The 72,089-nt window shown below is 37.1% G+C and overlaps 3 protein-coding genes across 3 annotated transcripts; 1 reads left to right on the top strand and 2 right to left on the bottom strand.

Moving 5' to 3' along the window:
* The first annotated feature begins 17,168 nt into the window (after positions 1-17,168).
* On the top strand, positions 17,169-18,395 carry LOC121262134. The gene is made up of 3 exons (XM_041164548.1): positions 17,169-17,577; positions 17,705-17,740; positions 17,904-18,395. The coding sequence occupies exons 1-3, from the start codon at positions 17,437-17,439 to the stop codon at positions 18,393-18,395; spliced, it is 669 nt and encodes a 222-aa protein (XP_041020482.1). The 5' UTR covers positions 17,169-17,436.
* Positions 18,396-24,459: 6,064 nt separating this feature from the next.
* Positions 24,460-34,414, bottom strand: LOC121263522 (S-adenosyl-L-methionine:benzoic acid/salicylic acid carboxyl methyltransferase 2-like). Its single transcript, XM_041166456.1, has 4 exons — positions 34,202-34,414; positions 26,136-26,543; positions 25,120-25,377; positions 24,460-25,040 (listed from the first exon to the last, which is right to left on the bottom strand). Exons 1-4 carry the CDS (start codon positions 34,274-34,276, stop codon positions 24,690-24,692), a joined length of 1,092 nt encoding a protein of 363 aa, XP_041022390.1. The 5' UTR covers positions 34,277-34,414; the 3' UTR covers positions 24,460-24,689.
* Positions 34,415-41,979: 7,565 nt separating this feature from the next.
* LOC121263520 (S-adenosyl-L-methionine:benzoic acid/salicylic acid carboxyl methyltransferase 2-like) lies at positions 41,980-58,277 on the bottom strand. Its single transcript, XM_041166453.1, has 4 exons — positions 58,059-58,277; positions 43,500-43,907; positions 42,522-42,779; positions 41,980-42,440 (listed from the first exon to the last, which is right to left on the bottom strand). Exons 1-4 carry the CDS (start codon positions 58,131-58,133, stop codon positions 42,084-42,086), a joined length of 1,098 nt encoding a protein of 365 aa, XP_041022387.1. The 5' UTR covers positions 58,134-58,277; the 3' UTR covers positions 41,980-42,083.
* Between the last annotated feature and the right edge of the window lie 13,812 nt (positions 58,278-72,089).

Genomic DNA, 72,089 nt, shown 5'->3' with positions numbered 1-72,089 from the left:
TATCGCAGGTAAGTATGACCCCAAATAACAACATAATATAAAATGCATTAAATGCAACTAACATGCATGCGCATGAAAAATATGCATTTTTCCACAAGACATCATTTTCCCCGAAAATAATAATTTTCCAACACACGCCAAAATCCCATTTTGGCCCAAAATATCCGTAAAACATTTTCCCAGAAAATGATTTACCCAAAATCCAACTCGCACTATTTTCCCAGAAAATAGTGCATTAATTCCAAATGCACCATGCATTATTTCCATATGCACCATGGCCTCCTCTATGGACAATCCGCACGTCCTGGCTTCGTAGCGGTGCTCAGTTCCGCTCCCAGCGCGTACATGGCCAAGCACCCACACTACGCAACGAGCGATGCCCAGCGCGTACGTGGCCAGACATCCTCTAGTCCCCGCCAGCAGAAGGACCATGGAGTCGGCACGAGACCATCTCGTCCGATCCCATTGTCGCCCGACGACAATCCAGGGGACGTTACTCAGTATATTCCGCTCCCGAGTAACCAGAGGAGCTCCACCGAGTTAATGCCCCATCTCGGCTTGGGGTCGTGATACACACGCACCCAAAATCCATTTTCACATGAAAACCCAATTTTCATAAACACATGAACATGAATGCAATACATGAAAACCCAGTTTTCTTTTACAAACATGATCATGCATGAAATATTGAAATGCACATGAACCAACACAATATCCAAACCAACAATTACCAATCAAATCAAATCCAACCAAACAACTCCAATCACAAATCCATCCGACCCCCGAACTCCTCGGACTCAGTCCGGCATGCCAAAAAATACAGTGAATGGGTTAGTGCAAAAATACATTTAAATTACGAAAGTTCTTTGGAGAAATACTTACAATGCTATAAAGTAATTTTCGAAGGATCACGAAGCTGCAAGAAGTGGAAAAACAGCTACAGAACAGTGTAAAATACACTATGGCCGTGGGTCACAGATACCCACTTTTCAACGGAGACAAACGAAGACCCAAAAATGATAGGGTAGGGCCTAGGGAGGTCGGTGAAGCTAGTGGTGGTGAAGGTTGGCCGTGGGTGGCGGCGAAATGGGTGGTAGAAGACCAAAAACACCCAATCAGAAATGTGGATGGTGGAGCTTCACCGGTGGCGGATCGGAGCTGGGGTTGGGTCCAATGGGTTGCCAAGAGGTCGAGGATGATGTGGTAAGAAGATGGTGACCAATGGTGGTGCGACGGCGGCGCAATGGCGGAAAGAGTGACGCGGCTTCAATGGGCTCGTGGTGGCTAACGGAGGTGTGGCATCGCCGGTGGCTGGGGGAGATGGGGAGCCGGGCGGTGTCGACCACCGCCGGCGCACAGCGGCGGGCTGGGGGAGAGGAAGAACGGACGGAGAGAGAGTGAGGGAGCTGGACGTCGCGCGGGAGAAAGCCAGGAAAGAAAGAAAAGAAAGGAGGAAAAGAAAAAGGAAAGAAAAAGAAAAGAGGAAAGAGAAAATGCAGAGAAAGAAATGAGGTCTAATCCTCATAACTTGGGTCACAAAAATGATCCAACGGAAACGATTTCAAAACCTCAAGTTAAATGAAATAATTTAAACGTAATGGTAAAGTCAAATTGAAATAATTAAATCTCACAGTAATTAAATAAATATTAAAAGTAATTTAACTGCATAACAATAAATAAATATTAAGAAAGCACATAAAAATAATTTTCACCAAATTAAAATCATAGAAATAAATCATTAAAAATCCAACCAATTTTAAAATACGAGAATAAAATTTAAATAAATAAAAATAATCCTTTAGTAAAAATACACTAAAAATGTGGGGTGTTACATCTTCCCCCCTTAAATAAAATTTCGTCCTCGAAATTGGCAAGGTCAACATTAAGACTAAGACATGAATAAGATTCAACTAAGAGCAGACTAAGAACATACCACCAAAATAGTCCGGCAAGGCCACTCTATAAGCAACCAGCCAAACCTTCCCTACGATCTGAAAATGGCCAACATATCTTGGATTAAGCTTTCATTTCTTACCAAAGCGCTTAACGCCTTTCATAGGAGAGACTTTAAGATAAACCCAATCACCTACTTCAAAGGATAAGTCTCTTCTTCTTGTATCTGCGTAACTTTTCTGGCGACTTTGCGCTTCAGCCATCTTCTTCTTGATAACTGAACTTGATCCTTCATTTCTTGAATTATCTCAGGCCTAAGCAATTTGTTCTCACCAACTTCATCCCAACATAAAGGCGATTTGCACTTCCGTCCATATAAAGCTTCATACGGGGCCATCTGAATGGAGGAATGAAAACTGTTATTATAAGAGAACTCAATAAGCGGTAAGTGATTCTCCCAACTTCCTTGGAATTCCATGACACAAGACCGCAACATATCCTCCAGAGTCTGAATAGTACGCTCTGATTGGTCGTCCGTTTAGGGGTGATACGCCGAACTAAACTTCAATTTAGTGCCTAATGCTGCCTGCAAACTCTTCCAGAAATGGGACGTGAATCGCGAGTCCCGATCTGACACGATACTCTTGGGTATTCCATGCAAACGCACTATCTCCTTAACATATAACCGAGTCAACTTACCCAACAAGTCAGTATTATTAATGGGCAAGAAATGAGCACTCTTGATCAACCAATCAACAATCGCCCAAATTGAGTTCTTCCCACTAGGAGTCCTCGGCAACCCTACCACAAAATCCATAGAAATATCATCCCACTTCCACTCTGGAATAGGGAGAGGTTGAAGTCTACCTTGATGCTCAACCTTAACTAGACGGCACGTGGTACATTTCTCAATGAACATGGCAATATCCAATATACTCGTTTTAGTCCCCCAATGACACATCACGACCAGTATTCCTAGAGTGACTGCTATCCAAAAATCTAATTTCCTCGAGAACCTTAATACAACATCCAATAAATTTCAATGATCAATAGATCCATACAATAATATGTGCCAACCTCAATCAACTCCTATGCTCCAACTTCTAAACCTTCATTGAATTCTACTATTGGAAACCTAATAGCCACTTCCAATGTTAACCATCAATAACAAATTGCACAACCAAATGATTAATCTCTAATTACAAGTATCTTCTCAAAATTCAAGTCACCACTAATTCTTCAAATCAGCACAATTTGAACTCCTGACTACAACAAAAATACCACGCTTCTGCTGCGCACTCTGATATTCGCCACATGTATAAAACTTACGTCCTCATGAAACTAACACCATCGAGTACAAGGTGGCTCCATTCTTACTAACCAAAACTCTTATCATAATTTGGTAGAAAAACACTCTCTCCCAAAACCACGAGTTATAACTCAAATTCTTCAATTAACTTCTGCTGCCTTGATCAAAATCAAATTCTATAAAATACACCCATGATCATTGACAGAAAATCAATATCAAACAACCTCAACATCTCAAATTGAAAATAAGCAACGTCAACCCAAAATACATTCATCTCCTCTAAGATAAGAAACATACTTTAAAAGACTCAATTCCAACCTAGCGAATCAAAAGAGTGCCTAGAGACTTCTACTTAACAACCTAAACCCGAAAGCTCACCATCTACATTCTAAACAACATCTAATCTAACGGTGACTAAACTCACAACGAACCACCATTGACTTTACCAAAACATTAACAAAACTTCCTTGGTAACTCGCCCACTTTCTACTTCAATAAGCTAGTATTAACACAACTAGTTCCTTCAATAGCACATCACTATTAAACCTCAGGGCAAACCATACTGATCAAATCTTCAATCTACCAAAAGCCATTGCAAAGCACCCAAGGATCCTAATGCTTTATTACCCCACATACTTGATCATATTATCCACTGTTGATGCCTAAGCTTCAACTTCGAAGATCTTTTCATACACCACACATGACATCCCATCAATCTCTCTTCAAGTTAAATAACAATGTCCTTCATTCAACCAACTAGATGCTCAAACTCCAAAGAAAGTATAGCCTCAAAAATTTAAATTCCTAGGTGACCTCAAGTCACAATTAATTCCTGAAGATAATCACAATAACTATTCCCAACCATGATTCATTGAGTAACCCACTTCAATTGCACACTTCGATCGACTCACCAAAAACTCCAAGCCAAGGTCTCTTAAATTACTACTATTGTGTCGACTCCTCTTCCACACCTACCAAAACCACTTCTTTCAAATCAAAATGAGACTAGGACCTGAACTCTCCAAAATATGCATAAACACTCACCACTACCATGCATCGATCACATGCACCCTTAGCCAAAACCCAAAATGCTCCAAATGTGCAAGTGATCATCATTACCATTTCCATCACTAAACCTATATCCTCAAAATCAATAAGAATCATTTCTTAAATCATCACCATCTATTATCCTTAAAATTGATATGGATTAAATCATTAACCTGTCACTGTAACCTCAAGCTAAAAACAATTATTAACCGAACTAGATCAACATCTTCTATCTCCAAAGAAATTCTCCCCTAAAAAAATTCTCATATCAGTAACTTAACTCAGATCAATCCTATTTTAATTCAGCCATTCAACTCTGCAATTCTAAAACCTTAACCCAGATATAAATCATTTCCTGAAATCCTCAAGATCGATGAACTCAAATCTAAAACATTCGCCTTATAAAACTTGTAAATTCTAAAATCACAAATGTTATCAAATTGCTTATCGAGGTCGGCAAGATCAAAAACTTCTAATCTAAGTAATCTCTTAATTGCTTGTTGAACCTACCAGCTTAAATCCCATTAACTTATTTTCTAAAAACTATGGGGCCACAAACCTTAGATGAACTTCTCATGAATCTAACATTGACATTCGTTGAACTTACAACCTCCTACCCATAGACTCACTACATAAATTCTACAGAATCTAAAACCTCAATTATTCTAAGCAATTAAAAAAAACTATTCCCCTCCTTAGCAGCAACTTGAGTACTTAATCCAAAGAGTTCACCCAGACCCTGATGTTCAAGCCTTGATATTAAAACAACCAATCACCAAGAGTTCAGGCCTACTATACCAATATTTAAGCCTAACAATGGCCTTCTCAGTCGTACCATCTTCCTGTCATAACATAACCCTTAACCTGCCTTTCAATTTCGAATAAAACAAAATAAAATAAAATTCCATAAATAAAATAACATATGACAAAATGCATAAAACCAATGAAGTAGTTCACAATAAAATAAATAAAACAAGAAAATAATCCGCCATAAAATAAAACAATTACATTAAAATGACATACAATAAAATAGATAAACAACAAAATTATTATACAATAAAATAAATAAACAACAAAATTATTATACAATAAAATAAATAAAGCCAATAAAACCATACCCAACCAAAGGTAAACACTAATTAAAGCAATAAAATAAAATAAATCAAATAACATCAATTAACATAAAATAAAATAGTAAAAACTCATAATATAAAATAAATAACTTAACTTACACCACTTAAACAAAAATTTTATTATTTTAAAATAATAATAAAAATAATTTTCTGGTACTATCTTAAGGGACATGTGGTTTTACCCAGAGCCGAACTGCTCTGATACCACCTGTGGCGCCCCCAATCCCCCTTATATAAATACACAGGGATTGAGGCACCAGGATGGTGACAACACGGTCACACATCCCAACGAAGTGCCAGTGTGTGTACATGCAACAGTGTACAAGTAAAATAACGCAGCGGATAGTCAACTAAGTACCAGAATTTATTTACAATCAAACATCAGTAAAAATTTAAATAGCAATTATACAGTCATCCATAAAAATATATTACAATAGTTTTCAAATAAACAAACGAGTGATCCCAGATCACTCCTCAGGCGGAGCCGTCTCCTCAGGCTCGCCCTCCTCCTCCTCATCTGCATCAAAATCTGCGTTACCATAAAATGGTATCGCAAGTAAGTATGACCCCAAATAACAACGTAATATAAAATGCATTAAATGCAACTAACATGCATGCACATGAAAAATATGCATTTTTCCACAAGACATCATTTTTCCCGAAAATGATAATTTTCCAACACACGCTAAAATCCCATTTTGGCCTAAAATATCCGTAAAACATTTTCCCAGAAAATGATTTACCCAAAATCCAACTCGCAATATTTTGCCAGAAAATAGTGCATTAATTCCAAATGCACCATGCATTATTTCCATATGCACCATGGCCTCCCCTATGGACCATCCTCACGTCCTGGCTTAGTAGCGGTGCTCAGTTCCGCGCCCAGCGCGTACATGGCCAAGCACCCACACTACGCAACGAGCGATGCCCAGCGCGTACGTGGCCAGACATCCTCTAGTCCCCGCCAGCAGAAGGACCACGGAGTCGGCACGAGACCATCTCGTCCGATCCCATTGTCACCCGGCGACAATCCAGGGGACGTTACTCAGTATATTCCGCTCCCGAGTAACCAGAGGAGCTCCACCGAGTTAATGCCCCATCTCGGCTTGGGGTCGTGATACACACGCACCCAAAATCCATTCTCACATGAAAACTCAGTTTTCATAAACACATGAATATGAATGCAATACACGAAAATCCAGTTTTCTTTTACAAACATGATCATGCATGAAATATTGAAATGCACATGAACCAACACAATATCCAAACCAACAATTACCAATCCAATCAAATCCAACCAAACAACTCCAATCACAAATCCATCCGACCCCCGAACTCCTCGGACTCAGTCCGGCATGCCAAAAAATACAGTGAATGGGTTAGTGCAAAAATACATTTAAATTACGAAAGTTCTTTGGAGAAATATTTACAATGCTATAAAGCAATTTCCGAAGGATCACGAAGCTGCAAGAAGTGGAAAAATAGCTACAGAACAGTGTAAAATACACTGTGGCCGTGGGTCATATATACCCACTTTTCAACGGAGACAAACGAAGACCCAAAAATGATAGGGTAGGGCCTAGGGAGGTCGGTGAAGCTAGTGGTGGTGAAGGTTGGCCGTGGGTGGCGGCGAAATGGGTGGTAGAAGACCAAAAACACCAAATCGGAAATGTGGATAGTGGAGCTTCACCGGTGGCGGATCGGAGCTGGGGTTGGGTCCAATGGGTTGCCAAGAGGTCGAGGATGATGTGGTAAGAAGATGGTGGCCAATGGCGGTGCGACGGCGGCGCAACGGCGGAAAGAGTGAGGCGGCTTCAATGGGCTCGTGGTGGCTAACGGCGGCGCGAATGGAGCTGGAAACGGAGGTGTGGCATCGCCGGTGGCTGGGGGAGCTGGGGAGCCGGGCGGTGTCGACCACCGCCGGCGCACGGCGGCGGGCTGGGGGAGAGGAAGAACGGACGGAGAGAGAGTGAGGGAGCTGGACGTCGCGCGGGAGAAAGCCAGGAAAGAAAGAAAAGAAAGGAGGAAAAGAAAAAGGAAAGAAAAAGAAAAGAGGAAAGAGAAAATATAGAGAAAGAAATGAGGTCTAATCCTCATAACTTGGGTCACAAAAATGATCCAACGGAAACGATTTCAAAACCTCAAGTTAAATAAAATAATTTAAACGTAATGGTAAAGTCAAATTGAAATAATTAAATCTCACAGTAATTAAATAAATATTAAAAGTAATTTAAATGCATAACAATAAATAAATATTAAGAAAGCACATAAAAATAATGTTTACCAAATTAAAATCATAGAAATAAACTCATTAAAAATCCAACCAATTTTAAAATACGAGAATAAAATTTAAATAAATAAAAATAATCCTTTAGTAAAAATACACTAAAAATGCGGGGTGTTACAAACTTGGGCTGCATGTGATTTTTATGTTTACACTTAGGCACATGTGGATTTATTTTGCTAAGTTGGTATTTTCAAAAGACTGATATTTTATCGGATTGGTTGTTAAATAAATATTGATAAATTTTTGGAATGATCGGTAAGTGCAAAATATTATTTTTGAATCCTTTTAAAAGAATATTTTTTTTTCATTATTTAGACAAAAGTAGGAGTTTCTACTTATAATGATTTCAATATAGTTATATTATTTAGTATTATAAATTATAGTAAGTTCTCTATCGTAAATAAGTTAGAATTAAATGTTTTAGTCAAAGTTATTAAATTGGATATTGATGAGTTTAGAAAGTGATGTTGGTATTTTAGGAATAATGAAAATTTTGGGTTTTGAGGAATTTAAAATAGGTTACTTTAAAAGTTTAGGCTTGAATATCGAAATACGAGATTGATTGAGAATTTATGGAAATCTATGTGATTATCTTATAGGTGTTAACTAATTTTGTTTGGCATTGTTGAGGAAATCTCTGAAAAAGCTAAGACGTCCAGGTAAGCGGAATTTCTATGCTAGATTTGCATAAAAAAAATGAACTGAGGTTAGTTTGTAAAAATGTACATATTGTTTTAAAAAGAAAAGTTGAAAAATAACCTCAGTTTATGTTTTGCATTCACTCATGAGATATATATAAAAGAGAAAAGAAATGCTTTTGACATGAAAAGTATAGACATGAGCAATATTTGACATGCTTTTGAAATATGCAAAAGAGCGAATATGATATCATTGAAATTTATATACATGTGATATGAAATGATTTGGATATGTTTTTGATCAAATGGAAATGATATGAATATGTTTCGCACGTATTTTGATATGATATGGATATGATAAACCTTTGGCATACTTATCTGTTCTGAATCTGATTCTGAATATGGTTATGATATGATGATACTGGTTCACGTGATATGGTTGGCACCAACATGATATGAGTGCACCCACTTTGGAAATAAAGTGGTCTTTTACGTGTTCTTTCCTATGTGCACACTCGGGGCTCCGAGATTGAAAAAGGAGAAGTTTCACAACATGATATTGCCTGGTTTGGCCACCGGGGATTGCACAATCCTACCACGGGGGTTAAATATGGTATATGACATGATATGATATGATATGATATAATAAGATGAAGATGTGCAGTTACGTTATGCCAAAGCAGTTTTTGAATATGAAATTGGTTTATGAGTATGAAAAGGTTTTAAAAGTCGCTCTGATCTTTTTCTGACAATACGTTTTGAGATGTGCATATGAAAATGAAATGATTTATTTCTGCATACCAAACTTTCTAAAATTGGCTCATGTTTACATACTAGTATATGTTCTTTGCTTACTGAGTTGTGGATAACTCACCACCTTATCTTCTTATATTTTCAGATGACATTGATTGCCCAGCTGGGGGTCAGGATTAGAAATTGGAGCTTGTCTAGATATGGATATAAAGTCAAATTCCACTATTAGTAGAAGAGTATAACTTGAGTAATGGAAGTATTTGAGTTGTTTGGACCCATTGAGATTTAAAGATGTATCGTTCTGTTTTCGTTGAGATTGTTGGAAATTTTGGACCCCTTTGGTTTATGTTATTTTTGTAATGATGACTTATAGAGTTTGTATTGTGGTTATTTGGATAATTTGAGATTGTGTGCTATTTATGAAATCCTTGGGGTTTTAGGTGCTTGCAGAGACAGGTTGGTAAGTGATAGGTAGTAATTCTCCGACCCTTCCGGGTACGGGGAGTTACACCTTTCTTGGTCGTGAGTTCGGCCCATGCCTTATGAGGATCCATTCCGCCCTCCATGACATATCACATTAAGCCATATCAATTTGTAAGTTTACTTTTGTAAATCTATTTGTAACTAAAGTATTTCTCATATATATATGAGACATAGATCAAGAAGTGAGACATGCATCTTCCATGTCTCCTAGTGCTTTTGATTTTGCTGCCCCTATTATTCACAACTATATATATATATACACATATAGATGCGCACACACCCACAAATGGGCGTCTTATTCTAAATTTGTTTTTTTCCATCTTAAAAGTGATATTTTATACAAATTAATTTGCATAGTTCTCAATTGCATCTTCTCCATATTTTTCTTCTACTTTTCTTTGTGCTCTATTTTCAGTCAGTTTTGTACGTAGTGCATGCATTTCTTCATCGAAGTGATGCTTGCAAACTTCAATATATACCAAGAGGGAATCACGATAGATACTAGATAGATAACATGGACCCTGTAATGCCCCTAGCCTCCTTTTGGGATTAGACGGTGAGACTGAAGCGATGGGACATGTAACTCAAGGCTACATACACTCATACATGACAGTTAGGATTCAATGCACCTATTATAATTCTAGTAGTATGCAATAAATCGCAGTTGAAATTCATGTAAATCTAAATAAGATTTAGAGCATTTTTGCAAAATATCATGGTACCATAAAAACTAAAGATCCCAAAAGATGTCATTGTTTAAATATCCCAAAATACATGAGGGTTTTACATTATAACCCGTAAAATTCCGAGTGTCCCTTCGCTTGAGATGCATAAAAAGACTCATTTTCTTGGAGGCGATTCAGGCTGTTGAGTTCCCAAACTTTGAGCAACCTTTTGGGATTCTACGGTATACTCCTATACTTGTCTTAGATAGCCCGTTACAAAATCATATGATCTCCTAAGGAGAGGGCGTCCTCATGCTTGGACGACCTTGGTGAGTCATGGTCCTTATTTAGAGTATCTTGGATATCCTTAAGGTATTTTGAATTAGTCGTTAAGCAAACAATAACGATATCATAGCGGGCCTCAAGAGTATACTCATTCTCGACTAAGTCATTCATTTCGAGAAATCTCAATAAGTAAAGAAACAAAACGTAATAGATAACATAGGCATATAAAGACAAACCATGAAATGAATGCATGGACATGTACTTGACACAAAACTTAGTTCATGCTATTTGACTTTTTCAAACTTGCATTGACTCTTCAATAAAACATTTTTTTCATTTTGCACATTGAACAATATACATATAACACATCTTTAATTCATTGTCTTGTTCACTTTTTGTAACATGTAGTTTGGAAACCTCTCGACTCCCCTATGCACCGTTGGTTCCTCGCTAGTTACAGCATCATCGAACGACCTACTTGATCGTGGCGACTACGTCATAGTCCTTACTATACGGCAATTCGCCATTTCGCCTTCACTGCATATAACGCATGTGGCACCCATTAGTTTTAGGTGCTACCCCGCTCCGGTATCCTTTCCACAAGGATCCATTCGAGGTCCACCGACGGTACTTTGTCGACCTAAGGGCTATCACTCCAATTTAGATACTTCAGAGTGGACAGAGGAGTTCCATCGAGAAATTCCCCAATCCTAGTATTTGAGGTCTTGATAAAACATGTACAGAGTCTTTTCTTTGAAAACAATACCCAACCCAAATGCATGTGACATGTACTTGTGACGCTTTTCTTTTCATGCATCTTGTGAACATGTAATGCCAAAATTCATTTAACGATGTTACACAATATTGAACATGTCATGTTACGGCTTGAAAAGATTAGAACATTAGAATATTTAGTTCACAAATATAGGCAATAACATTTGAGGCATATCGAAGTAGAAGAGCAATATCTTAAACCAAAAAAAATATGTATGGCCGAATCATTTGAGACTTACAAAAACATGTTATAGTAAACATCTTGAACCCATATTTCTAAGAACTCCCGAAAACATCATGAGCAAGTAAACATAACAAGAACATCATGCAAATCTGATTACAAGGCATCACATAGCAAGAGATTATAATCAATCAACTAGTTCACATGATAGTACATAAGAATGCAAAGTTCACACGATGTATACAAATATTGTCCAAAGTAGGTTGAGAGTCTACTTACAAATATTCGAAGCAATACAAATTTCACGATCAAGCAAGCTGAAAATATAATTAGAACTATTAGACGTCGTAATCAACACAAACCCTAGTCTGAATAGGTGTAGGTGTGTGTTGTGTCTAGGGTTTACTCCCCCATGGTCTGTGAAACCTAATCCACAGCTCGAAGGGCTCTCTATGTATTCGTTCTTTACATCCAAGGCCGGAACTCTATAGAGACTGGAACGCTAGTTTGAACTCATAGTGGTGGCCGTGATCTCTTTCCCTTTCAAATGTCTCATGCTTACGTGTATATGTTAATTGTGGTTCGGTCTTCCTCTTGAGGAAAAACCTTTCATTGTGGTTCGGTCTTCCTCTTGAGGAAAAACCTTAGTCCTTCACGGTTTTAGAAACAACCAAATGAAGCCCTCTAATCCCCTTCAAGCCTCGGGATAGAGTGTGTGTTACTTCACCCAAACCGAACCCTTTATTTTCTATGAGAATTCCCATGAATGTGTGTGTTTCAATAAAAAAGGAACGTGTAGAGATGTAGTGGGTGTTACCTTGTGGGTCTTCTCCCAAAGAGGGTTCCTTACTCCTCTTTTCTTTGTATGGTTGGCTGGGTGGAGATGGTAGAGTGTAGATGGAATTTGGCTAGAGAGAAATGGTGAGAAAGTGGAAAAGTGAGCTTCTATCCAAGATGGTCGAGTGAGTGTGAGAGAGAGAGAGAGAGAGAATCCGAAAATGAAATGGGCAAAGTGTCCCCTAGGTGTGTGTTTCCTTTTGGATGCCGACCCTTGAGCTACCTCTTATATAGACCGTTGAGTTCCCACCTTCCCATGACATAGGGAATCTCAAAAGTTGGATGCATGTATGCCATGTGTCACTAGCCTGTTAGCCTCCATCGAAACCCTTCCCCTTCTTTTTGGGCTTGTTCTTCTTCAGGAAGTCCAAATGAATTTTGTAGCTTGAGTGACAAGTGGCATGCCTTTTAGTTTAAGAAATCCGATTTCCCTAAGTGCCCTTAGGCGCGTGACACAAAGTGATCTAGGTTCATTGAACGTTTTCGGGCGTGTTGGTCATTTGGCAAACCCTAATCCTAGACTCTTGCTTCTTAGGAGCATTCATGCTTGCCAAGTGGCAAGTGCGTGTAGGGATGTGTGTGTTTGTTCCTCTTTGCCATCCATCTCAACTTCCCATAAGATCTTTCCTCTTCTCTGGATACTTGAGGTGGTGTGTGGGTCATTTCCTATTCCTCATGATCATTCTTCTAGAATTCCTAAGTGAGTGACATGTGGAATGTGTGAGGGAGAGTGGTGTAGTGGCCGAAACCTAGGGACTAGGGTTTTTGTTTTTATCCCATGCACCTCTTCCACTTCTAATCATAGCCTTCTTCTAGATAGTCCCCTTTTTGAATGCATGTGCGACACTTGGCAATAAGGTGGTTAAAACCTCTTAGGTAGGCGTAAACCCCTCTTGGCCGAAACCCTAATCTCTTGGTGGAATGTGCCTTAGTCCCTTGAGCTCCCCCATGCACCACTTTCCCGTGCAAATCTTCTTGGAACTCATATGGCTTTGACAATTGTCATGCAAAAACGTGGGTGGTTGGTGAGTGGGCACGTTGGCCGAGTGACCCTTTGTCTTCCCTAGGCATATCATGATTGCTTTCCTTCTAGAACCCTTTTTCATGTGTGACAAGTGTAAAAAATAGGTGGCCTTTATCATGGAAGGCGTGCTAGGGCTTTCGGCTTACCGAAACCTTAAAGTCTCTCACCCTTATTTCTCTTAATCAAGTCTAGGCTCATTGTACTTTATGTGTGACATGTGGCCAAACCTTTAGTGTGTTAGGCGTGTGCCCCTTGTTCCCCTAGGGTTTTAGGCCTTAGCCCAATGGGCTGGCCAAGTTCCTAAAGGCTTGCTGGGCCTATCTTATGGGCTTAGATGCCTAATGTGTTAAAACTAAATGGGGTCCAAGGTTTCTAAGTATTTTATACCTCTTGCATGACCCAAAAATTAAACATTAATTGGCGAAAAAAAACTAGTGAAGAGTTTGCTAAATCCGAGTTGTCAGATTTCATTTATTATGATGGACAAAATTGTCACAAAAAATAAGCAAACCGTCACAAAAACTTTTGGTGATGGTTTGAAACTCACCTTGACCAAAAAGGCATCATAGAAAGTATTTTGTGACGGTTTACTACACAATCCTAACTTTTTTTTTTTTTTGATGGCTGAAAGTTTGCTATGAGTTGCAAAGTTCGAACATGCAGAGATTTTGTGACGGTTTACTGTACAATCATAACTAAAAGTTTTTTTTTTTTTTTTTTGTGTGACGGTTGAAAGTTTGCCATGAGTTGCAACGTTTGAACGTGCAGAGATTTTGTAATAGTCAAATTTCATCTCAGAATGTATGTTTGAACGTCGATAATAACATTCAAACGCTCACCTGATCGATGAGCATTCAAATGATAAATATCTAACATTCGATATTTTTCATTTGCACGTTCGAACGTTTGTTATGTGACGTTTAAATTTTGCATTCGCACGTTATTGGACAATTGTTCGAATGTGCAATGAAGATAGCCAAAAAAGAAGCATCACAAAATGATATTAATGTATGTTGGAGATTAGGGAAACCAAAGGTTCACACAATTGCTAGTAGGGCTATACAAGAAATTGAGAAACCGACCTAGACCGGTCGTTGAGCTTGAAACCGGCCGAAACTAGTGGAGAAATGGTTGGCGTGGCACAAAATAGAGGCAACTGATATCGGCCGATTCGGCATCGGTTCGAACTTGGTTCAAACTGTTGAGTCGGCCGATTAAAGAAATTATAATTTTTTTTTATATATTTTGTACTCAAAACGACGCCGTTCTACTTAAATTTAAGTGGAACGGCGTCGTTTTAAGCCTGTAGTTGTGTTTTAAACACAATTGAAATGTCATTTTGAAATTAGGTCGTCTTATTCTCTGATCTCAGTTTTCATCCTCTCTCTCTCTCCTCTGCAACACTCTCTCTCTACTCTCTTAGATGAAGCTCGCCGATGAATCGACTGTGAACCGCCAGAGAATCATCAGTGTTTCTCCTCCCATCGATCGGTTTCAATTGGTTTTCTCCCCCAAAAATGAAGCATCGGTCGGTGTTGGTTTTGCCCAAAAACTACAACAAATGGGTCATTTTTCACCCCTAAATGTAGGGGTGGGTAGTGGGGCCCCGCACCCCGCTGCCCCGCCTCGTCCGCCTCGCCCTCACCCATGCGGGGCTGGTGTTCCAGCCCTCTCGAGTGGGGTGCGGGCCCGTAGCTCCTGGAGGCCTGCCGAGCTGGGGGACAGAGAGGGCTAAGCCCCACTATGCTTTTTCCCCGCCCTGCTTAAATATATATGTATTTAAAATTATATATATATAAAAAACCTATAAGTAAGTGAAAAGGCGCTGTTTCACTTTAGTTAAGTTCCCCCCCTCCCCCCTCCCCTCGCGTTGCATCCTTCTCAAACTCTCTTCTCTCTCAGACTCACTCTCTCTCTGTCTCTTGCGCTCTCTCAGTCTTTCAGTCTCTCTCGCTTGATCTCTTTCCGTAGTTCATTGTCTCCTACAACTGTGGAGGCATTGATATGCACACAGAGTTGGACGATGGGAAATGATATTTATGTTCCAGATGTTTTAGATTTTAAGGAGACCGACGAAGAGGGTGGTGATCAGTCTGGATCTGGACCATCCGGTAATTGTTGTTTTTATTTTATTATTTTGCTTTATTTATATTCATTTTGATTTCATCAGTATTAATTTTAGTATTGATTGTTGTAGCAACACATGAGACGACTCAGATGATGTCTACCTCCACTGCAATATGAATATGTACTCAAGTCTCAAAAGACTACCCATCCGGATTGCCCCAAGTGTCACAGTCAAAGACCCCAACAACTCGCCTCTATCTTTAGATTCTTAATTTCTTAGAATACTGAAATTTGAATCAGTTGTACATATTATGTATTTGATTTGTAATTTTGTAATGTAGATACAATGTCCCTTAGACACTTTTTTGTTTGTAATTTTGTAATTGTTTAGACTTTCTATTTTATTTTTATAATAATTTAGTTATTATTATTATTTGTTAGTTTATTAGATAGTAGACTTGTAATCTGTAGTAGTACTTCATTAGAGTCTAAATTAGTAAATTTGTATCATGTATATATTATTTTTATGAAAAAGTCTATTTGCACACGGGAGGAGTACCCGCCGCATACAATGGCCTCCACGAGGACATGAAATGCTGCGTTATTAACAAGCTAAAAAACTTTGTTCATATACCAAAATGTGTAGGAGTAACTGCGTTGTTCTAGAGTTTTTCATCGACCAAAATAGCAAGCACTTCTCGATCCTTACAAAAAATATTAAAAAGGTTCAAAAACTTTGTTCAGGGCCGCTATCCAGTTCAGGATGTTAGGGAAGAGAGTTTTCAACTCTTAATTCTGAAATATTTATTGTCATCATACTTTTAGTGTTGCAAGGAATTGTGGGAGCCTTGTAGGTTCTAGTTTTGCAAGAATGGAAGGAACCCATTTCGTTCTGAACGGCAAGTCCTTGTACCTGTATTTTTTTTTTTCTGATCCTTTTAGACTTTACCCAAATAGTGTTGTAAAAATGAAAGAACAAGGCAACCACTCCTACAACAGCTATCTAAAAAATCATTCTAAAAACAACAGCTTTTATCTGGGATGGGTTTGATTTGCTTCTGAGACCAATTTGGGTGCTAGCTGGGATGAAGAGAGCTGCTGACGCTATTTCACAATAGGGTCGATCTCCTCCTATTACCTGGTTAGACAATTCATCAAAGTTCTTTCTCACGTTACCTGTCTCTCTCAATCTCCCTGTGTTTGTTAGCAAAGAAAAGCTAGGGAAAAAGTTGAAATCATTTTATTTGGTTTCGCTCTCCAATTCTGGAAAATAAAGAACTTGTAGTTAGTTAGACGAGTGGATGTGTTAGACAATTTTTATCTGCGTTATCTATTTAGTTTTCTTTCTTTCTTTCTTTTTTATTTTTATTTTAATTAATTTATTTAACCACGTTAACCGATTCCGCAACAGGTACCCAACGCCGGGTACCTATAGCATAATTGTATTTTTGTTCATGTAACTTTTTATTTCCGGCAATTTTAAGTCGCCGCTTAATTTTCGTTGCGAAGTTGGGAAATCACTGAGGAAAAATGTATAATTCACTTTTGCGGCGACATTTATACCTTTTGCGGCGACATGTATAATTTTCGTCGCAATAAAATTATTAACTAATTTTCCGTCGATTAAAGAAAATCGTCGTAGTATTTACTATTTGCGGCGAAAATTGTCGCTGTAAAAAACACATGCTCCCATTTTAACTTATTAGCGGCGATTCAAAAGCGCCGGAAAAGCTCATTAAATTATATCCCCCGCGTTAGGTTTTCTCATTTCGTTCCCTCCAGCCATCTCTTCCCCTTCCCCCTTTCTCTCCGCAGTCCCTCTTCTCCCTCAACCCTCCGCCGCGCACAGCCCGTCGCCAACGGCCCCAGCAGGCCACTGCGACCTCACCTCGACGGCCACCCCCTCCTTCTCACCCCCATCACCAACCCACTTACTCTCTGGTTCCCACTTCCGCCAAAGCGTACGACGCCAAGCCCCTGATCACTCGCATCTCGGCTGTCCATGATGCCGAGCCCTCGACCAAGCAGTCTACGCTGCCCATCGCGGCATCGAATTTGAAATGGACGGTGGAGACCTGGAAGTCCAAGACTGCGCTGCAGCTCCCGGAGTACCCGGACCAGAAGGAGCTGGACTCGGTGCTCCAGACCATCGAGGCCTTCCCTCCCATCGTTTTCGCTGGCGAGGCGAGGCACCTGGAGGAGAAGCTGGGCGAGGCGGCCGTGGGCAATGCCTTTCTCTTGCAAGGAAGGGACTGCGCCGAGAGTTTCAAGGAGTTCAGTGCGAATAACATAAGGGACACCTTCAGGGTGCTTCTTCAGATGGGTGCGGTTCTTATGTTTGGTGGTCAAATGCCTATCATTAGGGTCTGTATTGCTTCTCTTGGGTTTTTTGTGTAATAGATGTTGAAATGATCTATATTTGTTTTTTCTCTCGGTGCTAACCACATGAACATATTTAGATTTGATGATTTCAATATTTGGATTTTTGAATTATGATTGAGAATCGTGGTGGGTTGATCTGTTTTAGGTTGGGAGAATGGCGGGTCAGTTTGCGAAACCCAGATCGGCTCCATTTGAGGAGAGGGATGGTGTGAAACTGCCGAGTTACAAAGGAGACAACATAAATGGAGATGCTTTTAACGAGAAATCAAGGATTCCGGACCCCCAGAGATTGATAAGGGCTTATTGCCAATCCGCGGCGACTCTGAACCTTCTTAGGGCCTTCGCCACTGGAGGATATGCTGCAATGCAGAGGATTAGCGAATGGAATCTTGATTTTGCTGAGCACAGTGAGCAGGGAGATAGGTATGCTTTCTTAAACCTATCTTGGTTTCATTTCTCCACACTAAACGTGAGCTTGTCAAGTTTTAGCTTTTGGTACTTGACAATATTCAACGAGCCTGGATCATTGCGTGAAAATTTGAAGCATAGCCTAGAACGTGTGTACCCAAAAAACAGGAGAAAAGATATCATTGTGCTTGTTCATAGTCTGGTGTTTTGTGAGTACCATGCCTATTAGATAGAAACAGGAGAAAAGATATCAATTCAGTACTGAATTGATCATTTTCTTAGTAATTTGGAGGTTACTTAATTTTATTGCCCTCTGGAAGGAAATAGATTGCTATTTTCAAGGGCCTAGAGTGTTTTTCAAAGCTGGAGAATTGAAGGAGATAGGTGCATGCTGGGGGGTTTTGGTTATTTGGGAGATGGAAATAGTGGAGAAAGGTGGGTAGAGATCATGAGAGAATGCACAGCATGCATGCTGGCAAACGATTAATTAATTAAGTTAGGTGTTATATATATATATTTATATATATATATATATATATATATATATATATATGGTAATCTTCTAAATTCATGACCGATTGAGAAACTAAGATATCAAATGGGGCATGCATTTCGCTTTCTCAAATTGTTTTAGATTATAAAATTGTTGGTGGGGAAGTTCTGACGACCACGAGTGTGTGTGTGTGTGTATATATATATATATATGATATAATTAATACACGTTAATGGGAGGGCAAACCAAGAAGATTAGGTAGCTCATGATCAAATGACAAGTACTCTGCATAATTTGTTGCAAAATAATTAATTCCTTTTCCCACTAATAATTTATAGTTAGGAATTGCATATGAAAGCTGATGAGATGCTATCCAAGCTTGAAAGTAAATTGGTCTCTCCTTTGGATGCCTGCAACTTTATTATTCAGTTCTTCAACTGTGAGTTTCTCAACTTTGTCTTATTGCATTTCCCTCTTATGTTTTCATATGGTACACTGATCTTGGGACCTCAATTTAATATTTGGAAGATCATTCTGGATCATGAATACTGCATGTTACAAAAGAAAAAAAAAAAAAAAGGTTTTCTTTATTATCTGCTACTCCCATTATGCGCCACTCTGATTCATATATAAGGTTTTTGGTTTTAGTCTCTGATTATGAGTTTTACTTTTTAATGAAGAAGTACCTATTGTTTTCTTCTTGTAATGGCTTCTTCGAAACTGAGGACTTATTATCTGCCATAAATAAAGTGAATAATAACATAGGGCAAAGGGGTCTGACACCAAATCGACTTGGTGCAGTAGCAGAATAATATTTTTAGGGCACCATGACCAGTTCCAGGTCACTTAAGCAGGCTGCTTTTTAATTATTTTGGTTCCTAGATTTATAGTAGTTTGACTTTGTTATAATTTATTTATTTATCTTCATATTAGTGATTTTGAGGTTTTAAGAGTGTGAATAATGGTTGGATTACAGTGGAAATTAGAGACGCAAGAAGTTGATAGATGTAGGCAATACATCTGGTTTTCTTAAGCATCAAACACGTGTGTTTTGGGCATCACACCTTGGTGAATATTCCATTGTTTTTAATCTGGAACAAAGCATGGTTAGCTTTAGAAATTTTAGTAAATGCTTAACCCAAAAGCCTTGACTTTAATCCATTTCAGCTAGTTGTCACGTACTAAGCTCAGAATTTTCATGTGTGTTACTCCATATATATATATATATATATATATATATATATATAAGCATGTGTGTTAAGCATCAAACACGTGTGTTAACGGAACATGCCTTTTATTTTTTATAACTGATTGTTTTTCTAATTCACCTTAATTTTTATGAAACTTTCAGGATCCATCCTCTTCAGTAGCATCTGAATGTTTAAATTACACATTCTCATCCCAGTATTGGTTTAAATTCCATCTTAACACATTTCTTTCTCTTGCACCCTAGTGGCATTACCTTCAAAAGGGAATTTCCCGAGGGAGAGGAACTTCCACTCTGTAATTTGCTGTAATTTCTTTTTCTGTTCTGAAGCTACTTCTTTGTGTAATTTTTTTTGATAAGTTACTTTGTGTAATTAGGACCTTGTACAATACAGGTACTTTGTCGTTGTTTAATTAATTAACTTACGGTGCCAAATGCACAATTATTTTGTGGATTCTAACAAGCCCTTAAAATGAATATTGTCAGTATATACAAGCTGAGAATTTGGGTTTTGAGAACTTTTGGTTGAAATTGATTTGAACTTTATAATTCTTTTTGTTATTTGTTTTGCTTGTTGTTTTTATGCTATGTCTACCCATAAATTATGCTTATTACTTTGTTGTGTTGTTCAATGTTTTATTTTTAGCAAGCAGTAAATGAAATATGGTTCCAAGAAGTGGATGTGGAACATGGAAAATTGAGTCTTTTACCTTAGGTGAAATAATGAGGATTAGATAAGTGGTAGGTTCCAATCGTTTTTCACCTAATAAGCGCATCTGAAAATGGTGCCCCCACCCCCAACCCTCCCCTCTCTCCTTTCCCTTTGGCTGCATGTTTCTAATTGACTCAGATGAATTATTTGGGAAAGTAGAAATGAAAAATGTAACGTGATTTCTAGTTTGCGAGTGCCATTCCCTTTTTTAAATGCTAACTTTGTTACAAGTTTATATATGGTGTATTTAAAACTATATATTTTATATTTTGAAAGAGGGTGAGTTTGTTTTGTTATATGTATTTGCTATGTTCATACAGGAAACTGGCTCAACCTTGAGTTTTTATTTGTTTGATATACAATGGAATTATCAGAGTTAATACCCGGGGTGTGTTTAAATTTTATATTTATGATTAAAGGGAGAAGATAATTTGTGTATCATTCTTATGCTTTTTTTTTTTCATTCTCTTACTTCTCTGTGATCTAAGGAAAGAAAGGGAGGGTTTTTTTTTTTTTTTTTTATTTGGATTGGGGGGGGGGGGGGGGAACAGGTATTGTGGCAGAGAGACATTGAGCTTTGACTCTTCAGCTATGTTTCTTCATGCATTTGTCAAGTCTACCTGCAATTCACGTGTGTTTTTCATGGAAGCTCTTTCCTCCGCCCTCTTCTGGGCTTATGCTACTGTGCATTAAAATAGGATTTAGGCGGGAGTATTGCTGGGAGAGGTTACCAAATAAAGACATCTATGGGTTCCATGATGCAGCTGTCTATTACATTGCAGTTTCTTGTTAAACGGCACCTAAAATCATCTCTTGCCAATTTAAAAAAATGGGGAATAAAAAGATTATCAATATCGTTAAAGGTGTTTGCTCTTTGTTTAAGTAATTACCCCATATAACTTGAAGATGACAAGTGTGTTATATTAACCTTAGGTTTTTTAACAGATCGATATGCTTTGTTCATTTCTTGTTTGTTGTTTTTGTAAGTTTGTCATTTATATTTATTTGTTTGTTGTTTCCTGTTTCAAGTTTGATGTGAGGAACAGAGTAAATTTGTGAGTCTGTGTGAACTTGGTGTGATGATTGGGAGCACCAAATGTTATGTTGTCATGTGTTGGTATAGCTAAAGTTGAAGTTGGTGTCATGAAAATCTGCTAATGAAATTCAATTTGTTCTTGCAGGCATAGCTGAAGTTGGTGTGATGATTGGAAGCACCACTTTGGTGACACTTGTTATTGGTTTTGTGTCTCTACTTGTGCAAAACCTTACACATTTATTTTGGATGATACTAATTATATATGCATGATTTCTTTCTATAATTCATGATCATCAGTACACATTCATTCTCAGGTTCAAGCTATGCACACAAACAACAATCATGTTTTGCTTTTTCTTGAATTTCTGCTACTGTCAACCTTTTTTAAGTAGTGAGTTTCACCTTCCATTTGAAACTGTTTAGCTCGAATCTCATTATTTTCTCTATTTGAAACTTATAGATGGCAAAGAAGAATAAGGAAATGTATTTGCAAGAAATGGAAGCATCCAAGTAGAAAAAAGATGAAGAAATTGTCAACCTTATAAAGGAAGAGGTAGAGCAGATGAAACATCATAGGCATGAGGCCTTTCAGCTTCTGAAAAGTGAAGAAGAAGGAGAAAACTGAGAATATAATCAAGGTACGTTAACAAAGAATTGTAATTTTTTTTTTTTGTCTTTAAGTGCGAAGACTTTTACTGCTGCTAATATAGTTCTCCAATGTGCATAAAACGAAAGAAAATCGATAGAAGGAGCAGCAGCAGAAGTAAGACAAGAAGTCTAACTCTTGATTATATTTAATGAGATTTTCTCCATATATAATGCATTTTTTAGATTTATGCACCTGTTTTGCTCTCACTTGAGTCTTTCAGGTTGCTCTTGATGTTAAAGAAATGCAATCTTTTATTTTTTTGTCTTAATCTTATATTTTATTGTGACATCAACTTGTTTAGAGTGTAGTTGAACAAAGACCATTAGGTTAAAATATTGTGACTTGAGTAGGTTGAACAAAGATCATTAGTTGAACAAAGTCATGAAGTACCTGACTTGAGTTAAAATATTGTGAACTTGGGTTCTTGATTTTGCTTCCTATAAATCGTTGTGCAAATATATAGGTTAAGTAGACTATATGATTTTTTTATAGTTATCAAACTTTAAAACTCCTCATTTCAAGCATTCTAAAGGAATTCATGAAAATAACTAATAGCATGCTTGCTGTCCAATAAAGGCCATTGAGTTTTCTACATGAAAGATATATGAAGATCGTGGGTTAAGAATGTACAAATGATAGGAATTTACTTAGAAATGGAAGAGAACAAGGAAGTATAAAAAATCGCTGAAATTTCATCGTTAAAATGGCATTTGACAGCTTTTTACTAACTTGTTGGAACCAAATTAAATGAAGAGCTAAAGCTTAAAGATGGCTGGTTTTTGTCCCTTGTTTTCAATAGTTTTTCATATAAACAAATAACTTTGGTTGAGCAAAAGATGCAAAAGCCATTGGCACTCACCCTTTGAACACACTATCAATGGCCGGAAGTTTGATCTTGAGGTGCACATGGTCCATGAGAGTTCCGATGGAAAAGTTGCTGTGGTTGGAATTATGTACAGCCCTGATTCTTTCTTGTGATCATCGGTAAATATATAAAAATCAAAGACTCTCTCTCTCTCTCCCCTCTAGACTCTCTCTAATGGCTTGTGTTGTGTATGTTTGTGTTGGGATTTATATTGTGAGATTTTGTGCATTATTTCTGTATGCCAAGTTGATGATTGTACCTTTATTGTTGGGTTAGTTTCAATTAGTTTTTGCTCCTGTCATTTAATGAGTTCCTGTGTTCATTTAATTTGTGGATTTTTTATTTTATTTTGTGAAATATCTTTTCCGGCGATTAAACTTCGCCGGAAATAATTTTTTACACTAAACTTATTATTTTCGGCGACTATATATCGCAGGAAATAATTTTTACCGGCATTTTAGAGTATTTGCGGCGAATATTACAAGTTTTCCCAACCATTTTATTAAGCGGCAATTTATTTTATTTTTCGTAACGACTGCAATTTGCCGGTATAGATCAATCCCAGCGATGTAATGATCGCTGGAACTGAGTTCACAAAATCAATAACTCAATTGCAACGTTTTAAAAATCGCTGGTATTGATGTATACCGGCAAATTTTTATCGCCGCAATTGTTATTTCAAAACTAGTCTATTGCGACGATTTAATAATCGCTGGGAAATGGTATTTCCGGCAATTTTCCATCTTTTAGCGACAATATTAAATCGCTGGAATTGAACTTTCCCAACGATTAACTGAATTGTACCTTGCAATTGCGACGATAAATGGTACTATTTGTGGCGAATTTTATTCGCCGGTAAAGAAAATATTTCTTGACGTTTCTTGGCTTCCGTTGGAGTAGATCAAAAGTGGGGCTTTAATATCGGCGAACATTCAGCAATTTATAAATCGCTGGGAAAGGTGATAGGCAGCGATTTTATTACTTTTTCCAACGAAAGTGAATCGCTGGGAAAGGTGATTCCCCTTGTAGTGTGCATGACTTGCACTATAAGAAAAATAAATATTTATGACGGCTTATGTGACGAAATAACTATTTACAATGACAATGTACTCAATTTAATAGGAAATAATTATTTTGATCGGAAATAATTGACATAAAAAAAATATTGTTTTGTAGCAAAGGTCCCGAGGAACATGCTGCATGTTGGTGTATATAGAATTATGCATTGTTTTATTTAGGTAGTTTCAGTGTATCTGTTTTTGAATTTTTGGCCAATCCAAGAAAAGGACCAAAAGAAAAAAAAAAAGGTAAAAGAACTTAAGGGAAACGTGTTATGTTATTACTAATTTTGATCAGACACATAATCCAAGTCTAATTGTTAGATACATAATTTTAGTACACGGAAAGATAAATACATTAGCCAATGAAGTATAAATTTATTGCCACAGTGCAGGAGGGAAAAGTAGAAACAAAACATATAACAGCATGCAGTTAATAGCTGTATCTGTGATTAGGTGAGTATGACTACTCTTATTAAAGCACTACATAAATATTTTGATCATCATCTTTTTGTCACAGAAATGATTAAATTGGTAATCTCCAGTATGATCTGATCTTGAGAAATGTGTTCCGAAAGAATTTCCTTGTACTTGCAGAAAACCTCCTCAATGATGCCATCTCCAAAGTGACTAACTAGCAAAGGTTCTACAACAGCTCTTATGGGATTGGCAACAATTTCGGATACATCAGAATGGTTGTATTCATTGTTGTAAGTGGTCCTACTAATTTCAGAAAACTCCAGTCTATCAATAGAGAAAGATCCTTCTTCCAAAATCTCGGATTTCACTTCGGATAGAGATGGAGTGTAGTGAGGGATGTTGAAAGAATCCATTTTCTCTTCTTTTATGAGTCCCTATATATGTATAAATGATTCATATGCCAACAAATATTAAGAATGGGGAAGCATAATTTACAATTAATGGTGAGGTTACCTTGGAGACCATGCCATTTAGTGCCATGGCCAAAAGCTCCCACATGGAATTAGAACCGTCCTTGTTAGTTGGATCTTCACTTTTTCTGCCCATAAATGTTAAAACCATTCGTCCTCCTGTTACCATTTCTTCTGCACGACACCTCAAAAATGTAGAGAAATCTCTTTGAAATTGCGAATAGTAAGCCTTCGACACATTTGGTGGGCTTGTGCTTGCGATGTAAGTGTTCCTTTTGTTATTCTCAATCTGTTCAGGAACCTAAAGAACAATAACATTACTTACACACATAAATAGTTATTTATTTCATAATATACGCAGCCAAAATACTGAGACAACATGCTGATCTTGAAACAAGCATGAACGAAAGAACCAGAAGGACAAGATCAGGCAAATGGGTAGCTAGCAGACCAAGCATAAGTACTGCTAGCTCAATGGAAGTTGATATATATACAATACAATATTAGGATTCAAAGCAATCCAGTGCATGCAGAATTGCAGCAACCCACGGCCGCAATTTGCAATGCTTGTAACATACAGCTATAAATGTTGCAAAGAGTACCCAGAATATATATACAGACCAAGCAGATCATGTTACTAAAATCCCATGAAATAAGCAGTAGCAAAGAAAAAAAAAAACTAAGGATTACTCCATAGTTGGGTCTACAAATTTAAGGAACAGGTCCAATAAACGTTTGCTATTTACGTGCTTCCCACATTATAGGGGATGTACTACATGTCACAATATCATATGATCATGACCTCGTATCATATTATTATTGAACCTTGATTATTCATGATAATTGCTGTACTTTTCTTTTATAGTGTTAATAATATAATATAAATAATTAAATCTATCTCTTTCAATTAGCTTAAACTTTAGGACAAGTGATGATTTCATATAGTAGAGGTTTTGAATTTGAACCTTGAATTTACACTCTACCCGGTTTTATTAAATATTCCATTAGTTTAAAATTTTAAGACAAATGAAAATTTTACATATATATAGAAAGAGTTACCTGAGACAACCAATGAAGACTATAAGAAGAATGAAGGAAATGAAGACTCTTCCTCATAAAAAGCCTGCCATAAAAAGAACCGGGAACTCCTGAGAAAAAATATGGACCAGCGTCTTTAGCTTCGAGTTGACTGCTCAAATTTTTCTGGAAGCTTGATAGGGACTTGAAAATAGTATTGAAGTCATTCCCTGGAAGGTCATTTAAAAGCACTTGAATTTCAGGAGATTGATGGCCTGCTCTTTGGCGAAGCTTCTCCACTATCTTAATAAGTTCAGAAACCACGAATAAAGAATTGTGTCCAGAAGAACAACCCAAATCGGCGATGACTAGGCTACTTGGTGAGGTGCTGCTGTAGAGCTTGGTCATAGCCTCCTCTATAATGGGCATGGTCATAGATATCACTTTTTTCTATTCAGAGTCCAAACAATGAATTTGTATGAGTTCTTCATCTGTTTAGTTTACATGATGAACATATATATAGGAGTCTAGGACGTTGTGCACATAATTTTCATCAATTATTTGGATGTTAAAATGCAGAAAATATAGCAAATATTGCAATTTATTGATATATATATATATATATAGTAGGTACATAAGGATGACCCTAAATTGCGTGTATGGATTATTTATTTATTTATTATTTTGATAGAAACAAACATCTTCATTCGAGATAAAAACATTATAGACATTTATCAAACCATAAGGTTTGAGAAAGAAAGTCTGGAATACAATCCCACCACATTTCAATATTCTCAACTCTCAAACATTTCTAGCAAGTTTATAAGCTACCCCATTGCCCTCTCTATACATATGAATAAAAGAACAACTTGTGAAGCACCTACTCAATCTTTCAACTTCAGTAAACAGATTCCCAAACATGGAATTCGACATATTATTTTGCTGCAAAGAATTAACTAACAGAAAACAGTCACTCTCAACCTCAATATGTGAGATGCCCATAGTGGAACACAATTGCATTCCTCTTAAGACAGTAAGTAACTCGATGGCTTTTGGTTCTTCCACCTCTACTTCAAGTTTGGAAGCAGCCATAACAAGTTTCCCCTCTGAGTCCCGTAAAATAACACCAAATCCAGCCTTATGAAGATCTATAAACATAGTACTATCAGTGTTGAGCTTAAGAACCCCAGGCGGAGGAGGTTTCCAACTGTAATGATGTCAAACCTGAACCTGGGATTTAACCATGACATATTTATAACTCTGCAAAAGCCCCAAAGAATGAGAAGTAACATGTCGAGGACTTAAACTAGCATTAGCAAACTCTAACTTATTTCGCCTATACCAAAAGCCCCATGCAAGACAGCAAAGTAAAGCCAATTCATTAATGTCCTTTTAATCAACAACATGCATTGCCAAGTCAGAAAAACTAAGAGAGGTAACATTAGCCAAAGAAGGCAAAAACTGATTCCTTGAATCCCGAATTTGGCCGCACCTAAACGCTGCATGCAACATATATTCAACAGAATGCCCACAGAACCTGCATGTAGCTACTGTTATCACCATTTTCTGCACCAATTTATCCTTTGAAGGCAGACCATCTTTGCATGCCCACCATGCAAACACTTTTACCTTATTAGGAATAGGCATCCTCCACAAAGCTTTCCATAATCTATTCTCTCTCCCCATTAAATAGGACTTCGCTGTAGCAAAACCAGTTTGGGACATAATAAGCTTGTAACAACTTTTTTCTGAAAATTGCCCATTTCTTTCTCGGCTCCAAATCAGTTTATCGGCAGTACCTTCTGAAGAAACCATAACTTTCATAATATCAGCCACAACCATTGGATTGAAGAGAGTTCTAATTTTGTGAAAATCCCACCCCCTAGTTTCCTCTTGAATAAAAGAAGCCACTACATCATCCCCATACTACACCTCTACCCCAATCTCTAGACCCAAAGCCAGATGCCCTGGAACCCATTTATCATGCCATAACTTTGCTGTCATCCCATCACCAATCCTCCATATACATCCCTCCCTCAACCAACTCTTAGCCTTCCACATGCCCCTCCACGTATAAGAAGGGCAATGCCCCAAGCTAGACTCCAAGAAACTTGACTTAGAGAAATATCTAGCCTTGAGAAGTTGATATAAAACAGATTCCTCATTTTGCATTAACTTCTATCCTGGCTTTGCAAGAAGGGTAAGATTAAAATTTCGAAGATTCTTGAATCCCATTCCTTTTCTAGCGTTGCCTTCACACATGTTCCACCAACTAATCCAATGAATCTTTCTTTCCTCCTTCTTTTGTCCCCACCAAAATTTAGCCATTAAACCCTCTAATTCCAAACATAAACTTGCAGGTAATAGAAAGCAACTCATTGAATAAGTTAGAATCGATAATGCAACAGCCTTTAACAAAATCTCCTTACCCCCTTGAGACAACAATTTTTCTTTCCAGTTTTGTAATTTCTGCCAAACTTGTTGCTTGATAGATTGAAATGCCCTTGATTTTGATCTACCCACTATAGGAGGCAGCCCAAGATACTTCTCATACTGCTGAATATCACCATTACCCCATAATGACCGAATCTCTTGCTTTAACTCCTGCCCCACATTACTATTAAAAACCATCAAAGTTTTCTCTTTATTAATTTTTTGCCTTGAAACACTCTCATAAACATCTAACACCGCCTGCACCCTCCTATTTTGCTCCACATCCGTCTTGCAAAATATAACACTATCATCTGCGAATAGCAAATGATTAATGTTAGGGGCATTCCTACAAATTTTAAGGCCAGAAATATTCTTCGTCATCCTAGCTATGTTCAACAAAGTGGAAAGCCCTTCAGTACAAAATAGGAAAAGATAAGGGGACAACGGATCCCCTTATCTCAATCCCCTACTAGGAAAATTTGGCCCTTTTGGTTCTCCATTAACCAACACTGGAAAAGAAACTATTTTAACACAGAACATCACCAAAGAAATAAAACTTGGTTGGAACCCCATTATCTCCATCACCTTCTAAAGAGAACGCCATTTAACTTTATCGTAAGCCTTACTCATATTTAATTTCAAAGACATAAACCCTTGTTTTCCTTTCTTCTTATGCTTTAAAAAATGTACTAATTCATAAGCAATTAGTATATTATCCGTAATTAAATGACCAGGAACAAAAGCACTCTGACTCTCCCCAATTATGCTTGGTAAAACAGCTTTCAAATGATTGGCAATAACTTTAGAAATAAGCTTATAGGCCACATTATACAAGCTAATGGGCTTATAGTCTGCAACAACAGCAGGACATTTTGTCTTAGGAATAAGAGTGATATATGTATGATTAAGAGATGAAGGAAAAACACTTGAGTTCAAAGCCTGGAACACTACTCCCTATACTGAAGGTCCCACCACATGCCAATATTTCTGATAGAATGCAGGAGACATCCCATCAGGACCTGGTGTCGTAGATGGGTTCATTTCAGACAAAGCCCAACACATTTCAGCTTCAGTAAAACTTCGACTTAGCTCCTCATTCATAGCTGGTGTTACTCGATTAGCAATAGCTTCAAGAAAATCAGTAGAGCCACTTGGATTGCAGCTCGTAAAAAAGTTCTCAAAATAATCCAAGAGAACCTTATCCCTTTGTGCACCAACCTGTCAAACCCCTTCCCCATCTTTTAATCTTCTCAATCGATTTTTCCTCCTTCTTTGAGAAGCCTTCATGTGAAAATATTTCGAATTTTTATCACCATCCTTAAGCCACAATGCTTTAGACCTTTGACTCCACATCACCTCATCTCTTTCCAACCATTTCTGAACATCCTCTCGAGCCTTAGTATGATCTGTATTTAAAACTCCTACTGGGTCAGAAACATTCAGCATCTCCATATTTTGTCGAGCCAAGTGTAATTGCTTTTTAATATTACCAAAAAAAATCTTATTCCAATTAGCTAGATGACTCCCATACTCCTTAATCTTATTCATGATTTCCATCATGCTATTCCCCCCTTCCACTCTCCTCCACGTAGCCTTAACAATATCCTCACAAGCTTGTTCACCTACCCACATTTCCTCAAACTTAAACCGTCTTCTAAAGCGAGTATGGCCACCTTCCCCTTCTGTATTAACCCATTTAGGAACATGGTCTGAATAGGCCTCCAACCCATGTATAACAGATGCGTTTGGAAATTTCCCAACCAAGGTTGATCTACCAACGCTCGATCTAGCCTCTCACTAGTACATAGAGATCCTCCCTTTCGATTACTTCATGTAAATTTATTACCTATAAACCCCATGTCCCTTAAAAAACAATCACTAACCACATCCCTAAAAGCAGCGATTTGCCTATGCGGTCTGGGCCTCCCACCCCATTTTTCATTATGATGCAAAACTTCATTAAAACCCCCAATCACCATCTACGCCTCACCATTAATTCTACCCAATCGTCTTAACAGATCCCAAGATCTAGACCGTAGGCTCACTTTAGGAAAACCATACATACTAGTGAAAAACCAAGCCCCTTTATCAAGATCATCTTCAACCAAAGCATCAATATGGCAATGAGAATAATTAAGCACCGATAAAGAGATATCCCTTCCCCACATTAGCGCTAGTCCCCCCTTCCTCCCCCGACAATCATCTACTAAACAGTTCACAAAACCTAATTTAAACTTGCATACCTCAAATTCATGTGCCTTAAGACGTGTCTCCTGTAAGAATAGGATATCGGGAGCTTCCCCCTTCACCAAATCATAGAGGGTTCAAATGCCCCGTGGGTTCCCAAGCCCATGGACATTCCAGCTTATAATTTTCATTGGTTGTAGCGGTGCTGTTCAACAGCCATCGCCGATTCCATGATAGCACTCTGAGATTCTTCGTTCGCAATTCCCCCTGCTGAGGTGCCACGCTTGCTGGGTCTACCATTTCCTCTTCCACCGATACATAGAGCCTTTCTCTTTGTTGGAAAAAAACATTGTTGAAAACCGTCGACTGCAAAACTGGTTGGGTTAGAAATAAAAGAAAGCCATTTCCATTTTTTGCTTGAAAACCCATTAGGTTTTTCTATCTTTACAGCACCTAGTCGAGTACTCCCTATCCCTCGTAGAGATTTATTCATGCGAACTGGCCCATCCACTTGAACGTGCTTTTTAAGCCCAGCCACTCGAACAGCCTGATCTGGCCCATCAACCTGTGCAACTTGATCTAGCCCTTTCACTTGAACAGCCTGTACTGGCCCATCAACTTGATTATCCTGAGCTGATCGATTAACTTTAGCAACCTGAGTTGGCCCATCAACCTGATCAACTTGAATTGGCCTAACTACTTGAACAGGCCCAGCAAGAACCTCATCTGCAACGGTTCCTACCTTCTCGCCCCCTCTTTTAACCGATCCCACCTTTTCAGCCGAACCCACGAAAGATTCAAAACAGTCCGGAACATTTATCGCCAAAGCCTTATTTTTCGCCATAGAAGCAGAAGCCGCTACGTCCACTTTTTCGATCATCAGAACTCCCCCTGTGTCTGAAGCAGCCGATGGAGCATCACGTCTACCAGTATGAAAACTATATTGTTTGTCCCAAGAACGGTCATCGCAGAAAAGATCACCATACCTAGAAGCCCTTAACCAGACACCATACGGTAGATATTCTTCCATATCGACTTGGGTACCTTTCTTCCACAATGCACATTCGTTATCCCTATAGCCCATGCACCCACGTAAGTAGTAGAAATTGGTTAATCTCTCATAAGAGAAATGAACTCAACATGAGACATCCGCAGCCAATAAAAGCCTAGTTCCTCGCATAAGAGGTTTCGACACGTCCAGGGTTACTCTTACCGGCAGAAAATCTCCCAAAGCCAACTCACTTGTTTCCAAATCCACCTCTTCTACCCTTCCTAATTTCTTACCAATACGAGCCCCAACAGGTACATTTCGAGCCCGCAGAGGTAGATCATGAATCCTTACCCAGAAAGTTGCTTCCCGGATCTGTATTTGATGCACCTGTTTACTCCCATCGACCTCTTGGACCAACACTAAATGCTTATCAAAGGACCAAGGGCCCGCCCTCAACACTCTTTCCTTATCACGTATATCATTGAATTCAACAAAGAAAAAGTTTACTTTGAGATCACGAATTCGAACACCCCTCACTGGCCTCCATGCTCGCTTCATGATTAATTTGAAGGCTTCACGATTGTAATGCTTTTTAGTAAAAAGAGTCATCACCAAACCCTTTCCTTGACACAAGGAAATATCTTCCAACTTGCAGGATTCCACCACCACTTCGTCCTCCTCTTGTTCAGTCAAAGAGAGCCTCTGATACATACCATCAAGATCGTTCACCATACCATTGTAATCACCAGATAACAATAGAGAAACCAAAAAAACTGCACTTCGGCAGTTGAAAAGACCTCTACTCAGACCTAGCGTCTTAGTGAGGAAAAAGGTCTCTAGTGTATAGATTATTTAAAATAGCAAGATATAATCCTTGTATGTTTAATATTTTCCCTAAAAAATGGTAGTGATATACCAACAATTCTTATGCAGGGTAATGATATACTCACAACTCGTTCACAACTCAATTATAATTAGTTAAGTAAAAAATAGGTTCAATTTTAATACATACTTGGTTACAACTTTCAATTTAAAATGAAATTGTAAAAGATTGGTAAATTATCATTTTTCATTTTCCCTATATAGCAAGAAGATCCGGATCTAATGGAATAATTAATATTGAGTAGTATCAATTAATAATAGTGATGCGTACGTGGCACATGATCTAGATCAGTCCTCGAAAAGGTAGACATGCATCCACCTTCAAAATTAAAAGGAATATGCAAAATATGTAGATATAAGCCTCTAATTCACGATCTCAACCTCAAACTTCGAGAGATATATACCATGGACAGCCTGAGTTTTCAGGGCAAATATATTGTTCTAGGACGTGCGCGGCCAACTTCATGAATTAATGCCTTAATTGCACGCACACTAATTGCAAAATGTGTGATTGCTATGGGATCATAAGGGAATTAGTGAAAGAGGCCAACGTACGGGATCTAATAATGTCTTCGATCTCAGTTGTAAAATGGCATGCATGCATGCAGTGATTATAATTTACGAAACATTTTCGGATCAATTGTTTGCATAATAAGAAATCATGACCTGTAAAATTTTTTTGCCTTTTCTCTAGAAAGAGAAGCTCTTCATTCTCTCTAGAAAATCTAAATTACTCCGAGTGCCTTCGCCGGAGAGGAGGGTGAGAGCTGTGATATGCTTTCCACCCTGCTCTCCAGCTCTATTTCCTTCCCACCATCACTGTGTCAATATGCTTAGATGGTTGTGTTTTTTTTTTCTTCTCCTCCCCTCCACTGGTTTGATTGGTTTTCTTTAGGTCTACTACACTCCGTCCACATTTGGTTGACACGCACCCCACAATGCAACCCTACTAGCACTAATTTACTGGCAAGACGCGGAACTGCGACAAAACTCTCAGCTCGTGACCCTCACGCGCAGCTTGTTTCAGCACATGGTCTTCACTTGCCGGCCGCGCCCTGAAAATTCTATCAGCTACACGTGCCGAACCAGCAAATTCTCCACCTCATGATCTTTCAGATCTGCCCCATCTCAGCTCCCAACCATCGGTGCGTGGTGGCCACATGCCACCATAGTGACGTGGGAAGGCAGATGATCTGTCGCAAATCTGTCTATTTGATCTCACTCTTTTGACTATGTTATCGCTTGTCCTAACCATTGCTCTTGAAAAGAGGACTATGGATTTCTTCAAAAAATATCTCAAGAAAATAAACTACAGTGCACCGACAGCTTATACTGCCTCAAGCAGTGGCTTACCTAAAAGCCATCTTTTAAGACGATGCCCTCTTTGTAAGGCATGGGTGGATACCAAAAAATTGGTTCCAAATCCCGTTTTATTTTCCTTCTATTCAACATTTTTGCACTATGGTTATTATACTGGCCAGATGTTTGTTGGGAACCTCACTCTCTCTTCATGTATCGTCTTTTCGGTTTCAATGAAATTTGCTTGCTTAAAAAAAAAAAAAAAGAGAGAGAGAGAGAGAGAGAGAGAAGAGAAGAGAAGAGAAATAATATTGACCTGTAAGTGGGAGTTGTTTGAGTAACTGGTTTCTCCCGTTCCTGCGTTCATGTGGAGCACTTCGCCAACTTCCATCTCTCTCGATCTCGATGTTTCGCCGCAGCTACCCTTGCGTACTTGCGTTGCTGTGTGAGCGAGCTTGTGCTGATTTCTTGATGCTGCGCCTCAGATCTGTACTTATGCTAGCTTTTAATTAAGAAGCCAGCTAGCTACTCATGTCCTAATTATCCAGCCCTTATGTGATGCGACCCTAATATTTTATTACCTTCTACAGCTGTTACGCCAGAATAAAAGGACGTTCCACATGACGAGCTTCCGTTCTGCCCAAAAAATTATTTATTTTCCCGGCCCATTAGAATCGTTCTCCAAGCACCTCAAAATTTTCCCGGCCCATTAGAATCGTTCAAGCTGGTTGATCTGTGCATGTTTTTCTTTTTAAATGATACGCGTGTTCCCTTTAAAAAATATAGGTAAATCTGAACTTATATTAAAAAATTCTGCATAGTTTTCAATCGCATCTTCTCCACAGGTTTTTTCTACTTTTCTTTGTGCTCGATTTTCAATATGTTTTGTAGCATGCATTTCTTGACTGTAGTGAAGCCTGCAAACTTCATTAATATATATATTATACCAGGAGGGAATCGCAATAGATACTAGATATAAAATACAAAATTGAAAATAGTTTTGGCTATATATATAAATACACACAGTACATGTCAAACAAACGGGCAATGACTTATTCCATTTTTTTTTTTTTTCTCTGGAAAGTGATATTTTATACAACTTAATTATCTGCATAGTTTTCATTCGCATCTTCTCCACATTTTTCTTCTACTTTTCTTTGTGCTCGATTTTCAATAAGTTTTGTACATAGTGCCGCATTCATTTCTTGATTGTAGTGATGCCTGCAAACTTCAATATATTATACCAGGAGGGAATCGCAATAAAAACTAGATAACATGCAAAATTGAAAATAGTTTTGGCCACTAATTTCGTTAATTAGTACTGTATTGTATTTCAATTTCTGTCCTTTTTGCTTGTCTTTTATATGTTGTTTAATTTGAAACGGGGAAGAATAAGGTCAAAAAGCAGGTAGAGCCGGTCGATCGGTTTGGATAAAGGGTGACAACATGTAGCATGATCTGTGAATTCAATATGAACAAATATGAAATTAGTGGGTGTTTGTGTTTTATATAAAGAGTCAAAATGAGTTAACCCGTTAAGACACGATTAATAAACAGGTCAACCCGCTTATCCCGAAATCAACCGCAACAACTCGTTTAAGTTTTATTTTTAAATTATAATTTTATTATTGTTGAGTTGTAATATTAATATTTTTCAATATTCTTATATTTTTATTATTGAGATTGTAATTCTGAACCTATGCTCATATTTGTTATTGTAGAGTTTGTAATATTGGTTTTATTAGAGGTTAAAATTTGAAAAATATTGATTTTTTTTGTTAATAGTTATTATTATTTTTTAGATATTGTGGCTATTAATAAATATAGATTTTAACTTTTATGCGAAATTATGTTAATCAGGTCAAATGGGTTATGCATGTTAGTTCAACCTATTTAAATGAAACATGTTGAAATGAGTTGTGTTGACCTATTTATAATAAATTGTTAAACGGGTCAAAAAGGGTGACACGACCCATTATTTAAATGGATTGGGTTAGAGTTTGAAAGTTTGACATATTTAGTTTAACTAGTCGAATTCGGATTTATCTATATAGTCGAATGCCCAAGACTTGATACAACATGAACACAACTTGCAAATATGAATTGCCACCCCTGGGAGCTAAATAGAAAGAGCAAAAATAAATATTCATCCAAATCAAATTGAAGGAAAATAATAAATTACAAGTAATTAGTACACTCTCAAAGGGGAAGCGTGCTCAACTGGTTTTCTTTTGCAAAGAAATTTTCTCAAATGGGCATTCTAATTGGTTTATTGCCGACTCTTATAACTTGGCGTCTATGGCAATGCCGTTGCAAGGTGCGCATGGAAGGTCTTACTTAATCAGTGGAAGGGGTGTGCCGAATCATTTGAGACTTACACAAACATGTTATAGGAAACATCTTGAACCCATATTTCTAAGCACTCCTGAAAATATCATGAACAAGTAAACATAGCAAGAACATTATGTAAATCCGATTACAAAACATCACATAGCAAGAGATTATAATCAATCAACTAGTTCATATGATAGCACATAAGAATGCAAAGTTCACACGATGTATACAAATATTATCCAAAGTAGGTTGAAAGTCCACTTACAAATATTCGAAGCAATACAAATTTCACAATCAAGCAAGCTGAAAATATAATTGGAACTATTAGACGTAGTAATCAACACAAACCCTAGTCCGAATAGGTGTAGGTGTGTGTTGTGTCTTGGGTTTACTCCCCCATGATCTGTGAAACCTAACCCACGGCTTGAATGGCTCTCCATGTATTTGGTCTTTCTCTTTCAAAGGTCTCATGTTCACGTGTATATGCTAATGGTGGTTCGGTTTTCCTCTTGAGGAAAAACCCTAGTTCTTCACGATTTTAGAAACAACCAAACGAAGCCTTCCAATCCCCTTCAAGCCTCGGGATGGAGTGTGTGTTCCTTCACCCAAACCGAACCCTTTCTTTCCCAGGAGAATCCCCATGAATGTGTGTGTTTCAATAAAAAGAAACGTGTAGAGATGTAGTGGGTGTTACCGTGCGAGTCTTCTCCCAACGAGGGTTCCTTACTCCTATTTTCTTCATATGATTGGATGGGTAGAGATGGTAGAGTGTAGATGGCATTTGGATGGAGAGAAATGGTGAGAAAGTGGAGAGGTGAGCTTCTATCCAAGGTGGTCGAGTGAGAGAGAGAGAGAGAGAGAGAGAGAGAGAGAGAGAGAGAGTAAGAGAATCCAAAAATGAAATGGACAAAGTGTCCCCTTGGTGTGTGTCTCCTTTTGGACGCCGGCCCTTGAGCTACCTCTTTTATAGACCACCGAGTACCTTTCCATGACCTAGGGAATCTTAAATGTTGGATGCATGTGTGTCATGTGTAACTAGCCCCTTAGCTTCTACCGAAACCCTTCCCTTTCTTTTTGGGCTTGTTCTTCTTCGGGAAGTCCAAGTGTCTTCTGTAGCTTGAGTGACAAGTGGCATGCCTTTTAGTTTAAGAAATTTGATTTCCCTAAGTGCCCTTAGGCGTGTGACACAAAGTGATCTAGGTTCATTGAACGTTTTGGGGTGTGTTGGTCATTTGACACAACCCTAATCCTAGACTCTTGCATCTTAGGTACATGCATGCTTGCTTGCCAAGTGGCAAATGGCATGTAGGGATGTGTGTGTTTGTTCCTCTTTGCCTTCCATCTCAACTTCCAACAAGGCCTTTCCTCTTCTCCAAATACTTAAGGTGGTGTGTGGATCCTTTTCTCTTTCCCATGAACCTTCTTCTAGAATTCTTAAGTGAGTGACATGTGGCACGTGTAAGGGAGAGTGGTGTAGTGGCCGAAACCTAGGAACTAGGGTTTTTGTTTTATCCCATCCACCTCTTCCACTTCTAATCATAGCCTTCTTCTAGAAAGTCCCCTTTTTGAATGCATGTGTGACACTTGGCAACAAGGTGGTTGGAACCTCTTAGGTAGGCATGAACTGCTCTTGGCCAAAACCCTAATCTATTGGTGGAATGTGCCTTAGTCCCTTAAGCTCCCCCATGCGCCACTTTCCCATGCAAATCTTCTTGGAACTCACATGGCTTTGACAAGTGTCATGCAAAAACGTGGATGGTTGGTGAGACAAGTGTCAAAAATAGGTGGCCTTTGTCATGGAAGGCGTGCAAGGGCTTTTGGCTTTTCGAAACCCTAAAGTCTCTCACCCATATTTTCCTTAATCAAGTCTAGGTTCATTGAACTTTGTGTCTGACATGTGGCCAAACCTTTAGTGTGTTGGGCGTGTGCCCCTTGTTCCTCTAGGGTTTTAAGCCTTTCCCCAATGGGCTGATCGAATTCCTATGGCCTTGTTGGGCCTATGCTATGGGCTTATATGCCTAATGCGTTAAAATTAAATAGAGTCCAAGGTTTCTAAGTATTCTAGCATGACCCAAAAATTTAAGATAAACAGGCAACAAAATACATGCGAAGACTTATCTAAGTCCGAGTTGTCAAACATAGATTTCATTTATTGTAATGGACGAAACTGTCATAATATATAAGCAAGCCGTCACAGAAACTTTTTGGTGATGGTTTGAAATCGTCCCCACCACCGTCACCAGAAAAGACATCACAGAAAGTGTTTTGTGGCGGTTCAATTGTCAATAAAAGATTTTTTTTTTTTTTTTTTTTTGGTGATGGTTGAAAGTTTGCCATGAGTTGCAATGTTCAAACATGCATAGATTTTGTGACAATCAAATTTCATCATAGAAAGTATGTTCGAACGTCGATAATAACATTCAATCTTTCGCATGTTATTAAGAAATTGTTCAAATGTGCAATGAAGATAGCCAAAAAAGAAGCATCACAAAATGATGTTAATGCATGTTGGAGATTAGGCAAACCAAAGGTTCACATAAATGTTACTGATCCCAGTTTAGGCATGATTACAATCAAGACAAGAACTTTAGGGGACTTGAACCGCTAAATAAGAAAATATGTGTAACACCCCATATTTTAGTGTATTTTTATTGAATGATTATTTTTATTAATTCAAAAATTTATTCTCTTGTTTTAAAATTATCGGATATTTTTAAATGGTTTATTTTATGATCTTTAAATTGTGAAAAAATTAATTTGAGATGTTTCCTTAATATTTATTATTGTTATGCATTTAAATTGTTATTCTTTTAAATTAATTGATTGTTGGATTTAATTATTTTATTTTCATTGTATCATTACGTTTAAATTATTTTAATTGACTTGCGGTTTTAAAATCTTTTCCGTTGGATCATTTTTGTGATCCAAGATGTGAGGATTGAACCTCATTTCTTTCCCTCCACTTTTCTTTTTCCTCCTTTTTCTTTTCTTCTTTTCTTTCTTTTCTTTTCTCTCCTTCTCTCTCTTCTCTCCCGCGGAAGCTCTCCACTCTCTCCCCGCGTCAGCGTCTTCCTCACCCAGCCCACCGCCGTCGCGCCGCCGTGGCTGGCACCGCCCAGCCCATCGTCTTCCCCTCCCTCCGGCGACCACCTCCCTTCAGTTTCAGCCTCCCTCGCGCCGCCGTTAGCCACCTCGAGCTCCTCAAAGCCGCGTCATTCCTTCCGCCGTTGCGCCGCCGCCGCGCCACCTCCAGCCACCATTTCTTCACCACATCATCCTCGACCTCCTAGCAACCCAATGCACCTATCCTTAGCTCCGATCCGCCACCGATGAAGCACATCCAACTCCCTTTCCGTTTTGGGCATTTTTGGCCTAAAACCGCCTCCTATGCCGCCACCCACGGCAAACCACCACCACTCTATCAATTTCAGGTTTTGGGTTGTCTCCGTTCAAAAATGGATATTTGAGACCCACGGCCACAGTGCATTTTGCACTGTTCTGTTGCGGTGCCGCCACTTCTAGCACCTCCGTGATCTTTCAAAAATTATATTATAGCATTGTAAGTATTTTCTCAAGGAACTTTTGAGAGTTAAATGTATTCTGCGCTAACTCATATTTACTGTGAATTGGTTGGTTGTGCCAGACTGAGTCCGAGAAGTAAGGGGGTCGGTTGGATTGGATTATGGAGTTGTTTGTGTGATTGGTTTATGCTGTGAGATTTATTGGCAGTTTCGGGTTTAAATATTAGTGTTTCGAGTTCGACATTGGTTACGGTGGATATTGATGATTTTAGAAAGTGATGATATATTTTGGAATTATGAAGGTTTTAAGTTTTGAGGAATTAAAATAGGTTATTTTAGAAGTTTAAGCTTAAATATCGAAATATGTGATTGATTGGAAACTTACAGAAATTACGTAACTATTTTATAGGTGACGATTTATAGTCGACTCGACTTTTTGAGGAAAATTCTGAAAAAACTAAGAATTCCAGGTAAGCGGGGTTCCTATGCTAGGTTTTATATGAATTATTGAGACTGAGGTTGACATTCTGAAAACTTTGCATATTTTGTGATAAAATGAAAACTTGAGAAAAACCAACCTCGGTCGTTTATTTGCATCACTCATGAAATCTGTACGGAAAAGAGAAAATATTTTTCTGACATGCATTGTGTAGACATGAGCAATATTTGACATATTTCTGAAATATGCAAAAGAGCGAATATGATATCATTGAGATTTTTTTTATACATGTGATATGAAATGATTTGGATATGTTTTTGATCAAATGGAAAGGATATGAATATGTTTCGCACGTGTTTTGATATAATATATATATGATAAACCTTTGGCATACTTATCTGTTCTGGATCTGATTCTGAATATGGTTCTGATATGATGATACTGGTTCAAGTGATATGGTTGGTACCACCATGATATGATATGATATGATATGAGTGCACCCACTTTGAAAACAAAGTGGTCTTTTTACGTGTTCTTTCCTGTGTGCACACTTGGGGCTCCGAGATTGAAAAATGGAAAGTTCACCATATGATACTGCCTGGTTTGGCCACCGGGGATAGCACAACCCTACCACGGGGGTTAAACATGGTATATGATATGATACGATATGACATGATACGATAAGATGAAGAGGTTCAGTTATGTTATGCCAAAGCGATTTTGAATATGAAAATGATATTTAATATGTACAGTTGGTTTTCGAATATGAAAATAGTTTTTGAATGCCAAAAAGGTCTTTGATTATGAAACGGATCTTTGAATATGAACAGTTGGATGTTGAATATGAAAATGGTCTTTGAATATGGAAAGTGTCTTTAAATATGAACAATTAATTTTTGAGTCTAAAAAGTCTGAAAATTCGCTCTGATTTTCTGATAACATGTTTCTGAGATCTGCATATAAAAATATAATGTTTTGTTTCTGCATACTGAACTTTTTGAAAAGGCTCATGCTTGCACGCTTGTATATGTTCTCTGCTTACTGAGTTGTTGATAACTCACCCCCTCTTATCTCCAATATTTTCAGATGATTTGAATATTTCTAGTTGAGGATCAAGAATATGGAGCATATGTAAGATGAGTTAAGAATAGTGGTTTAAGCATAGGAGGTTTGCATGAGTATTGAGGATTTTGTTATTCAATAAGTTTGTTGCGTTTTGATGATATGAATTGTTGGGAGTTTGATGTTTTTATTAAGACTTTGTATTGTCTTGGATTAATTATACTGGAGTATTTGATGTGAATTAATGAGTAGTTTGTGAGATAAAGAAAAATTTGATTATGTACTATGTGGATGGAAAATGATTTTTAACGACATGAGTTAACTCTTTGGACTCTCGGGGACGGGGCGTTACAATATGCATGGCCTACACAACTAGAAAAATGAGCATTTGTGATGAGTTATGTTACCAAATAACTATTTACAATGAGAATGTACTCAATTTATTAGGAAAGAATTACTTTGATAGGAAATAACTAGCAGCAAATAAATATTTGTTAGTAGCTAAGATCCCTAGGAACATGCTGCATGTTGGTGTATATAGAATTATGCATTGTTTTATTTAGGTAGTTTCAGTGTGTCTGCTTTTGCCATTTTGGCCAAGACAAAAAAAACAAAAAACACACTTTAGGGCAACGTGTTATGTTGTCCCTAATTTTGATCAGACACATAGTCCAACTCTAATTTTCAGATACAAAATTTTAGTACACGGAAAGATAAAAACCTTAGCCAATTAAGTATAAACAAAAGATATAATAGTTGCTTGTAGTTAATAGCTGTATCTGTGATTAGGTCATGAGTATGAGTACTACTCTTATTAAAGCACTACATAAATATTTTGATCATCACTTTTTTGTCACAGAAATGATTAAATTGGGAATCTCTAGTAGGATCTGATCTTGAGAAACGTGTTCCGAAATAATTTCCTTGTACCTGCAGAAAACCTCCTCAATGATGCCATCTCCAAAGTGACTAACTAGCAAAGGTTCTGCAACTGCTCTTTGGGAATTTGCAGCAATTCCGGATGCATCAGAGTGGTTCATGATGTGCTCATTGTAGTAATTGCTCTTGCTGATTTCAGAAAATTCCAGTCTATCAATGGAGAAAGATCCTTCTTCCAAAATCTCGGATTTCACTTCGGATAGAGATGGTGTGTAGAGAGGGATGTTGAAAGAATCCATTTGCTCTTCTTTTATGAGTCCCTATATATGCATAAATGATTCATACACCAACAAATATTAAGAATGGGCTAGTTTAATTTATAATAACGGGTGCTGGGTTACCTTGGAGACCATGTCATTTAGTGCCATGGCCAATAGGTCCCACATGGAATTAGAACCTTCTTTGTTAATTGGATCTTCACTTTTTCTCCCGATAAACGTTAAAACCATTCGTCCTCCTGTTACCATTTCTTCAGCACGACACTTCAAAAATGTAGAGAAATCTCTTTGAAATTGCGAATAGTATGCCTTCGGCACATTTGGTGGGCTTGTGCTTGCCATATAAATGTTCCTTTTGTTATTCTCTATCTGTTCAGGAACCTAAAGAACAATAATATTACTTACACACACATAAATATTTATTTATTTCGTAATATACGCAGCCAAAAATGCTGAGACAACATGCTGCTCTTGAAACAAGCATGAACGAAAGAACCAGAAGGACAAGATCAGGCAAATGGGTAGCTAGCAGACCAAGCAAAATATTAGGATTCAAAGCAATCCAGTACTGCATGCAGAATTGCAGCAACCCGCGGCCGCAATTTGCAATGGTTGTAACATACAGCTATAAATGTTGCAGAGAGTACCCAGAATATATACAGACCAAGCAGATCATGTTAGTAAAATCCCATGAAATAAGCAGTAGCAAAAGAAAAAAAAACTAAGGATTACTCCATAGTTGGGTCTACAAATTTAAGGAACAGGTCCAATAAACGTTTGCTATTTACGTGCTTCCCACATTATAGGGGATGTACTACATGTCACAATATCATATGATCATGACCTCGTATCATATTATTATTGAACCTTGATTATTCATGATAATTGCTGTACTTTTCTTTTATAGTGTTAATAATATAATATAAATAATTAAATCTATCTCTTTCAATTAGCTTAAACTTTAGGACAAGTGATGATTTCATACAGTAGAGGTTTTGAATTTGAACCTTGAATCTACACTCTACCCGGTTTTATTAAATATTCCATTAGTTTAAAATTTTAAGACAAATGAAAATTTTACATATATATAGAAAGAGTTACCTGAGACAACCAATGAAGACTATAAGAAGAATGAAGGAAATGAAGACTCTTCCTCATAAAAAGCCTGCCATAAAAAGAACCGGGAACTCCTGAGAAAAAATATGGACCAGCGTCTTTAGCTTCGAGTTGACTGCTCAAATTTTTCTGGAAGCTTGATAGGGACTTGAAAATAGTATTGAAGTCATTCCCTGGAAGGTCATTTAAAAGCACTTGAATTTCAGGAGATTGATGGCCTGCTCTTTGGCGAAGATTCTCCACTATCTTAATAAGTTCAGAAACCACGAATAAAGAATTGTGTCCAGAAGAACAACCCAAATCGGCGATGACTAGGCTACTTGGCGAGGTGCTGCTGTAGAGATTGGTCATAGCCTCCTCTATAATGGGCATGGTCATAGATATCACTTTTTTCTATTCAGAGTCCAAACAATGAATTTGTATGAGTTCTTCATCTGTTTAGTTTACATGATGAACATATATATAGGAGTCTAGGACGTTGTGCACATAATTTTCATCAACTATTTGGATGTTAAAATGCAGAAAATATAGCAAATATTGCAATTTATTGATATATATATATATATATAGTAGGTACATAAGGATGACCCTAAATTGCGTGTATGGATTATTTATTTATTTATTATTTTGATAGAAACAAACGTCTTCATTCGAGATAAAAACATTATAGACATTTATCAAACCATAAGGTTTGAGAAAGAAAGTTTGGAATATAATCCCACCACATTTCAATATTCTCAACTCTCAAACATTTCTAGCAAGTTTATAAGCTACCCCATTGCCCTCTCTATACATATGAATAAAAGAACAACTTGCGAAGCACCTACTCAATCTTTCAACTTCAGTAAACAGATTCCCAAGCATGGAATTCGACATATTATTTTGCTGCAAAGAATTAACTAACAGAAAACAGTTACTCTCTACCTCAATATGTGAGATGCCCATAGTGGAACACAATTGCATTCCTCTGAAGATAGTAAGTAACTCGATGGCTTTTGGTTCTTCCACCTCTACTTCAAGTTTGGAAGCAGCCATAACAAGTTTCCCCTCTGAGTCCCGTAAAATAACACCAAATCCAGCCTTATGAAGATCTAAAAACATAGTACTATCAGTGTTGAGCTTAAGAACCCCCGGCGGAGGAGGTTTCCAACTGTAATGATGTCAAACCTGAACCTGGGATTTAACCATGACATATTTATAACTCTGCAAAAGCCCCAAAGAATGAGAAGTAACATGTCGAGGACTTAAACTAGCATTAGCAAACTCCAACTTATTTCGCCTATACCAAAAGCCCCTTGCAAGACAGCAAAGTAAAGCCAATTCATTAATGTCCTTTTAATCAACAACATGCATTGCCAAGTCAGAAAAACTAAGAGAGGTAACATTAGCCAAAGAAGGCAAAAACTGATTCCTTGAATCCCGAATTTGGCCGCACCTAAACACTGCATGCAACATATATTCAACAGAATGCCCACAGAACCTGCATGTAGCTACTGTTATCACCATTTTCTGCACCAATTTATCCTTTGAAGGCAGACCATCTTTGCATGCCCACCATGCAAACACTTTTACCTTCTTAGGAATAGGCATCCTCCACAAAGCTTTCCATAATCTATTCTCTCTCCCCATTAAATAGGACTCCGCTGTAGCAAAACCAGTTTGGGACATAATAAGCTTGTAACAACTTTTTTCTGAAAGTTGCCCATTTCTTTCTCGACTCCAAATCAGTTTATCGGCAGTACCTTCTGAAGAAACCATAACTTTCATAATATCAGCCACAACCATTGGATTGAAGAGAGTTCTAATTTTGTGAAAATCCCACCCCCTAGTTTCCTCTTGAATAAAAGAAGCCACTACATCATCCCCATACTGCACCTCTACCCCAATCTCTAGACCCAAAGCCAGATGCCCTGGAACCCATTTATCATGCCATAACTTTGCTGTCATCGCATCACCAATCCTCATATACATCCCTCCCTCAACCAACTCTTAGCCTTCCACATGCCCCTCCACATGTAAGAAGGGCAATGCCCAAAGCTAGACTCCAAGAAACTTAACTTAGAGAAATATCTAGCCTCGAGAAGTTGAGGGAGATGACTCCCATACTCCTTAATCTTATTCATGATTTCCACCATGCTATTCCCCCCTTCCACTCTCCTCCACGTAGCCTTAACAATATCCTCACAAGCCTGTTCACCTACCCACATTTCCTCAAACTTAAACTGTCTTCTAAAGCGAGTATGGCCACCTTCCCCTTCTGTATTAACCCATTTAGGAACATGGTCTGAATAGGCCTCCAACCCATGTATAACAGATGCGTTTGGAAATTTCCCAACCAAGGTTGATCTACCAACGCTCGATCTAGCCTCTCACTAGTACATAGAGATCCTCCCTTTCGATTACTCCATGTAAATTTATTACCTATAAACCCCATGTCCCTTAAAAAACAATCACTAACCACATCCCTAAAAGCAGCGATTTGCCTATGCGGTTTGGGCCTCCCACCCCATTTTTTATTACGATGCAAAACTTCATTAAAACCCCCAATCACCATCTACGCCTCACCATTAATTCTACCCAATCGTCTTAACAGATCCCAAGATCTAGACCGTAGGCTCACTTCAGGAAAACCATACATACTAGTGAAAAACCAAGCCCCTTTATCAAGATCATCTTCAACCAAAGCATCAATATGGCAATGAGAATAATTAAGCACCGATAAAGAGATATCCCTTCCCCACATTAGCGCTAGTCCCCCCTTCCTCCCCGGCCAATCATCTACTAAACAGTTCACAAAACCTAATTTAAACTTGCATACCTCAAATTCATGTGCCTTAAGACGTGCCTCCTGTAAGAATAGGATATCGGGAGCTTCCCCCTTCACCAAATCATAGAGGGTTCAAATGCCCCGTGGGTTCCCAAGCCCATGGACATTCCAGCTTACAATTTTCATTGGTTGCAGCGGTGCTATTCAACAGCCATCGCCGATTCCATGATAGCACTCTGATATTCTTCGTTCGCAATTCCCCTGCTGAGGTGCCACGCTTGCTGGGTCTACCATTTCCTCCTCCACCGATACATAGAGCCTTTCTCTTTGTTGGAAAAGAACATTGTTGAAAACCGTCGACTGCAAAACTGGTTGGGTTAGAAATAAAAGAAAGCCATTTCCATTTTTTGCTTGAAAACCCATCAGGTTTTTCTATCTTTACAGCACCTAGTCGAGTACTCCCTATCCCTCGTAGAGATTCATTCATGCGAACTGGCCCATCCACTTGAACGTGCTTTTTAAGCCCAGCCACTCGAACAGCCTGATCTGGCCCATCAACCTGTGCAACTTGATCTAGCCCTTTCACTTGAACAGCCTGTACTGGCCCATCAACTTGATTATCCTGAGCTGATCGATTAACTTTAGCAACTTGAGTTGGCCCATCAACCTGATCAACTTGAATTGGCCTAACTACTTGAACAGGCCCAGCAAGAACCTCATCTGCAACGGTTCCTACCTTCTCGCCCCCTCTTTTAACCGATCCCACCTTTTCAGCCGAACCCACGAAAGATTCAAAACAGTCCGGAACATTTATCGCCAAAGCCTTATTTTTTGCCATAGAAGCAGAAGCCGCTACGTCCACTTTTTCGATCATCAGAACTCCCCCTGTGTCTGAAGCAGCCGATGGAGCATCACGTCTACCAGTATGAAAACTATATTGTTTGTCCCAAGAACGGTCATCGCAGAAAAGATCACCATACCTAGAAGCCCTTAACCAGACACCATACGGTAGATATTCTTCCATATCGACTTGGGTACCTTTCTTCCACAATGCACATTCGTTATCCCTATAGCCCATGCACCCACGTAAGTAGCAGAAATTGGTTAATCTCTCATAAGAGAAATGAACTCAACATGAGACATCCGCAGCCAATGAAAGCCTAGTTCCTCGCAGAAGAGGTTTCGACACGTCCAAGGTTACTCTTACCCGCAGAAAATCTCCCAAAGCCAACTCACTTGTTTCCAAATCCACCTCTTCTACCCTTCCTAATTTCTTACCAATACGAGCCCCAACAGGTACATTTCGAGCCCACAGAGGCAGATCACACTACAACAGAAAGGGTCTTTTGGGACGAAAATTTTCGTCCCAAAAGACCCCAATTTTGTCCCAAAAAAATTTTTGAGACGGAAAAAATTCGTCCCAAAGTCGTTCCAATATCACTGTGCCAAAAGGTATTTTGGGATGAAAATCACCATTTCGTCCCAAAAAATTTCTTTTGGGACGAAATTGAAGAAAACCGTTCGAACGAAATTTTTTTTTGTCACGGTTTAAATTCGTCCTAGAAAATGGTTCGAACGGAAAAAATTTTAAGTTCGAACAGTAGTGACGTGTTTGAACGATTTCGAAATATGTTCGAACACACATGAATTCGTTCGAACGTTATGAATTGTCTTTGTGTTCGAACGTTAAATGGTCAGGTCGAACGGTATATGGGTTCGAACGGTTTAGGCTATGTTCGAACACGACTGAAATTATTTACGTTCGAACGTTGTGTGATCGTTCGAACTCTACGAACATAAATTTCGTTCGAACATTACGTTTACGTTCGAACGCTATTGTCGTTACATAGAGTTCGAACGTTTTACGTTCGTTCGAACGATATCTCTTTACTTTAAATCAATAATAGAAAACCAAATAGACATTCATACTATTTGAAAAAATACATTAGAAACTGTTTAACACTCACAAAAATGTTAAAATAAGCGCAAATTAAATAAATAACAGTCGAGACGGGCATTGTTCGTACATAAATAGATAATCCCAAAATCCATCAGTTGCTTAGAGGCCTGTACTGTTGCATAAGCTGCTGCATTTGGAGTTGCATCTGTCTTCTGAACTCTTCTTGTTGTTCTTCATGTTGTTTGAGGCGCATCTTCATATCTGCTTGTTTTGCCAATTGAGCCTCTAACTCATGCTGTCTTGCAGTCAATTCTTCGATTCTGGAATTCGCATTCTCTAGCGCTATAGAAGTCATAGATGCATTCCCAGAAGAAGAGGAAGAGGGACCAGGTTTTACACAACGACCCAAACCCCTCAAATATCCTGAACGTTGACCCAGGACTTGTGTAAAAATCTCAATATCACTTGTTGAGGAATTTTGATCTGACGCAGATTCAGCACGTAGGGCAATCATTTTATCCTAGCCATATATAAGATAAAGAATTAATATCGTCATAAATATTCTAATATATTTAATTAAAACAGGTTATAAAACTTACATAATTTTCATGGGCATCAGGATGAGTCCACTCTCCATTACGATCAGTGTGCGATGCAGCATATAATTTTGTCAGATCATAATTAGTATCTGAATCTTGCTACAATAAATGTGTTAAGATATAAAGTCATTATGATTCATCCAAATAATTAACTATATCCAATAAAAAAAATAGCAATACCAATTTCTTAGAAAGGCGATGGAAAGATCTTGAGCCTGCATGATGATTAATCTTCAATTTTGATCTATTTGTTTTGTTTATAGAACTTCGTTCCTGCAAAGAAATTGAAAATATGATGAAGCGAAATGCCAGATAGGACAAGTAAAATAATTAAATTTCATTATACCTGATATGATGGATCCTCAAACATGTCATAAAGTTTTTCCCACTCAGAAGGTCGGACATCCTGGAAAGGATGTTGGCGTGCATCTTCCTTCTTCTCAAACTTATTATAATACTCATGACACCTCGCCTTATATTTACGGAATGCATTACCCATAAGCTCTTCCACAGTCTTACGCTCCTCTCTCCGACCAAAATTTAATTCGAAATCATCCTTAAAAAAATAGTCACAAACACATTATCATTTATAATATTCTAAATTTAAGTAAAATATAGAAATTTATTCTACTAAATCAATGTTTTAAACATTACCAAACAACGCTTCTTGATAAGCTCTTTAACATCTTGGGGACTTTCTTCCATGAAGTCGTTGCCAAAGGTGCGTAAGTTCGTGTAAGAGCACCCACATGTGATGCAAGCCAAGCTGCTGGTTGTCCTTCGCCCCCAGTATGTTCGTCAGGAATGTTAACCTTGATCTTACCCACCTTCCGATATTTTTCCAACGTCACCCCTCTAGTGGTGCCTCGACCTTGACGAGATTGTACTGTAGATTCTATAAAATATAACATTGTAATCAATTTCATTTATATCTCTATTATAGGACCTTAATTAATAACTTTTATGAGTATTAGATTTTTACCTTATTCTGTAAAATCAATCTCTAATGGTGACAATGAAGGAGAGCTAGGAACAGGTGGAGATGGGTTGTGAACTTCCTTCCTCTTTGGCGGCATAATTTCAAACTACTGATACATTCAATAAGTAAAATATTTGTTATCAAGTGTAATGTTAACACATAATTGGTCAATCAGAATCTGTATCAGTTTCATTTGACAATTCGCTCTCATCATCTGTAGATACTTCAGATGATTCAACATTTTCCTCAACTGTCGCATCAACAATTTCAGCCTCAATATCTTCTCTATTTAATGGAATCATCTCATACTGGCTCAAATCCACAAACAAATTTAAGGCGGGTTGACTCTCTTGGTATGCTTCTTGAGTAGAAGAGTCATCTTCTTCTTCATCTTGTCCTTCCGCCTGAGGGATAACATCATATATATTTCTTGGAGAATATTTTTGAACTACTCGCCATTGATTTCCTAACTTCGGGTCATCTAAGTAGAATACTTGAGATGCTTGAGAAGCCAAAATAAAAGTGTTATGGCCCCCATCATTTGAGCTTGATGTGTCCGTGTCACCTTCATTCATAAACATTCCCGCACCGATGTCACCTAACATTTCCTCCATATCCTCATCGTAATCATCTCCAACAATCTCTGGTTGTACATCTTCATCGATCTCTTCTTCTTCATGTGGAGCTTCAAATGAAGTTGGATATGGTTCACCGTGTAAGACCCAATCAGTATAACCCTTATCAATACCTTTGACAAACAGATGCTCTCTCACCAAGTCTATCTTATGAGAACGCAAATTCCTGCATTCTCTGCATGGGCATCTGATACGCCCATCACTATCACATGTACCTAATGCAAACTCCAAGAATTTTTTAACACCTTCAGCATATACATTGTAATTCTGACCCAATCGATCGCTAACTCTCATCCAACTCTTATCCATGCCTAACTATATTCATTACAAACAATATTGTAATGCATCAGCAAACAACTATGTATCATGTACCAATTAATGAGTATGCCACCTTTCATCGGGTAGTTGGTCCTATCCCGTTCGGTATTGTAAGATCATAGTCGCCAACCTATGATCTATTATCTGTCACGTCCAACAAAATTTTATTAATTTATATTTAAGTATTTAAGTATTATTAAATCTTAATTATTTATATTTTAATTTAAAGATTTAGTAGTATTTTAATTTGAATATTAATTTTATTAATTTATCTTTAAGTATTTAAGTATTATTAAACCTTAACTATTTCTATTTTAATTTAAAGATTTAGTAGTATTTTAATTTGAATATTAATTTTATTAATTTATCTTTAAGTATTTAAGTATTATTAAATCTTAACTATTTTTATTTTAATTTAAAGATTTAGTAGTATTTTAATTTGAATATTAAACTTATTAATTTATCTTTAAGTATTTAAGTATTATTAAATCTTAACTATTTCTATTTTAATTTAAAGATTTAGTAGTATTTTAATTTGAATATTAAATTTATTAATTTATCTTTAAGTATTTAAGTATTATTAAATCTTAACTATTTCTATTTTAATTTAAAGATTTAGTAGTATTTTAATTTGAATATTAAACTTATTAATTTATCTTTAAGTATTTAAGTATTATTAAATCTTAACTATTTCTATTTTAATTTAAAGATTTAGTAGTATTTTAATTTGAATATTAATTTTATTTATTTAGAATTAACAATATTAAATGGTAGTTGGTCCTAATTATTTGTGATTTAGTAGTACATATAATTTATAACCATACCAAACCTAACGTATTCTGTATACGTTATTGATGTAATGTCATTATCCGTTCGAACTATGAGAACCTATGTTCGAACAAAATGAATACGTTCGAACGGTAATCCGAACCCGTTCGAACGTATTCATTCCAGATTCCAGTCGTCTTCAACAACGCCGAAAACTCCATTAATCCCAAACTCTAACAAACACAAACAACAATCTCAAAGCATACAACTTTCTAACATTGCAAAATATAAAGTTCAAACCATACATTTATATTTTAAAAGAAATACCTGAATTTTTGAAGATGAAAGGTAATAATCCGAGAATAATCCGAGAATAATCACAAACTATCCTACAAGTAATAATCCGAGAATAATGGAGTGAGATGAACAAATTTTTTGAGCTTAAGGGCTAGTTTGAGAAAGAATACCTCTGATATACGAAGGGGTAATTTTCGGGCGACCACACGGAGCGACAGAGGAGGAGAGAAACAGAATTGTGAGGTTCTGTCGTGTTTTTGAAGAACATTTCATGTTCGAACGGTTATTTACTAACCGTTCGAACGTGAAAATATTAAGCGGGAGAAAATTCCCTCCTAATTTTCACGTTCGAACGTTAACATATGTGTTCGAACGTTATTGATTTATTACCGCTCGAAAATTAACCGTTCGAACTTTAATTTCTAACTGTTCAAACGGTATTGTAAATGTTTATTTATATATTTTTTTCATTACACCTTTTGAATAAAAGAACAACATTAATATATATAGACATATTAGATGATACTATAGTTTAATTGGCAGGATATTTTCCCACCACTGCAATAATCCGTTCGAACTATAACAAATTACGTTCGAACGGTAATCCAGCTGTCTTGTTTTTTGGCGGGATGTTTTCCCGCCATTTGCCTTGTCCGTTCGAATGTTTTTTTACGTTCAAACGTTAACATATGTGTTCGAACGGTTTACGAGTACCGTTCGAACACATATCCTTTATGTTTAAATATAACTTTTTTCATCATTAAATGAAAAGTACTATAACATCATATGTATTAGTTATATATACTATCATATATAATGTAATATATACTATCATATATAATGTAATATATACTAAATATATAGTATATATATATATAGTAATATATATTATCATATATGTAGTGACCTATACTATCATTTATATTATTAAGATCATATGTATTAGTAATATATACTCACATATATATAGCCTCAAATATACTAAGGTCACATAATAAAGTGTAGAGAAATTTATAAGATGATAGTATATTAGTAAGCTATACTCTATATATATATGTTGTATAATGTCATATATAACTTTAGTAGGTAAAGTATAATGGAATATATAATATGACATATATTAGTTAAGTATAAACTCATACCATATAGCACTACATGCTATTATGTGGTACTATATACATATTAATATCTCATATATAACACTTTGATAGTAAAGTATTATGATATATTACTATTATACTATAAAAAAATATTTTATAAGTTATTATGCTTTCATTTAAAGTATTCTACTATCATAATATATATTATAATATTACATATATATTACAGTATATATAATCTACTATAATAGTATATATATTATAACAATTTATAGGAATATAAATATAGTATACATTTAATATATTTTTTAATAAACTTACAAAACTTCTGTTCGAACGTGAAATAGTAACGGTCGAACGGTTTTATATTAACGTTTGAACGTTAAATATTAACGTTCGAACGGTTATGCACGTATAAGTTATCGCAGGCAGCTCCTTCTCTCACGCCGCCGTCCCCACCGTTTGAAAAAGCGAGAAAACGTTTGAACGCACTACATTCACCGCCGTCTGCCGTCGTGGTCAGCACATACGTCAATCACTTTTCCTCCCAAGTAAAGGTATGTATTTTCAAACTCGTTTTACCGTTTATTTTATAATTTTATGGTTTTATTTGTTTTTTTTTTAAATTGCATTTTTTCATCAATAATTACCGTAGAACATCATAAATCTATCGTAGGATGTTTAGAAATGAAGAGTACTTTGTTTTTAGTCGAAGAAACCAAGGAATCGATTAATTTTTGAGTATTTTCATGGCCACTGAGTTGACTCAGCCATGGCCGAGTTAGATCTGTTTTACGTTCGAACGGTATTAACCAGTCCGTTCGAACGGTAAACCTGTACGTTCGAACTTGATCGACACGTTCGAACGTTATTAATTGTCCGTTCGACCATATATTTAGACGTTCGAACGCTAATTATTAAATTCATTCCATTAACATTTTATTAGCTTATTAAATTGTTTTCATCGTTTAATTGATTATATGTTCTATCAATTAATTTATTAAATTGCTATTAGTATATAATTTTGTAAATCTTTTAGTCGTAATTAGATTTTATCACTAATCTTGAATGTATATTTTATTTTTAAAATTTCAGGATCATAATAATGTCTTATCGGGGCCGTAAACGTGGTAGATCAGGAGAACCTTCCATCCAAACAGTTCGAGAGCGGACCGTTTTACTTGAGCGACAGGTAAAACTGTCTGATTTTGTCGCTCTTACATGGGAGGGTCATTCCCTCCCATCAGTATTCAATGATCGTGGTTGGGCACCAATCTTAGATCAGCGAGAAGAAGGAATGGAGCTCGTTTCCTTCATTGAGATCGTTACTGAGTTCTATAAAGAGCTCGGTGCTGCTAGCCCAGACGATGGAGGGGCATATAGGATCTGTGTCCGAGGAGCTCCTGTTATATTTTCAGCAGACGGACTCGCTGTATATCTGGGTATTCCTAGGCTTCTTGATGCCTATCCAAACTTGCCGCCTAGACAGTCTGGTCCTTCAGGTGATGCAGCTATGTCTCAGGACGAGGGACTAGATTACACAGATGAGATCGATACACTTGCTGATCACGAGATCAGAGACTTGATTGTTGGTCCAGATGCTCCAGTGTACGATGGCTCCAAGAGTATTAGGCAGGCAGATTTATCTTCATTCTTCAAGATTATGAATTTGATCATTGCCAATAATATTGACCCACGGCAGCACAAGACGGAGGTCGGCATGGATCGAGCGAGATTTATGATACGGGTCGCTCGTGGCATCCCGATCGACCTCGTTGGTTATATATTTGAGAGAATCCGATCAGAGGCACGGTTCATTACGACAGATATACTTCCGTTTGGGATTCTCATCACTCGATTTTTGCTACATGCCGGGGTTGTGTCCGAACCTGCCGAGCGTTCCCGATTTCCGATGGCACCGATCAACAGCACTACCCTATCACGGAGCACGGGACACTCTAGATTTCGTTTTCGTGGGGCTGTTCCTGACAGGGCTGAGATTCAGAGAGATGCGCAGCCGGGAGATACTGGAGTATCGGCTGGTGAGACATCTACACAGGCTGAGACATCACGCACATATATTCGCGAGGAGATGGCTGACATATTGCGTGCTGAGATCAGCGTACACACATCAGCAGTGATTGATGCAGTGCATACTGCAGTGCATACTGCCATGTCTGAGTTGCGTACAGAGATTATGGCTACCGTCTCTAGGTTACGTACAGAGGTTAATGAGTTACGTACAGTGATTAATGCCAATAATGCAACTCAGGTCACAGTTAGTACTCGACTGACACAAGTAGAGACACAATTAGCTGTAGTCGAGGATGTGTGTAGAGACCTCGCATCACAATAGTTTTTATCTTTTATTTATATTTTCTTTTGTTGTAATTATGAACAATATAGATGGCATTTTGATAATTTGCTTTATTTGGTTGATTAATATATATGTGGTTGATAATATTTATTTAACTAAAAATCTTATTTAACGTAAAAGAAATTATTAAAATATTTTAAAATTAATTACATAAAATTAATTAATGAATTTGTATATATGATATATATTTTTTATATTTTGAGTTTCGTACCGAGATTAATATTATACCTTCGAATGTATAAATGTGGTGCTTGAATATGTTCTAACTAAATATATTCCGTTCGAACGGTTTAGAAACCTTCCCGCCAGGATTTACCACCAAATATTTTCCGTTCGAACACAACAAATTCTCGTTCGAACGTTTTTGAACTTTCCCCGCCATAATAAAGTAATTATCCGCCAAATTTTACTGTTCGAACGTATTTTTTCACTTTCGAACGGAAAAATTTTTTTGAGACGATTTAATTCGTCACAGAAAATACTGTTCGAACGGTTATTTTGACGTTCGAACGATTTTCTAAATTCATCGATTTTTTGGGACGAAATTTAAATTTCGTCTCAAAAAATGACTTTTAGGGATGAAAAAAATTTCGTCCCTAAATAATTTCGTCCCAAAATCTCAAATTTGTTGTAGTGTCATGAATCCTTACCCAGAAAGTTGCTTCCCGGATATGTATTTGATGCACCTGTTTACTCCCATCGACCTCTTGGACCAACACTAAATGCTTATCAAAGGACCAAGGGCCCGCCCTCAACACTCTTTCCTTATCACGTATATCATTGAATTCAACAAAGAAAAAGTTTATTTTGAGATCACGAATTCGAACACCACTCACTGGCCTCCATGCTCGCTTCATGATTAATTTGAAGGCTTCACGATTGTAATGCTTTTTAGTAAAAAGAGTCATCACCAAACCCTTTCCTTGACACAAGGAAATATCTTCCAACTTGCAGGATTCCACCACCACTTCGTCCTCCTCTTGTTCAGTCAAAGAGAGCCTCTGATACATAACATCAAGATCGTTCACCATACCATTGTAATCACCAGATAACAATAGAGAAACCAAAAAAACTGCACTTCGGCAGTTGAAAAGACCTCTACTCAGACCTAGCGTCTTAGTGAGGAAAAAGGTCTCTAGTGTATAGATTATTTAAAATAGCAAGATATAATCCTTGTATGTTTAATATTTTCCCTAAAAAATGGTAGTGATATACCAACAATTCTTATACAGGGTAATGATATACTCACAACTCGTTCACAACTCAATTATAATTAGTTAAGTAAAAAATAGGTTCAATTTTAATACATACTTGGTTACAACTTTCAATTTAAAATGAAATTGTAAAAGATTGGTAAATTATCATTTTTCATTTTCCCTATATAGCAAGAAGATCCGGATCTAATGGAATAATTAATATTGAGTACTATCAATTAATAATAGTGATGCGTACGTGGCACATGATCTAGATCAGTCCTCGAAAAGGTAGACATGCATCCACCTTCAAAATTAAAAGGAATATGCAAAATATGTAGATATAAGCCTCTAATTCACGATCTCAACCTCAAACTTCGAGAGATATATACCATGGACAGCCTGAGTTTTCAGGGCAAATATATTGTTCTAGGACGTGCGCGGCCAACTTCATGAATTAATGCCTTAATTGCACGCACACTAATTGCAAAATGTGTGATTGCTATGGGATCATAAGGGAATTAGTGAAAGAGGCCAACGTACGGGATCTAATAATGTCTTCGATCTCAGTTGTAAAATGGCATGCATGCATGCATGCATGCAGTGATTATAATTTATGAAACATTTTCGGATCAATTGTTTGCATAATAAGAAATCATGACCTGTAAAATTTTTTTGCCTTTTCTCTAGAAAGAGAAGCTCTTCATTCTCTCTAGAAAATCTAAATTACTCCGAGTGCCTTCGCCGGAAAGGAGGGTGAGAGCTGTGATATGCTTTCCACCCTGCTCTCCAGCTCTATTTCCTTCCCACCATCACTGTGTCAATATGCTTAGATGGTTGTGTGTTTTTTTTTTCTTCTCCTCCCTCCACTGGTTTGATTGGTTTTCTTTAGATCTACTACACTCCGTCCACATTTGGTTGACACGCACCCCACAATGCAACCCTACTAGCACTAATTTACTGGCAAGACGCGGAACTGCGACAAAACTCTCAGCTCGTGACTCTCACGCGCAGCTTGTTTCAGCACATGGTCTTCACTTGCCGGCCGCGCCCTGAAGATTCTATCAGCTACACGTGCCGAACCAGCAAATTCTCCACCTCATGATCTTTCAGATCTGCCCCATCTCAGCTCCCAACCATCGGTGCGTGGTGGCCACATGCCACCATAGTGGCGTGGGAAGGCAGATGATCTGTCGCAAATCTGTCTATTTGATCCCACTCTTTCTACTATGTTATCGCTTATCCTAACCATTGCTCTTGAAAAGAGGACTATGGATTTCTCCAAAAAATATCTCAAGAAATTAAACTACAGTGCACCGACAGCTTATACTGCCTCAAGCAGTGGCTTACCTAAAAGCCATCTTTTAAGACGATGCCCTCTTTGTAAGGCATGGGTGGATACCAAAAAATTGGTTCCAAATCCCGTTTTATTTTCCTTCTATTCAACATTTTTGCACTATGGTTATTATACTGGCCAGATGTTTGTTGGGAACCTCACTCTCTCTTCATGTATCGTCTTTTCGGTTTCAATGAAATTTGCTTGCTTAAAAAAAAAAAAAAGAGAGAGAGAGAGAGAGAGAGAGAAGAGAAGAGAAGAGAAATAATATTGACCTGTAAGTGGGAGTTGTTTGAGTAACTGGTTTCTCCCGTTCCTGCGTTCATGTGGAGCACTTCGCCAACTTCCATCTCTCTCGATCTCGATGTTTCGCCGCAGCTACCCTTGCGTACTTGCGTTGCTGTGTGAGCGAGCTTGTGCTGATTTCTTGATGCTGCGCCTCAGATCTGTACTTATGCTAGCTTTTAATTAAGAAGCCAGCTAGCTACTCATGTCCTAATTATCCAGCCCTTATGTGATGCGACCCTAATATTTTATTACCTTCTACAGCTGTTACGCCAGAATAAAAGGACGTTCCACATGACGAGCTTCCGTTCTGCCCAAAAAATTATTTATTTTCCCGGCCCATTAGAATCGTTCTCCAAGCACCTCAAAATTTTCCCGGCCCATTAGAATCGTTCAAGCTGGTTGATCTGTGCATGTTTTTCTTTTTAAATGATACGCGTGTTCCCTTTAAAAAATATAGGTAAATCTGAACTTATATTAAAAAATTCTGCATAGTTTTCAATCGCATCTTCTCCACAGGTTTTTTCTACTTTTCTTTGTGCTCGATTTTCAATATGTTTTGTAGCATGCATTTCTTGACTGTAGTGATGCCTGCAAACTTCATTAATATATATATTATACCAGGAGGAATCGCAATAGATACTAGATATAAAATACAAAATTGAAAATAGTTTTGGCTATATATATAAATACACACAGTACATGTCAAACAAACGGGCAATGACTTATTCCATTTTTTTTTTTTTTTTCTCTGGAAAGTGATATTTTATACAACTTAATTATCTGCATAGTTTTCATTCGCATCTTCTCCACATTTTTCTTCTACTTTTCTTTGTGCTCGATTTTCAATAAGTTTTGTACATAGTGCCGCATTCATTTCTTGATTGTAGTGATGCCTGCAAACTTCAATATATTATACCAGGAGGGAATCGCAATAAAAACTAGATAACATGCAAAATTGAAAATAGTTTTGGCCACTAATTTCGTTAATTAGTACTGTATTGTATTTCAATTTCTGTCCTTTTTGCTTGTCTTTTATATGTTGTTTAATTTGAAACGGGGAAGAATAAGGTCAAAAAGCAGGTAGAGCCGGTCGATCGGTTTGGATAAAGGGTGACAACATGTAGCATGATCTGTGAATTCAATATGAACAAATATGAATTTAGTGGGTGTTTGTGTTTTGTATAAGGAAAAGTCTTAAGGCAGGCGGTTATGCGCACCGATGTCCACCGAAGTGCTGACATGGAATGAATTTAATGAAATGGTGTGTTTCATGTTTGTCGTTTGGGGTGGAAAAGAAATTTGGATCGATCTCGAATCTGAAGGGAAAAAACACAACGTACCATTTCGCCCATCTCACCTTCTCCTTCATTCTCGCATCCCACATTCTCTGTGCTGTCTCGCCCATCACAGAAACCTGAAGGCCCCTCCATTCTCGTCGAAATTGTAAGGCTCTCTCTTTTCTATCTTTCCATTCTCTATTTCTCTTCACTTCAGCACTGTCGATTCTCGATCTCTCCTCAATCCAATTCCATTTTTTTCTTTGAGATTGTTATGAATCCTAACCCTAAGCAGATGTCATCTTCCCTCTTTGGTTCCAAACCCTAACCCTAATCAAATTCCATTTTTGGTTCCGAGCCCTAATCCCTAGAAACCCTCTTCTCCGTCGACGCAATTCAACGTACAAGTATCTCTCTCTCTCTGCTTCTCTCTCTTTGCTTTTTGTATTTTTTGATTGATCTGAGGAAATGTGGGAGCTGTTTAGTGATGGAGTTCAGTCTATGAGGATGAACTATTATCCTCCATGCCCTGAACCAGATAAGTATGCACTGTAATTTGTATGCGCACTGTATGAAAAACTATTCCAATTGTAGTGATTTTTGTTGGGTAGTCAGACTACAATCAAATCTCTCCTTTGTCTTTTTGAAGATTGATCAGAATAATGCAAGTAATTACGTTGAAAAGCTGGACCGAGTACTTATTGATTTTGAAGTTTTAAGCATCTCAAATATCATACATATATACGCGTACTTCTTGTACAATTATATATATATATATATATAGAATGTAAGGCAGTTTCAATAGAGGATGCTTTTCATGTCAGGAAATTACTAATTTCGTACAGATCATCACTATTTATTTTTTGATTTTGTTGTAATTAAGGTTTATCTACTTTGTGTTGCACAAAATTAGATGGGGGTATTACAATTTGTGAACTCAACACCAACTCAAGAAGATAAACCAGGAGATTAAGGTTAAGGGATCTGATTCTTTTAAATAAATGGGTTTGGTAAAGGTTGGCTCATATACGGTATAAACCCAACACGTTGGCCCTATTTTGCTCACGATACTTGTAGTTATCTATTGAGTTGGTCTATTAACATCAATTTTAGCTCATAGTCTGCGTAGACATTTATACCGGCAAGCTTATGTCCTCAAGAAAAGGTGATGGCTTTCTTTTTCGAAGGTAACTTTGCAATAGTATTGCTTGTGCTAAACACTATTAATATTGGTACGTCATTAATTCTCATTATCGCAGACCTGTGCAATTTGCATGTATAGAATTTTTTTAAAATAAAAAGTACTATATGTACTAACATGTGTGGAAATTAAATTGTGGTTGAATAGGAGAAAAAGCTCCCTACTTCCAAACTTACATGTTTTGATAGATTTTCTTTTCACCAATTGGCTTGTCTATGTGGTTTTAGATGTACAAAACTCTAGGCTACTTCTTTGTGTTTTCTGTTCATATTGTCAAGCTTATTTATTTAAATTTATAATGTTGTGTTTTAATTGTGTTCAAATCATGTGTAATCGGTGGTCATGCACTCAAACAGAACAGAGATGTTTGTCATTGTGTTGAGCAGAACAAAGATTGTAAAGAGGGAGTTGGGAGTCCACAACGACCAACTTGATATTCAAAGGCAACAAGCAGGCATTTGGCGTGAACGCACATTTCTTCGTATCTATTGAGTGATTTATATTTTAATTTTATTGTACTTGATACGATCACAGTGAATACCCACTGATCAAGGCAGCTTGATATATGGTTGATGCAATTGGACAAAAGCTCCAAGAATGGCTAGACTAGATCCGTGTGTATGTAGTCACCATATGCCATTAGTATTCTGTAACCCTGTGAGGTTTTGTCTCTCTAGTTTTGTTAGTCATTTGATGTTGTAATAGAATTATGGATGTAGTTGGAAACTCTGTGTGTATGTAGAAGTTCACATATTAGCAATGTGTTGTGAACTATTAAATGTGTTTGTGGAAATTGTAATTTAATCCAGTTGATGAAAGAAGGTATTGAGGTTACACTTGAGTTGTACATCCTAATTATTTATTTAAAAAAAGAACCAAGCAGAGTGCATGAACAAGCAGAGTAATCCGAATAGAACAAGCAGAGTGCATCAATAACGGGCCATGAGCACAATCTTGAGACACATTGCAGCAAAATATGACCTATAGCATCATTTCATATACCATTCAGTTGGTAATTTCATCCACAAGTTCAATAGGTAATTTCGTGTACAAGATAAACCCACTCAATACACTGATGAAAATAACACTACTCTTTGTTCATGCACTCAATACAAATTAGTTCACCTGCCATACACATTGCCAGTATATGCCAATACATGCAAATTAGTCCAAATATTTTACAAACTTCCACACCAAACTTATACTACAGCTAGTAGTTTCAGTCATCAATCAGATTTTCTCCAAGTACATTGACTTATAGCCACGGTATCCGGCTGGGTTTCATCCATCCCAAGTTACATCTGTGAACATAATATAGCAATTAAAAACTCATCCACATGTAACAAAATCTAACACTTTAGATAGAGTGACCAAGTTAAACAAGATCAATTACACTTTCTTGAGTCTCAAAGCCAAACTGGGTTCCACTAAAGTCCAACACTTTGGTAGTGTTTTGGGACGGCTAACAACATATAAAAAAAAAAACTAGATTAATTTAAAGAACTCTGGATATAGATATTTGTAGGATTTACTCGATCTGGGTGCTTCTCAGAGAACTGCAAAACTGATGTTTGATAATATGTCACTCAGAGGTTCTTGATAGCAAAAAGCTCATTTTCTTTTGTCATTCGAAGTACATTCTCAACTGATGAGGCATAGCATGTAGATTTGATGTAACTATTCATTACTCAGTACAATAAGAAATTTTACTAGATTGTATATTCTGGGTTGAGAAACTTTGGCCTCAAGCAATCAATGGATGCACCTCGACCACGACTTCTACAGCTTCAATGTATGTAATACCCCGTATTTTAGTGTATTTTTTTTAGTGAATGATTATTTTAATTAATGTAAATATTGTTTTTCTTGTTTTAAAATTTATCGGATTTCTCGTTGGATTTATTTTATAATTCTTAAGTTGTGAAATTTATTTTGATGTGCTTTCTTGAAATTAATTAGTATTTGCATTTAAATTACTCTTTGCTTTAATGTATAATTTTATGGTTGCATTATAATTTGTATTATTTTATTTTCCAATTTTTCCCCCCCACGCACGACACTACCCATGCACGTCTTCTTTTTTTTTTTTTTCAATCTTTAGGGTTTATTTATCACCCATATAAAGATACACTTTCATCTTATATCTTGGAGAATTGCCCTGTGCCATTGCTGCAGCCAGTCGCAAGAACCACCCAGCCCTCCTAGTTCGACGCCAACCTCCAACTCCACGTAAAAACCGACGCCCATCCTTTTACCGTAAATGGCCATCACCTAGGCTCAAAACCTCACCATGCGCCACCTCCTCCTTTCCACAACCCAGCCGTGGAGGGTGCACCCTTGCAGAAACCGTAAGTCAGTCACCGTGTGATAGCCCCATTGCCCAGCCGTTGGCAAACTGTGAACCCCACGTAGCCCTGCCGCTGCCTCTACGTTACAACCCCATTAGTGTCGTCCCTGCACCACCACCGTTGCACCTATTCTCAGCCACCGTGGTACAACTCCCACTACCCAGCCACCCTGCCTCCTCCGCGGTCAAACAAACACTGAAGAAACATCTGTTTTAGTCCCCGAAAATAGAGCAAAATTCTTTTCTGCTTGCTGCTATTCGACGCAAACCAACCGAGCGACGCCGCTGCCAACCTCTTCCACACCATCGCCACCGCACAAAGAGTATCGTTGGGCGCTGCACTCCATCCAAGTTCGTCACTCTCCTCTCAGTAAGCTACCCCCGAACTCAACTTTCCTCTCTCTCTCTCTCTCCCTCTCTCTCTCTCAATCTCAGTGCTCTGCCGCCGTGTGGACCACCTTCGACCTTCGCCCAGCACTACCGTTGCGTCTCTCATTCTCTTCTCGGTGAGTATCTCGCGCGCCGCCTCACTGACTGTTGCACTGTAAACTCATTCAGCGTTTTCTCAAGAATTTACGTAAAGTTAGTTTTTCATATTTTTTTATATGAAATTACAATATTACCCTTATTATTGGGTGGTTTCAATTTGGTATTATGTTTATATTAAATCTATTTTTTACATGGTCTTTGTGGGAAGTACAAGAAATTTTTACAAAAGTAAATAGGATGTTTATTTTGAACTATTGGTAGCAAATTATTTTTTTATAGAGTGTAATTTTATTTTGAACATTTAAATTATGATTAAAGCTTTTTATTTTTTTTATTTTATTTATTATTTAATGAAATTTTTACTAGTACTTATCTTAAATGTTAATTGATATCAAGGAAATTTAGAGAATGAGGATATTTTAAGGTTATGGAATCTTTTTAGGTATTAAAGAATTAAAATAGATATAGTAAAAGCTTAGGTTTAAATGGTGTAAATTTGTGATTGATTGGAAATTTACGGAATTACGTGATTATTTTATAGGTGATGATTTATAGTTGACTCGACATTGATTTGAGCAAAATTTTGACAAGCTAAGAAGTCCAGGTAAACAGAGTTCCTATGCTAGACTTTGTATAAAATAAAATGAATTGATGTCCTTTTTAGAAAATGTGCATGTTGTGTTATGAAAAGAAATCTGAAAACAACCTTGGATATTTGTTCTGCATATGCATGAAAATTCTGTATAAGAATAAGGTATTTTTCTGGCATGATTGGTGTAGACATGAGCTTATTTAAACATTATGTTTCTGAATTTTGAAAAAGAGAGCGAATATGAAATTTTGTGCATAAATTATGATTTGTGATATGATTTTGTTCTGCTCTAAAGATGTTTTGTACTCTGATATGATGTGATTTTTGAAAAAACTTTTGGTAAGACCTTCTGATTCTGTTCTGACTCTGATTCTGATTCTGATATGGTGATTCTGATTGTATTTTGCTCTGATGTCTGGCCCTGTCACGGGATACAATAGTGACCTCTGGCCCTGTCACGGGAGATAATAGTAACCTCTGGCCCGCCATGGGATATAATAGTGGTTTTCTATTCTGAGTGCAATCGCTTTGTTAACATGGTACTTTATGTTCTGCTTGGCCTTCCGCAGGATGCACAACCATACCATGGGGGTTAAACACGGTCTCTGTTATGATATAATACTCTTATATGATATGATAAGATGAAGATGTTCAGTCATGTTGTCCCAAATGAGTCTTTGAATATGAAAAGTTGGTTTCTGAATATAAAATGTTTGAAAAGTCGCTTTAATTTTCTGATAATATGTATTTTTGAGATTTGTATATTGATACTGAAATGTTTTGTTTCTGCATTCCGAACTCTATGAAAATACTCATGTTTACACACTAGTATATGTCCTCTGCTTACTGAATTGTTGATAACTCACCCCTTATCTCCATAATTTTTTTCAAATGATTTTGAATAGTTTAGCTAAGGATCAGGATTATGGAGCATCGGTGAGATGATTATTTGAGCATAGTGGATTACTCATAGAAGATTTTTGAGAATCGACGGATTTTATTAAGAGATTTTTGTAGTATTCTGATGACTTTATATTTTGGAGACTGTAAATGTATTGAGGAATTGTGAGTTTTAAGTTACAGGGAGTAACTCCTCGATCCCTGCGGGACCGAGGCGTTACAATGTATGTACTGCTAAATGCATAGAAAAATATCCTAAATGTATGTCTGCTAAATGATGGAAGTTTAAGCTACAATGAGTTTGTAAGCAAAGGACTGACCTTGATAGAGATTTAGGACTTCTGGGCAACCACCGATCCAACAAATCCCATCGTCCAATCTGCAGTAGAGGTGGGTCAGACGGAAAGGAGATCCCTTGAGTGGCGGAGGTGGGTCGCGCGCAGGCAGAGGTGGGTCGCGTAATTGTTTTTTTTTTCGAATATTGGCTCACAGAGGGGAGAAAAGACAAACTACAGCGGGTGGGTCACTCAGTGCTCCATTACATTTTTTTGTAATAGTGGATTCACACACAGAGGGGAGAAGAGCCAGACGAGAAGGGGAGATGAAGCAGTGAAGCCGATGGTTCTTCCTCTCTTTCGATCGTGTTTTCTTCTTTTTTTTTTTTTTTCTTTTTTTTTCTTTTTTTTTTTTTTTGTCCTTTTCAAGAGGGCATCTGGTAAAACAATCCACCTCAGCACTGGGTACGTGATTGGTGCGCCATTTTGCCTGTACCTAGAAGAACTGTTTATATAAAGAGTCAAACGGGTTGACCCATTAAGACACGATTAATAAACGAGTCAACCCGCTTATCCCGAAATCAACCACAACAACTCGTTTAAGTTTTATTTTTAAATTATAATTTTATTATTGTTGAGTTGTAATATTGATATTTTTCAATATTCTTATATTTTTATTATTGAGATTGTAATTCTGAACCTATGTTCATATTTGTTATTGTAGAGTTTGTAATATTGGTTTTATTATAGGTTAAATTTTGAAAAATATTGATATTTTTTGTTAATAGATAGACTTATTATTATTTTTCAGATATTGTGGCTATTAATAAATATAGATTTTAACTTTTATGTGAAATTATGTTAATTAAGTCAAATGGATTATGCATGTTAGTTCAACCTATTTAAATGAAACATGTTGAAATGAGTTGGGTTGACCTTTTTATAATGAATTGTTAAACGGGTCAAAAGGGTGACACGACCCATTATTTAAATGGATTGGGTTAGAGTTAGAAAGTTTAACATGTTTAGCTTAACGGGCCGGGTTCAGATTTATCTATATAGTTGAATGTCCAAGACTTGATACAACACGAACACAACCTGCAAATATGAATTGCCACCCCTAGGAGCTAAATAGAAAGAGCAAAAATAAATATTCATCCAAACCAAATTGAAGGAAAATAATAAATTACAATTAATTAGTACACACTCTCAAAGGGGAAAGTGCTCAATTGGTTTTCTTTTGCAAAGAAATTTTCTCAAATGGGCGTTCTTAATGGTTTACAGCCGACTCTTATAACTTGGCATCCATGGCAACGCCGTTTCAAGGTGCGCATGGAAGGTCTGTCTTAATCAATGGAAGGGGTGTGGCGATCTTTGAAATTTTGGTTCAGGAAAATGGTGGCAGAACAAGCTAAGTTTGGATCAGTCTCTTTCATCGACGCACAGGTGCTCGCCATGCTCGAAATTCCTCTAGTGCTACTTCATAGACGCAGATCACACCTAGTTGCATGGAGCAAGCCAAATCTTGGAAGTGTGAAGTTGAATATTGATGGGAGTTGTAGGGGTAATCTGGGTTCTTGTGGGCAAGGCGGTGTAATCTGGAATGCTTTTGGTAATGTAAAATGTGCTTTCTCTGCTTGCTTTGGACAGGGAACAAATAATGAGACTAAACTTCATGCTCTCATTATGGGAGTGGTTTGATGTAAAGAGTTGGGTTTCTTTAATTTGAAAATTGAATGTGACTCTAAAATAGTAGTTGACTGGATTATTAATAATAATTGTATGGTTTGGTACTTTTGGGAGTTTTGGGAGGCGGTGGTTAAGGAGTTTCAAGGAGTCAATTTCTCTATCAGACAGCTTTATAGGAAAGCAAATTAAGTTGTATATTTTTTGGCTCGGCAAGTAGAAGCAAGCTTGGCATGCAGATATGAGGAAGGGGGGTTGCTACTTAGGCCGTTGCAAGGTATTATTTGGCTGGAGAAGATTGGCCTCCCTAGCATTAGACCTTATTTGTGTCATTGGTTTCTTGTTTATTTGATGGTTTTTGTTGTGATTGGTTTGGTTGGTTGTTATTTTTTCGTTAAAGGTATTTCTCTACCCTAAGTGAGGGTATTTTTCAATAAAGATCTGGCGTGTCGTCCTCCTTTGAAAAAAAAAAAAAGTAATTAGTACACTCATTTTCTCTATAGTTAAACAAACATATATATAGTTTCTTCTTTTAATTATTTTAGGAACAATTAGTACTAGTCTAAATTATTATAATAATTTTATTAAACTTTGTTCTTTTATAAGATAAATTATATTAATTATAAATCACAAAATAGTACGGTACGTATAGAGAAGTAGTGACCCAGAATATAAAATCCTATCAAAACATGATAGATGATAGAGCAACTTTACAAGACCAGTCTAGGGAGAAAGCTGCTTGACAAGAGAACAGGTTAGATTATCTTGGGTAGAAGACAAGACACGAACGCCAACTACGAGCATGTTCCAGCAACGCAACACATTAGTGCTCAAAACACCATGGTTTGTATAACACTCACTACAACATATTTTGGCTTTTATTATAGATGAAACTGTCGCAAAAAATAAGTAAACCATCACAAATAATTTTTGTGACGGTTTGAGACCGTCACCACGACCGTCATCAAAAAGCATCACAAAAAGTAATTTATGATGGTTTATTGTTCGACCGTCACCTAAACTTTTTTTGTGACAGTTAAGTCTTCGGTTAGAAGTAATGTTCGAATGTGATGTTTTTTTGTGACAGTTAAAATCCTTCATAGAAAGTAACGTTTACATGTAAAAATTGACATTCAAACGTTAACCCGACCGATTAACATTAGAACGTAAAAAATTAGACGTTCGTTGTTTTTACTTTGCACGATTAATATTTATGTTCAAACTTTCACTCGGTGACATTTGAATGTAGCAATCGAATGTTAATGGCAAAGCATTTAAATGTAAAATTTTTAACGTTCAAATGTTGGGTTTTCGTTCAAATGTATATATTCTAATCATTCAAACATTTAGATCATTTGTGCGTGGAAACATTCAAATGGAGTGACTTACATTCGAGCATTTTGTTGGAATTCAGTGTTGTTATGTTCGAATGTTGGTTCGAATGTAAAGCCAAGTTCGAACGTTTAGTTTTTTACATTCGAATGTACTAATCAGAAATACTAATTTCATAAAATCAAAAAGCATAAAAATTATCTCATATTAAACCATAAATATAACAACTAATAATTTCTTATAGAGTTGCAAAATTAGATAATAAAAGTTTCTAATAATGATAATGATATATTCATTTCTTTTTCTTTCCTCGCCCACCGCGATCCTGCTAAAGTGACATAACACGTTCTATCTAGACCAACATCTCCCTCTATACTTGCTTTTGAACTTCAATGCGTATTCTCTCCTTCTGGTCTCTTTGTCGCTCCTGCAAATGCGTCTCTAAATTAGACTATTGCGATAAAAGAGACTCCAACTCCTGCTGTCTCAACTTCATTTGCTCAATTTCTTGACGTACTGCATCTAAATCTTTGATAAGTTTATTAACTTCTGAAGTTGAGGTCGTGGACAATGAACCAACAAGCTTGAAAGAACATCCCAAACCTCTTACCAAACCAGACTTTCTCCTGAGCACTTGTGTGAATATGTCCATGTCACTAGGAGAGGATTCCTCAGAAGCTGACTAGATCTCAATCGTTTTTTCCTGCAATTACAACGAAAACAAAAAATAAGTAACATATTAAAAGAAATGAGGAATCAAACATAAAATGAATTCACATGTTGCATAATTTATTCACAGAAAATAACCTCACTTACATAAGTATATTTAACGACAGGATCAATGCACTGACTGTGCTCATCAGTGCGAGTAGCAGCATAGATATGAATGAGAGAAAAATTTTCAAGATCATCACGTTTCTAACAAAACCACATTAATAATTTTAAAAAATAAAGTTAGTACTTAAATAAAAGAATATGATAAAAATGAGTGAATTTTAATAAGTTATTAATTACCATTTTATCAACAAGACGTTAGAATAACCTTCAACCGGGGAGAAGGTGGATTGTCAAAGCCGTTCTATTATATACATTGATAGAACTTAAGTGCTACAAGATTAATGTTAATTATAATATATGGAGCTAATATATTAGTATATAAGTTATAGGGGATAAATCTAGAATACTTGATAATTTGAACTTAACAAAAAGATCACAATACTTCCTCCAATCGTCTAACTGTATTTTCTGAAAATGGGACTGAACAACCTTTTCCAACGTCTTAAATTTTTTGAAATGGTCATGACATCATCTTTTGTGACGCCATAATAATCTAGCCATCAACTCAATCACAGTTTGCATATCCTCACTACAGCCAAAATTAAGGCTGAATTCATCTTGAGAAGTGAATTGCGTCAAAAATATAAAATCAAAACATCTCTAAAAAACATATTATTGTATATAAAATCACTAGTAGACGACTCTGGATGTGATCTTTAACCTCGTTCGGAACATATCTCCATTATCACACATAAAATAGGGCATAAGCTTAGACTAATGTGCTGATATAAGAGGAAAGCGATGCTGCATTATCATCCACTCCCCCACTGAAGTTATCAAGAATGTTGACCTTGATTTTTCTGTGATTTCTATTTTTTTTTCCAGAGCAAGGCCACGTGTTAAGCCACGTCCACGATGTGACACCCCATTAGCTAATATTTTTTAAAATTATTAAATACAGTATCCAAAATATTGAAATATAATTAATTATCAACAAAGTTTCCTTACTGGTAGGTTTCGACTGGCTGTCTGTCTCCTGTGTATCAACTTGATCAGGAGCGGAATCCTCAGTTAGGGAGTCATGAATGGGTTTTGGAGTTGGGGGAGGACGCACATTACTTTATTGTCGTTTTGGTGGCATCCTTGAAAATAATTAATATTTTTAAAAAATTAGTATAGAATAATTTATAAAAAATGTATTATATTGTCACCTATGTAAATAAAATTGTCACCTATGTAAATAAAATATTTAATACTTTTATTCTTCATCTCCAAATGCATTTTCCATGCTTGTTTTAGAATCAACTTCATTAACAACTTCGTCATCATTATCTTCTTCTTCGTTTTCTTCATCGACTTCCTCTTCAGACTCTTCTTCTTCATCATCTTTTTCTTCTTCTTCTTCTTCCTCACTTATTTCATGAACTGAAAGAGCATTTAATACGGATGGGTCAACATGTACGGGTGGGATATCATCTCTGCATAAGGGGATTAGTTCAAGTGCACCGAGATCAACAAATAAATTATTACCCTCTCCATCTTTCTTGTGGCCTTTATAATCGGAGTGTCATCTTCATCTCCATTATAATTGTGATCCATTGCCATTCCTATATCATTGATATTTCAAGGAACAAATTTTTGTACAATTCACCAAGTTATTTCTTCACTGTCTTCATCAAACCCGTTCATTGGATCAACCAAGTAATAGACTTGGGTGGCTTAACAAGCCAATACGAATGAATCATCTTCGTACCATTTACATGCATTATTGACACTTGTAAAGTGACTATCCCTATGCATCAAAACCCAACCACGACCTAGATCCCATCAATCACATTTAAAAACATATGAAACATTCTCACCCAAGTATTTTAATCTGATAATGTCACATATGACACCATAATAGTCAATATCATCTGACTTCCCTCGACCAACACACCATAGTTTTGTCTCTTTTGATTACGTTCATGATCCACAGTATGAAATTTATAATCTTAAATAGTGCATGTAGTGTATCGAAGTGCTATGTGTGAAGGACCATGGGCCAATGCATGCAATCCAGAAGAAACTGATGCGGGATAATGGGTACGTTGTTCCAAAATCTAACAATTGAAATAGTAACAAAATTATTAAAAGTTAACAAGAATTAAAATGGATCAAAAAGATTTTCAGTCATGGGACATTTAAATGTATACACGCCGTTCAAATCATCTTGAAAATTCTTCTTTGTGTCTCACCTCTATATTCTCTACGCCATCTATCCTAAGTTTGTCCATGTGCTTAATGTATAGAAGTACAAAAGAATAGAATATTGGAACACATTTGTTATAGTTAATTTTTTTTTAATTAGAATTATTCTAAGTATGCAGCGACATAGCTAAGATAGTCATCAATCTCCCGATAATTATTCAGCAAGTACCACCAAACTTTTCCTAACTCTCCACCAATTAATTTGTATATCGTTTGTGCACCCAAGTGTTATACATTTTAGAAAAACACTAATAGCTCACGAGGGAGTGGAGCAACAAGATCAGCATTCTGCGCTTCACGATTAAATCGTATCTCAACACCATGAAGATATAGAGAGCAAAATATCAACTATTCATCATGTATATAAGCCTCTACTATTGAACCCTCAACTCGGGCTTTATTCCCAATAGTGCACTTCAATCTATTCAAATATCTTTTAACGGAATACATCCAACGGAATTGCACCGGAACACCTAACAGTACCTCCAGAGATAAATGTATTACTAAAGGGACCATTACATCAAAATATGATTGTGGAAATATTTGCTCGAATTTACACAGTATAGTAGCAATGTCTTCTTTCATCTTCCGTAACATATATTGATTTACAACCCGAGAGTACAAATCCTTGAAAAACATGGAAAGTTTGGTTATGGAGACACGTACATTAGAAGTCAGTTTCCCACGAATTCCTACCAGTAACAATTTCTGCAAAAATACGTGACAATCATAACTTTTCAATCTATTTATTTTCCAGTCATTAGGACTCACGCATCTACCAAGATTAGAGACATAACCATCTGGAACTTCACACCTTGCATCCATTCGCAAAAATCCATCATTTCATCCCTTGTCATTGTAAAACATGCATGCGGCATAACTACCCTGTTGC

Source organism: Juglans microcarpa x Juglans regia, chromosome 4S, assembly GCF_004785595.1.
Source record: "Juglans microcarpa x Juglans regia isolate MS1-56 chromosome 4S, Jm3101_v1.0, whole genome shotgun sequence".
Lineage (NCBI taxonomy): Eukaryota > Viridiplantae > Streptophyta > Magnoliopsida > Fagales > Juglandaceae > Juglans > Juglans microcarpa x Juglans regia.
Note: the sequence above shows the minus strand (reverse complement) of the source record. Positions and strands in the feature narration are given on the sequence as shown.

What these genes read in the sequence shown, in the direction of transcription:
- LOC121263522 (XM_041166456.1), bottom strand. Translation starts at nt 34,276, where the DNA reads ATGGAAGTTGGCGAAGTGCTCCACATGAACGCAGGAACGGGAGAAACC. An exon ending in CAAACAACTCCCACTTACAG is followed by an intron (nt 26,544 to 34,201) that starts GTCAATATTATT and finishes GACTCTGAATAG; the next exon opens with AAAAAAGTGATATCTATGAC. An exon ending in GTCTTCATTGGTTGTCTCAG is followed by an intron (nt 25,378 to 26,135) that starts GTAACTCTTTCT and finishes ATTGTTCTTTAG; the next exon opens with GTTCCTGAACAGATTGAGAA.
- LOC121262134 (XM_041164548.1), top strand. Translation starts at nt 17,437, where the DNA reads ATGGACGGTGGAGACCTGGAAGTCCAAGACTGCGCTGCAGCTCCCGGA. An exon ending in GAGGCGAGGCACCTGGAGGA is followed by an intron (nt 17,578 to 17,704) that starts GAAGCTGGGCGA and finishes CAGATGGGTGCG; the next exon opens with GTTCTTATGTTTGGTGGTCA. An exon ending in GTCAAATGCCTATCATTAGG is followed by an intron (nt 17,741 to 17,903) that starts GTCTGTATTGCT and finishes GATCTGTTTTAG; the next exon opens with GTTGGGAGAATGGCGGGTCA.
- LOC121263520 (XM_041166453.1), bottom strand. Translation starts at nt 58,133, where the DNA reads ATGGAAGTTGGCGAAGTGCTCCACATGAACGCAGGAACGGGAGAAACC. An exon ending in CAAACAACTCCCACTTACAG is followed by an intron (nt 43,908 to 58,058) that starts GTCAATATTATT and finishes GACTCTGAATAG; the next exon opens with AAAAAAGTGATATCTATGAC. An exon ending in TAAATGACATGGTCTCCAAG is followed by an intron (nt 42,441 to 42,521) that starts GTAACCCAGCAC and finishes ATGCATATATAG; the next exon opens with GGACTCATAAAAGAAGAGCA.